This window comes from Pelodiscus sinensis, chromosome 2 (genome assembly GCF_049634645.1).
Source record: "Pelodiscus sinensis isolate JC-2024 chromosome 2, ASM4963464v1, whole genome shotgun sequence".
NCBI classification, from domain to species: domain Eukaryota; kingdom Metazoa; phylum Chordata; order Testudines; family Trionychidae; genus Pelodiscus; species Pelodiscus sinensis.
In genome coordinates, this window is record NC_134712.1 from 111,799,105 (window position 1) to 111,871,193 (window position 72,089).

Sequence of the window (72,089 nt, forward strand, 5' to 3'; positions counted from 1 at the left end):
TCGTCAGAAATTACTGCAAGACTTTTTTTCAATTCGTTTACAGGCATTTCAGACTTTAGAAAACCATTTCATATCATCAACAGATCAAATCTAGGTAGTGGTTTTTATAGTGGGGATGCTTAGGAAGAAACCATGTATTTGGGTTGTTGTTATTATTATTTTAAGCAGGCGGAGTAGCATCATCCGCTCCTTGCCCCAACTCCCTCACACTCTGAGATCTAGCACCTATGAAGCCAGTATTATTAAGACTTTGTCCCAAGACCTCACACTAAATTTAGTTTACTAGTGCGCCTTTGCTAGTAACAAAGACTCCATTGTGTAAGGTACTGGATTTATAATAAGACTCAGTCCCTGAGCAATACAGTTTGCAACCAGTCACAGGCTGTCAGAAAGGAATGTTTTTATCCACAAAGATGGAGAACTTTGGTTCAGAGAAACAAAGTGACTTGACAAAGGACACATAAGAAGTCTGTAGCAGAGCTGAGAACAGCACCCATACCTTAACTACAAGACCAACTTATTTTTGACAAGGTTGTTCTTCCCTCAGTTATTCTGGTGTAAATCCAGTAGGTGAACCCAGCCCAATTGCTTTGGATTTGCTTGGGTGCAACCAAGGAGATAATTTAACCCTCTGCTTTCACTCAGCCCCCCTTTTTTAGACAAATGCTGATTTTTTTTAATGGCATCAGGGCAACAGACCATGAAGACAGTAGCAGGACAGAGAAAAAAAAGAAGTAAGGACCTCTGAATTTGGCCCAGTGTTGTTTGAGTCCAAAAAGACAAAACAACTCAGTACTGGGATGAACTTGGCTTTTTCTTTCCTTTGATCTATTTGAAATGTGTCAATCTTGTGTCATGAGGGTGGAAAATCTTTGAAACAGGATCCAGTGGGCCACATCTGCTCTCAGTCACATCTTTTCAAACACAGAGCAAATCAGGGGAAGTCATTTATATGCTGGATTTATACCAGTTGAAATGAAATTGGAAATTAATTTTCTTTCTTTTGGAAATAGAGCACAGTACTAGTAAGCTATTGTTAAAAATTACTCTAGAGGTAAATAAATATATGCAGGAATATTTTCATTTATTTAAAATACATTATATACTGCAGGTTTTTATACACTATAACCTTATATAACATTTTATAAAATTATCAACAAATTTGAGTAATTTTGTGCCATATTACACATTTGTTTTAAATCCACTTCATTCTTCTGTTCAGAAAAATCAGTTACTACTGAAACAGTTTTTGTCCAAGATTTTCAAAAATGACCAATGGTTTTAGGTGCCTTAAATCTGACGTTCTCAATCTACAACATCTTAAGGGCACCCGATTTTTAGAAAGTGCTAAGAACTCTCTGAAAGTCAGACCCCGATTAAGATTTCTCTGGTTGGGCACCCAAAAATTGAGGCATCCAAAATTATGAAAATCTTGGCCTATTAATGTAATATTAATGATTATACAGATATTTAACCTAGTTTCATAGTATACTTATTACATACTTTGCAAATCGTGAGAAAACATTTTTTCTACCAGTCTAATATTTTCCTATATAGAATTCTAAATTCAAGCAAAATTCCCACAGAATTATATAAGAATTTTTCCAGAACAAGGAACATAAGAACATAAGAATGGGCATACTGGATCAGACCAAAGATCCATCCAGCCCAGTACCCTGTCTGCCGACAGTGGCCAATGCCAGGTGTTCCAGAGGGAGGGTATGTCTACACTACCTCGCTAGTTCGAACTAGCGGGGTAATGTAGGCATACCGCACTTGCAAATGAAGCCCGGGATTTGAATTTCCCGGGCTTCATTTGCATAAGCGGGGAGCCGCCATTTTTAAATCCCCGCTTGTTCGAACCCCGTGTAGCGCGGCTACACGGGGCTCGAACTAGGTAGTTCGGACTAGGTTCCTATTCCGAACTACCGGTACACCTCATGGAACTACCTAGTTCGAGCCCCGTGTAGCCGCGCTACACGGGGTTTGAACAAGCGGGGATTTAAAAATGGCGGCTCCCCGCTTATGCAAATGAAGCCCGGGAAATTCAAATCCCGGGCTTCATTTGCAAGTGCGGTATGCCTACATTACCCCGCTAGTTTGAACTAGCGAGGTAGTGTAGACATACCCGGAGTGAACTGAACAGGTACTGATCAAGCGATCTCTCTCCTGCCATCCATCTCTACCCTCTGACAAACAGAGACTAGGGGCACCATTCCTTACCCATCCTCGCTAATAGCCATTTATGGACTTAACCTCCATGAATTTATCTGTTTCTCTTTTAAACCCTGTTATAGTCCTAGCCTTCACAACCTCCTCAGGCAAGGAGTTCCACAGACTGACAATGCACTGTGTGAAGAAGAACTTCCTTTTATTTGTTTTAAACCTGCTGCCCATTAGTTTCATTTGGTGGCCCCTAGTTCTTATATTATGGGAACAAGTAAATAACTTTTCCTTATTCACTTTCTCCACACCACTCATGATTTTATAGACCTCTATAATATCCCCTCTCCCCCCCCCCCCAGATGAAAAGTCCTAGTCTCTTTAATCTCTCTTCATATGGGACCCATTCCAAACCCCTAATCATTTTAGTTGCCCTTCTCTGAACCTTTTCTAATGCCAGTATATGTTTTTGAGATAAGGAGACCACATCTGTACACAGTATTCAAGATGTGGGCCTACCATGGATTTATATAAGGGGAATAAGATATTCTCTGTCTTATTCTTTATCACTTTTTAAATAATTCCTAACATCCTGTTTGCTTTTTTGACTGCCACTGCACACTGCATGGACACCTTCAGAGAACTATCCATGATGATTCAAAGATCTCTTTCCTGATAAGTTGTAGCTAAGTTAGTTCATATTGTATGTATAGTTGGGATTACTTTTTCCAATGTGCATTACTTTACATTTATCCACATTAAATTTCATTTGCCATTTTGTTACCCAATCACTCAGTTTTGTGAGGTCTTTTTGAAGTTCTTCACAGTCTACTTGGTCTTAACTACCTTGAGCAGTTTAGTATCGTCTGCAAACTTTGCCACCTCACTGTTTACTCCTTTCTCCAGATCATTTATGAATAAGTTGAATAGAAATGATCCTTGGGGAACACCACTAGTTACCCCTTTCCATTCAGAAAATTTACCATTTATTCCTACCATTTGTTCCTGTCTTTTAACCAGTTCTCAGTCCTTGACAGGATCTTTCCTCTTATCTCATGACAACTTAATTTACGTAAGAGCCTTTTGTGAGGGACCTTGTCAAAGACTTTCTGGAAATCTAAGAACACTACTGGATCCCCCTTGTCCACATGTTTGTTGACCCCTTCAAAGAACTCTAAGGGTATATCTACACTACAAAGTTAGTTCGAACTAACTTTCATAGGCGCTACACTAGCGCTCCGTTAGTTCGAATTTAATTTAATTTAATTTAATTCGAACTAACGGAGCGCTTAGTTCGAACTAGGTAATCCTCATTCCACGAGGATTAAGCCTAGTTCGAACTTACTAGTTCGAATTAAGGGCTGTGTAGACCCTTAATTCGAACTAGTGGGAGGCTAGCCCTCCCCAGGTTTCCCTGGTGGCCACTCTGGCCAGCACCAGGGAAACTCGTCTGCCTCCCTCCCGGCCCCGGACCCCTTAAAGGGGCACGGGCTGGCTATGGTGCCCGTGCCAGGTGCAAGCCTGCCAGCACCCAGCCAGCAGACCCTGCACCTGGCACGGATCGAGCCATCCACCCCATGCCCCCCAGCCCTCCCCCTCTTCCCGGGACCAGGCTGGCGGCTCCCGGGAGCTTGCCCGGGACCGCAAGAGGCGGGCACCCACCTGGGCTAGTGCGGACATCGTGGACCTTGTCCACGATCTTTGCACTAGGCACAGAAAAGTGGCCGGCTTGGGCAGGATAGCTGCCAGCCTGGCCACCCAGGAGCAGGTGTGCAAGAGAATCAAGGGGGTCCACTGAGACCCCCGACCCTGAGCCCTGAGCTTACAATGGCCGTCCTGGGTCAGACCAAAGGTCCATCTAGCCCAGTAGCCTGTCTGCCGACAGCGGCCAACCCTAGGGACCCTGGAGGGGATGGACCGAAGACAGTGACCAAGCCATTTGTCTCGTGCCATCCCTCTCCAGCCTTCCACAAACCTTGGGCAGGGACACCACTCCTACCCCCTGGCAGGGTCATATAGCAGCATTAAAATCTTGTGCATATTATATAGTAATCTGTTGCCATATAAATTATTACTATTCAGCAGTAGTATTTTGTATTGATCAATGGAAAACAGATGATGGGCAAAAATAGAGGAAGTTCCTTTAGAATCTTAAATATATTCAGTAATCAAGAATGGGTAGGAAAACAATGAAAAAAGAAATTTATCTGTACACGCTTACCCTACTGGTAAAGGCCCTGATGCAAGAAGACACTTTTAAGAACGTGAGTAACTTTAAGCCAGTAAAGCTGGGGTAGTATTTTGGGGCAGGCTCATGTGCATAATTATGTACATGCTAAAGTGTTTTAGTGGATATGGGCCTATATGAATGTTGCTGAGGTGTGTTGTAGGTGTATGAACAGTGGCAATGAATAGTCATTTGAATGGTTATGAGTATAGTATATTTTTAATCCTCTGTGGTAATGGGAAGATATTTGTGCAAACTCTAAAATCTTGCTGAATGTAAGTTAAAATGTGTGTCATGTTTATGAAGGGATTAAAAAACTAAAATGTTATAAGGGAAAATGAAATACAAAAGATTCAATGAGTCTTAATTCTAACTGTGCTTTTCAGAGGTAAATGAAATATTTATGTTAAATGCAACACTGTGCAAATTTTAAAGGTTGTGGGATGTTTCATTTTCTTAGAAATGTTAAAATTGGCCAATTTCTGAAAAAAGTGCTAACATATGCCCATCCACTTCATTAAAATCTGCCCCATTTTTAAATACAAAATTGTCTGTTTTAAGCACAAGTGGCTCAATACTTTAAAATGTCTTTTCAGTGCAAAAATAACCATTTCTTGGAATTTACATAGATAGTGAATTATGGAAAGCTAAATGGCAGAAAATGACACCAAAATCACAATAAATTCCACAAAATTCTTTCCCTAAATACTGCATTTGCATTACTCTGCACATTTGTGCTATATTTAAGCATAAAAGGAACATACCTCAAGGAGATGGGTCCCTGACTACTTTTTTTCATTTACAGTTCTGAACGTTCACTTTATACTGCTAAAGAAATCTGAGCAGGGCAGTTGTGACTATGAAAACAGTAAAATCTCAGATGAACAAGAGCATTGATAAATATGATATGTGATAACATGGTTTTCCAAGACAAATTCTTTTAAAGCTTAAAAAGCAATCCACACCGTACAAAAAGGTATAGAAGAAGGGGAAAGGAGTCAGGATTATCTCTGCCTGTCTAATGCATGAGGATTTACTCCATTTAGGTACGTCTACACTACACGCTTATTTCAAAATAAGCTATTCCGGAATAGTTATTCCAAAATAGCACGTCTATACTGCAGGGAAGCCTCAAAATGAGTCCGAGGCAGGCTTCCTTAATGTGGACATGATATCTCAATTTAAAGCCCCATGAGGCACTAGAGAGGAATAACTTAGAATGACCCTGGTGAGGGGCTATTTAGAAATAGCAGAAGTGGAGCATCTACACATACAAAATAGGTATTTTGGAATAGGCATTACTCCTTGTAGAATGAGGTTTACAAATTTCAGAATAAGTCATCCATTATTTTGAAATTATTTGAAATAACAGAATGGCTGTGTAGATGCTTGCATTGTTATTTTGAAATAACGCTAGTTATCTCGAAATAACAGTGCAGTGTAGACGCACCCTTTAAGGGCTCCCAGTTCAGGACCATTTTCCTTCCCTTCCCCTCTGAGCCCATCTCATGGCTCTTTTTAAAAGGAACATGGAATCACTGACCCTGTCTGATCCCTTGCAAATCCATGAACTAAGGACAAACAGCTTTGTTGAAAATAAGTTTAACATTTTCCCTGACCTCCCCCCAAGAATGAGACATGGACCAGGTAAAAAAATGATAAGAATATTTCATGTACTTGAAAATTTTCAAATTTTTAAGACTCCCAAAACCATAGTAAAATTTAGTATTGTTTCCAGTTTTTCAGATTTAGATTTAATTAGTTAGTTAGCTACCCTCTCTCTTCCCCCCACATCCCTAGAAAAATTGAGAAAACAGGAAAGCAAAAAGAGGAAAGGAAGAAAGGTAGAGAAAAAGGAGAAATTAACTTAAGTCCCATTATTCATTTAAAAAAGAAAAAAGAAGATTTTGAGGGTAATAAAAATGCCTCTTATGGTGGCATACCAATATGTTAATTTCCTATACTAAAACAACAAGGAAAAGAAAATTAAACACCACAAAAATAAAGAAACAACATTCCCAATACCTTATAGTAGGCTAAGGAAACATTATGCTTTTCTGAGTGATGATAACAAAAAAATCGTATGACTAAATCTCTGTTTCACTTTATTGATAGTTGGGGTTCATTGATTTGTTTGTTTATAAGTATTGGTTTTGTTTTCACTTATCCAGGAACATTTGATTTAACAAGTTTTTGCTCTTAAGAGTATTTGCATAAAGCATATGAGTGAATACTAGCCCAAATAAATATTCATGAAGGCATTCTCTCCAGACATGTATTCATGACATTGTAGAAGAGATCTTTATTATTATTCACACAATAGAGGAGTTGAACAACCACAAATGTTTGCGAATCACTTGCAAAGGAAAAAAGGACTCCTACTGTTTACAGATTTTATGTCACTTAGTCAAGGAATCAAGCAGTTCCCACATGACCTGAAGGAAGGAGATTACATGACAGAGAAACTTCATGCACACCCAGAATCCAGCATAAGGCTGTTTTTTTACCTCTGGATCCCTGGGCTCTAGGTCAGCAGAGGGTGTGAGTGTCTGAGCCAATAGGACCCCACGCCAAGGCTTTGACAGTGTAGTTGTTGTACCTGCAGCTGGCCGCGTGGGAGGTAGGAGATGCAAGTATCCAGGTTGGAGGGGCTGTATCTTTGCTATGGGATAGGAGGAGCTGTGAGTGTCTGGTCCCCCAGCTGGGCTCTGGGAGGAGAGGGCAGAGAAATAGGAATTGGGTTGTCACAGGAGGTTCTTCAACTCTCTAATCTGGGAGAGGGGGAGGATCTTGTCTCTCACTTTTTACAGACATATCAGCTGACATATTTTGATATTTCCAAATTGAAATGTTTCATTTAGATTTGTAGACCTGGCTTGAAACCTTTTGTTTCTAGTCAGTTTAACATTCAACTACATTTCCATATGCATAACCTCATGGAAATTTTAATTCAGGTGTCCTGATGCCCACATTCTCACCTTGGGGGCTAGATTACATGTGCTATGGTGCATTCACAGCCAGGTGGTTCCAGTTATGCACCTGCCACTCAGACAGAGGGAAGACTGTATTGCATCAACAGAAATGTAGAGGAGCCAGACAGATCAGCTCATAGGGAACAAAAAGAGTCAGAACTACAGCTCCCGGAAGGCAATGAACCACAATTGGTGAATATCGTTTAATATTGAATAGATTCAACAGGAATAGTTTCTCATAAGTTGAACAATCCAAAATACTTCAATTTGTGTCATACTGACCTGAAATAAGATATTTGGTTTTGATGTTCCCTATGCAAATTCAAAAAAAACCTGCCAACATAAAAATTTTAGGAAACTTCCTCACCTGCTGTAACTGAAAAATTCAGAAAAGGGGAAAGAGTGAGGGATTAGTATCTAAGGTTCAGAGTCAGGAGAATGAATATCTCTTTGTTGAGTTGCAGATTTTCAGACTTGTGCTCTTCGGAAGAGGAAATTTGGGGAATTAACTACAGAGGGTGGGACTGTAAATGACACATTGGCTGCAATTGAGGTCACCTATTAAGAAAGGAAAAAGAGGACAGGACACAACAGATTCCTGAAGGGTATTAACGAATAGGAGTGATAGGAAGCTAAGTGGTGAGCAAAACCAGAGAACCAGAAGATCATACTGCTATGAAAGCCTAGATGGAAGGGGACATGGAGGAATACAGAGCAATCAGCTCTGTCAAAGTCACCAGCTAGGTAAAGAAGAATAAGCCCCTTTGATTCAATTAGGAGGAGGTAATTAGTGAACTGGAGGGTGTGTTTGGCAGACTAAAGAAACCTGAAGCCATTCAGGGTGAAGGGGAAAGCTGAAACAAAGGAAATCTAGTGAAGCAAATTCAACTAATTGGTTGAGGAGTCAAATGGGAGGAGGAGAACTAGCTGGCAATTTGAGAGGACAAAAGGATAGAGCAGAGGTTTTCAGAATGCAAGTCACAAATGGATGTTTATGACCAAGTGCGAAAGAAAAGGATGCATCTACTGAAAGCAGCAGCACTTCACTAAATTACCACACCAAGGTGTTCTCTAAGCAGCAGTACATGAAAAGCATATCTGCCCTTTTATATAAAGCTGCAATTTCTGGAGTTTATGCGTTACCCCTTTTATAAGGCTGTGCTAAAAGGTACAATCTAGCCCTACATTTAGTCATTTATTCTAGTATAGGACAATAGTCTAGTGCCTCAAGAACTATTTTGAATCATGAAGCCTAGGGAAGAGCCCCCCCACACTGTTTATTAACACAAGTACAGACTTAAATGCACAATACCAGATACAGTACATATGTCTTAAAACAGGTGAAAAGCAACTTCTCTTTTAAGACTCACCCTCACCAAATAGATCGAAAAACTATAATTGGTGTCAGACTCAATGGTTCCAGTTCAAAAATAAGGCTCCATTGTTTGCCTGAAATCCAAGCCTTGCAACCCTTCATTATACAGCAAATCCTTAATCGTTTGGGTCGTTCTTGAATAGAACTACTAGTATGAGCAAGAGTTTCAGTTTCAAGAATGTTCATCTTTGCACAGGTTAGAAATTGATGAGCTCTTCATTACAGGTGGACAGGACTTTTCTGCAAAGACAAAATTTTACCAGGAAAATTTCTATTTTGCCAAAATTTTCTCATTTTCCATCAGGAAAGTAAAATAAAATTATTCCTTTCATGTTGATTTGACCCTAACTTATATATTGTGGGGAGTTGAACTGAATAACAACACTCAGAGGGGTGACTATGTTAGTCTGTAATTTTAAAAACAATGAGTAGTCCTGTGAGACAGAAGGGCACGTCTACATAGCAGGGCTAAAGCCAAAATAAGCTGTGTAACTTGTCAATTACATAGCTTAAGTTGAAATAGCTTATTTCCGCTTTTGACACTACCTACACAGCAGGAAGTCAGGGTATGTCTACACTGCAAAGTTAATAACAGCCGTTATTTCGAATTAACTTTAATAGCATCTATACATGAGCCCTTAATTCGAGTTTGGTAAACCTCATTCTATGAGGAGTAACACCAAATTTGAAATAGCTATTTCAAATTAAGTGTTGTGTAGTCACTTAATTCGAAATAGGGGGCCTCCAGCCCTTCCCAGGGAGCCCTGGTGGCCACTCTGGGCACAACCAGGAAAACTTACTCTCCTCTCCCCCACTGTGGCCATTAAAGGGGTAGACCCTGGCCACAGTTCCTGTGCCAGCTCCAAGCCTGCCAGCCCAGAGCCAGCAGTGGCCACTGAGGCCGCTGATCCAGTGGCCCCAAAACATGAGCCAGGAAGCCACTAGCAGGCTGCCCTCCACAACTCCCCAGGAGCAGTCTGCCAGCTCCCAGGAGCCTGACAGGGGCTGGAGAAGGCAGGCGCCTTCCTGGTTCAGGGTGGAGATCATGGAGCTTGTTCAGGTTTGGTGGGGATGCTCCCAATGTCCATGATCTCCGCACTAGACAAAGGAATACGGTTGTCTATGGCAGGATAGCTGCCAGCCTGGCCACCAAAGGCCACATGCGAACCCAGGAGCAGCTTAACATGAAAGTCAAGTTGGTCCGGTGAGACCCCCCAACCCTGAGCCCTGAGCTTCCCTTTCCCCTTCTTCCCCTTGCTTCCCCCTTCCAGCTCTCTCCTCCCAGGTTTCTCCCTCCCCTCTCCCAGCCTCTCTTCTCCCCTCTCCCACCTCCTTTCCCCAGTCTCACTAGAGTTTCATTCTCCCTCTCCCCTCAGTTTTGTTCAATAAACCAAGTTTCTATTTTTGAACATGCGTGTCTTTTATTGGACATCAGGAAGGGGGGCTAAGGAGGGGTAAGTGGAAGGACATGAGGGAGGAATGGGGAACGAGCCCCCGGTGGGGAGGACCAGGGAGGCTCTGAGGGCTCCTCGGGGTGGATGCTTTCCCTCAGGGCCTCCTGGATCCTGACAGCCCCACGATGGACCACCCGGATGAGAGCCTGCAGCAAGTGCAGCCGGGATGATGGCAACGACCCCACAAGAGGCACCAGCGTGCCCAGGGGCAGCTCTGGCTCTATGTGGCTGAGTGCTGTGGTGTCCCAAGTTTGGGCATGCAGGGCACTCCAAGACAGGACTGCTTTGCTGTCCCTCATCAAGGTAGACAAGCAAGCATTGAACCCTGAGAACTATCTGTCCGGGGTGGGTGTAGGGTCCCTTTAAGCATGGAGCTCAGTTAGCCTCAGGCAGCAGCCCCACACACTAAGTCCTAACCTGATGCCCTGCTGGCACTGGTCCCAGCCAGCCTTAACTTTTGTTCAGAGTCCACTCAGTGTGGGCGTGCTATTTCGAAATAATTTTTGTGTATAGAAGCATTATTTCGAATTAGCTTAATTCGAATTAACTATTTCAAATTAAGTTAATTCGAAATAGCACTGTAGTGTAGACATACCCTCAAAGGAAGAGCGATCTTCCTCCAACTTCCTCTACTCCTCATGAAATGAGGGTTAAAGGAGTCAGAGTAAGAAGTCCTCAAGTTTGCCATTATTTTGACATTATGTCAAAATAACTGCTTGTAGTTTAGACATGGACTGTTATTTGGAAATAACACTGGTGTGTAGACTAGGGATGTGATGGAGTAGTCAAGTATTGACTACCCGATAAGCAAGAGCTTATCAGGTAGCACTACTGACTACCCAATCACTCTCCCCTCCCCTCCGCCCCCCGACTTTTAAAGGGACAGAGAGGAGCCAGCGTGCAAAGACGGTGGCTCATTCTCTGGTCCTCTGCCGACTTTCAGACAACCCTCACGCTGCCACTCTACATTTTTAAGTGGCAGCCACTGGTGCACTTCTCTAATTCAGCACAAGAGCCCGCCTCCTCTTCCTCCCTCCACCCATCCCGCTGCCACTCTGCATTTTTAAAGGGACGTAGCAGGCACTTAAACTGATATGGAAATTTCATCAACTACTCAACTACTAAATTAATCGATACTTAATATCCCTAGTGTAGACGTACCCTTAAAAATATATATTGTTAGTTTCGTTTAGTCTTTAAGATGCCACAGTTAGTCTTTAAGATGCTTGTTGAATTAAAACATTACCTATCAGTTAGTTCAACATTAAACTGTATCTGTTGGTGCTGTGGTGCTTTATGGCAAATGTAATTAAGGTGCTTCATGAGTCCAGTCTCCATTATGGGCTGGGATCCCTAACTAGACTGCATCTCCCATCATGCACTGTGATCTCCATTTTGCCCTAACTGCATGTTTCAGAAGAAGAGTCACAGGACTCGGGGTGCATCATGGGAGTTGACGTTTGTGTGCATCACGTTCCCTATGGTTGGAAAATGTCTCCCAAATTTAGGATTAAAACACATGCAGAAATATTGGGATTTCCCCAGGAAATGAAATTCTCGCTTAATTCAAGTTTTTATCTATTTAAAAAAAACCCCACCAAACCCTAAAATCAGGTCTTGGCAGATGAGTAAATCTTTCAGATCATCTTTTAACTATACTTGTCCTTTTGTAGCACCATATTCTGCTAAGTGAAAATTCCCATTGCCTGGCGTCCATTGATTTCACCAAAACCTGAATAAGACCATCAGAACAGGGACTTACTTTTATGTTCATTACAAGTACACGACACATTTTTGGACATATAACAATGCACACATTGTTAAGATATTTTCTTATAATTAACAAAAGACTCCTTTGATATTCAGCATTATTTGTTATCTCCTAGCACTCTAGAGTATGGTAGGCTCCTCAGAGAATATATAAAAAGATAACAAGGAGTGTTTGAAGGTGAACTACAGGTGCTGGGCTATTGTATATTTTATGAGACCAATTAAACAGAGATGCAGATTTCAGATTGGATATAATTTTACATATAAATTTGATTACAAATATAATGATATGATCATCTTAAGGTATTTTAGTGCCAACCTCATAAAGCAGTGTTTTGCCTTACAATTTAGTTTGTCAGATCATATATAGTTAAACGCAAGTAGCCCTAGAACTGAAGAGGTTCTTAAAGGCTGGAGCCATAACCATGAATTAATGTTTTCAGAACCTGAAAAGGCATTTTTAAAAAAATCAGAAAACATAGTCTTTGAAAGATCCTAAAAATGCAGGTGGATAAGTTTGGAAGAATCAGTATTAGGTCTCATACGCAGTCATTTATGTAAATATAACCCAGAAGGCCTCTAGTTACAGGGATTAGTCTCTAATACTTATAATCAGGAATATAAATAATTACATTTTATCTAGTGTTTTACTCAAGGTATTTAGAGTTATTTTTACAGCAGAGTCCTTTGTTTGCTGACATGTTGAGTAAAAATGTTTGCAACCAGTGAGTTTCATAGATTTCAAAGTTAGAAGGAACCACTGTGATTATCTAGCCTGAATTCCTGAATAACACAGGTCAAACAATATCTAGTAGCACTTTTCTTTATCAGTTTTCCTTTACAGAAGAGACCAGTATCATTCCCCGCTTTTTACAGATGGGGAAACTGAGGCACGGAAAAGCAAAGTGATTTGCTGAAGGTCAGCCAGTGGCAAAGCTAAGCATTGAACGCACATCTCCTGATACCCTGTTTTGTGCACTGTCCACTAGGATATCCTGCCTCCCTGTGATACTATTCCGTAGGGGCAACCTGTACCTAGCTCATCAGGGCCATGCAGGGGAGTGGAAGAGAGTTAGAATTCTCCACTCACCACTGCATGACTGCATAGGACTGGCTACTTGCCCAGCAGGTCTAGGTACTTAGGAGATTGTAGTAGTCCCTCCCAACCTTCCAATGTACAGGCCAATAACTAATATCAATCTCTAATATATTGCTTTTCATCCACAGAGGTCAACGCACTTTACAAAGTTGGGCAGTAGCATCATCCCCATTTTACAGATGGAGAATCATAGAATCATAGAATACTATGACTGGAAGGGATCTCGAGAGGTCATCGAGTCTATTCCCCTGCCCTCGTGGCAGGACCAAATACTGTCTAGACTATCCCTGATAGACATTTATCTAACCTACTCTTAAATATCTCCACAGATGGAGATTCCACAACCTCCCTGGGCAATTTATTCCAGTGTTTGACTGCCCTGACAGGTAGGAACTTTTTCCTAATGTCCAACCTTAACCTCCCTTGCTGCAGTTTAAGCCCATTGCTTCTTGTTCTAATCCCAGAGGCCAAGTTTTCTCCCTCCTCCTTATGACACCCTTTTAGATATCTGAAAACTGCTATCATGTCCCCCCTCAATCTTCTCTTTTCTAAACTAAACAAACCCAATTCCTTCAGCCTTCCCTCATAGGTCATGTTCTCTAGACCTTTAATCATTCTCGTTGCTCTTCTCTGGACCCTCTCCAATTTCTCCACATCTTTCTTGAAATGCTGTGCCCAGAACTGGACACAATACTCCAACTGAGGCCTAACCAGCGCAGAGTAGAGCGGAAGAATGACTTCTCGTGTCTTGCTCACAACACACCTGTTAATGCATCCCAGAATCATGTTTGCTTTCTTTGCAACAGCATCACACTGCTGACTCATATTCAGCTTGTGGTCCACTATGAACCCTAGATCCCTTTCTGCCGTACTCCTTCCCAGACCGTCACTTCCCATTTTGTATGTATGAAACTGATTGTTCCTTCCTAAGTGAAGCACTTAGCATTTGTCTTTATTAAACTTCATCTTATTTACCTCAGACCATTTCTCCAATTTGTCCAGGTCATTTTGAATTATGACCCTATCCTCCAGATTAGTCGCAACCCCTCCCAGCTTGGTATCCTCTGCAATCTTAATAAGCATACTTTCTATACCAATATCTAAATCGTTGATGAACATATTGAACAGAGCTGGTCCCAAAACAGACCCCTGCAAAACCGCACTTCTTATGCCTTTCCAGCAGGATTGTGAACCATTAATAACTACTCTGAGTACAGTTATCCAGCCAGTTATGCACCCACCTTATAGTAGCCCCATCTAAGTTGTATTTACCTAGTTTATTGATAAGAATATCATGTGAGACCGTATCAAACGCCTTACAAAAGTCTAAGTATACCACATCCACCACTTCTCTCTTATCCACTAGACTCGTTATTCTATTAAAGAAAGTTATCAGATTGGTTTGACATGATTTGTTCTTTACAAATCCATGCTTGCTGTTCCCTATCACCATGCCACTTTCCAAGTGTTTACAGATGATTTCCTTAATTACTTGCTCCATTATCTTTCCTGGCACAGAAGTTAAACTAACTGGTCTGTAGTTTCCTAGGTTGTTCTTATTTCCCTTTTTATAGATGGGCACTATATTTGCCCTTTTCCAGTCCTCTGGAATCTCTCCTGCCTCCCATGATTTTCCAAAGATGATATCTAGAGGCTCAGATACCTCCTCTATCAGCTCCTTGAGTATTCTAGGATGCATTTGATCAGGCCCTGGTGACTTGCAGGCATCTAACTTTTCTAGGTGATGTTTAACTTGTTCTTTTTTTAGTTTACCTTCTAAAACTACCCTCTTCCCACTAGCATTCACTGTGTTAGGCATTCCTACAGACTTCTCAGTGAAGACCGAAACAAAGAAGTCATTGAGCATCTCTGCCATTTCCAAGTTTCCTGTTACTGTTTCTCCCTCCTCACTGACCAGTGGGCTTACCCTCTCCTTGGTCTTCCTGTTGCTTCTAATGTATTTATAAAAAGTCTTCTTGTTTCCCTTTATTCCTGTAACTAGTTTGAGCTCATTCTGTGCCTTTGCCTTTCTAATCTTGCCCCGGCATTCCTGTGCTGTTTGCCTGACACATAGGGCAATTAAATGATCTGCCTAAGATCTATTAGTAGGCCAGTGGCTAAAAATAGAACCCACATCTTATGATTCCTTGTCAAGTCATCTATCCAATAGGCCATTTGGCCTCCCAGGAAATATTGCACATTCTTCCAGCTTCACAACACAGCAAAGGAGACATTTCTGATGCTCTGGGTCGTCTGGTACTACCACTTGGGCAGCATGTCCAAACGCTACCCATTGCCATTGATTGCATTATATCTCATGCATATAGGAACTAATACAATTCCCATTGAATTCAGTGGTAACATTTCCACTGATTTTAACAGGAGCAGGCACCGATTTGTTTATTATTGTCCACCAGTGCTGCCCTTCAATTGTACCTGGGAAAAGAGGACATTGCTTCAGAAAATATAAATGTATGAGAAATCCTCTTAGACATCCGCAGCCTTGACAATATTACCTTCTATCACCACACACATCCTTGAAGTAATCTATTTTCTTGACCTTCTAAAGCCTCTCTTCCATCCTTTATCCAGTGCTGTACAGTACACAGGCTTAAACTTTAATGGGCTGCAAGGACTTTTAGTTCCTGCTCTTTTGCTGAATTTCAGCACAAAAATTGCTGGATGTTTTATAGTGTAACACAAAGGTGCTTGGAAAAGAGATTGAGCCTGGAAGATTGGAAAATGTCTACCTATAAGACATATTATACACATACGAGGACCTAATACTACTTAGATAACAGTTAAAACCACAGCCTTCAAATACAAAGCAAGCTATTAAAATATTGCCGGAGGCACCATGGCAAGATTTAGACTAGCTTTTATGCAAGATATGGGAAGGGGAGAGAAGGTTGGGTCACTTGAATGACTTCACTGTATTCCTCTCTCTATTTTTAATTATCACAGATTTAATCAACTTGTCCTGGTTGTATATTTTGCAATAACCTCTTCCCTGCCCTCCTTTTTTGGAGGGGGAGGGTATTTATATAACAGAACCAGTTTAAAAAATATGATCTACATGGAAGACAGAACAGCAACTAAGGTATTGTGATTAATTTGATAGACTTCCAGTAGGAAGTGCTTAGTTTATCGGCACATAGTAAATGAATATTAAAATATGCATACCCCAAGGCTACAAATGAAAGCAGATAACAGCTGTTGGTCTAAAATGTGGTTTCATAATTCAGAGAGATTGAAATAAGCTTGTAATTATGAATTAAAACTAGAACAGTAAAAAAGAAAAAATACAAACATTTTGAGAAGCTGGCTATAGCCCATACTATTTAAAACCAGTTCTCTGTAATTTAAAAAATTGTTCATATGAACTTCTGAATTAGTATTGGTGTGACATCAGCAAAAGCAGGCATTCTTTGGCTCAACTTTTAGAAAAGAAATGAAAGTCATTGTGTGATCAACAGTTCCTTAACATTAAAAAAAACAGCTACAGAGAAGGCTTTAGCTTTGAATGGCCAATAGTTAATTTTAACATTTTTTTTAATTCTAATATTACATAAATGGTAGTGCAGGCAAAAGCTCAGAATCAAATAATTATCTGATTCACCATGTCAAATATAAAATATACCAGACTGTTACACTTTCATTTTGCATGGAAGTAATGCTAGGCAAGAAATTCACCATTAACTTACACAAATAGGACCAGATTTAAATCCTGTGGAAGTTAATGGGTAAAATATCCTTGATGTCAGGGGGGGTTGAAGCAGGCTCATAATGCTGTAGATATATTATGATGCTTGGGAAGATCTGACAGAAACGGCTGCAAATTATGACTTGTTCAACCAGTATGTCAGTTTGCAGGAATACAAGGCATGATGGGGTTTGAGTACCCTGAAAAAGAGGTAAAGGTGACAGGAGAAAACAGCAGATGGTCTCAGACGCTCAGACATAAAGGTGTTTATTAGTCTGTTGGCTGAGAGTGAAGATCTGGCTGATGTCTGGGTATATGCTTTTAAGGAAAAGCAGAAAACTTTTACATTCATAGGTTCTGAAAGAGGATGGTGCATTTTTTTAAATAAAAATAATCTACATGATGTTGGACTCATCTTTAAGGAGTAGAGACATGTATATCTTAAAGGTAAAAGCAACATGTATAACTTTGCCATTAACATATGAAATAATTCTATTACTGTGTCATTGACACAAATACATTATTATGCAATGATCTTGTCACAAATGAAAGTCACAAACTAATGTCTAGTTATCAAGTCTCAGCATTGGATGACTATTGTTTTCAGGCTTTGCTTCAACTACGGTGCAATTTTTCATGTATGTAAGTTTCCTGACAAATAGTGTAGCTTAATCTAAATTCTCAGTGAGAAAAATATCAGTTCAAATGAAGACTTTTGATTTTACAGAAAATACCAAAACAAAAGCTTTAGGGTCAAATTGACATTTTATTTTTGTTTAATTTTAACAAAAAAAAATGATGTTTCGGTTTTTTGCTTTCAAACAAAAAAAGTTGAATGATTAATCTGAAATTACAATTTTAATTTCAGTTAAAAATGTTTAAAAGGTTTTGCTTCTTGATTCAAAACATTCTTGATTCAAAACTTCATTCTACTAAATATTTTGATATGTCACCTTCCATACTGATTAGCAAAGGATGCTGAATGTCCCTTGGCAAAAAAAAAAATCCATTTTCCAAAGAGCACTAATAAATTCCTAGTGGAGTAAAAAAAGAGAGGGAAGTAGCTGCATCAAATAGTGAAAATAAGTAAACTAGTGAAAATACATATTTTCACAGGAAATATAAGGACATATTTTAAAAGATACGTACTGCACTTCAATCTCCTGTGAATTTTTTTTAAACTAGCCAGCCTGTGTTTCCCACATTAAGTTCAAGTTCCTGGACAATTAATTTTTGCTTTCATTTTCTCCCACTCTCCCTCCTGCACATCCCACTCTACCCTAACTTCTCTTCAGTTCCTTCTCCCACTCATCTGTGCTATTTAAAAAAAAATGCTGTACCATTTGCTTGGAAAAACATCTATTCTACCCCAAATATCATCCTCTTTTCATTCTAACTTCTAATAACTTCTAATAAAAACTTCTTTGACAAACCCAATTAAACTCTGGTTCTTTCACTGGTAGTTCACTTCTTTTGTTTTTGTCCATGAGATTATTAATCGGGATAGTCAATTAATTTCTATCTAATGTTTATTAAGAAATTGATTTTTCAACTAAACAAGACATCTGTCTTCCTCAGAAACTTCAAATTTTTCATTGGAAAACCAATAACTGAAATATTTCTGTGGAAAAAATAATTTCTGACCAGCTCCATTTATTGGTATTATTGGGTACATTCACATTGCGGTGCTGTTTTTGAATAATTCTGGGTTATCCCAAAGTAGCTATTACGCATCTTTTCAACAAGCCCGTTATTTCAAAATATAACGGGCTCACTATTCTGATGTCCATTTAGGTTAAGGGATGTTTCAGAATAGCATCTGATGCTGTGTAGAAATTAACTCAAAATAAGATCTGCAATTTGCATAGCTTAAATAGAGTAGCTCAATTCATAAGAACATAAGAACGGCCGTACTGGGTCAGACCAAAGGTCCATCTAGCCCAGTATCCTGTCTGCCGACAGTGGCCAGCACCAGGTGCCTCAGAGAGGGTGGAATGAAGACAATGATCAAGCGATTTGTCTCCTGCCATCCCTCTCCAGCCTCTGACAAACAGAGGCCAGGGACACCAATTCTATCCCCTGGCTAATAGCCTTTTATGGACCTAACCTCCAGGAAATTATCTAGCTTCTCTTTAAACTCTGTTATAGTCCTAGCCTTCACAGCCTCTTCTGGCAAGGAGTTCCACAGGTTGACTCGGGGTAAGGCTGCAGGGTAGCTGTACCCATTGTTTGCATTATAGAAGCACCTCAGAAGGCCTATGAAAATGAGGTCTCCAGGGTATATGGCACACTCCAAACACCTAGCATGATAGAGTTCCTGTCTTGAAGAATTTACAATCTAAACAAGCAAAACAAAAGGCATGAGAAAAGTCGCAGTATTATCCTATCCCCATTTTATGAATGGGGACTGTGAAACAAAGAAACTAAATGGTTTACCCAGGTTAAACCTGTATTAGAGCAGGGTGTATATACATTCCCAGTGCATTTAAATACCAATCCATTGCCCTATCCACACAATCATTCTTCTTCTCTGATAGCTAGATATTCAGATATCTTTGTATTTTGCATATTTAGAAAGAAGAATACTATACATGACCATGAATTTCACACACCAATACCCAATGGCTACGTCTACACTGATGGCTTCTTGCACAAGAACAGCTGTTCTTGCGGCAAAAACTTGCCGGGTGTCTACATTGCACGCATGTTCTTGCGCAAGTAAATTTACAATCTAGCATCAGAAAACAGAGCTTCTTCCGGAAGAGTTATTCCTCTCCCCACAAGGAATAAGCCGTCTTGCGCAAGAGCTCTTGCACAAGAGGGCAGTGTAGACAGGCAACATGAATTTCTTGTGCAAGAAACCCCTATGGCTAAAATGGCCATCAGAGCTTTCCTGCGCAAAAGCACATGCCAGTGTAGTTGCACTCTTGTGGAAGACTTTTTGCACAAGAATTTTTCCACAAAACAGTTCTTGCACAAGAAGCTGACAGTGTAGACGTAGCCAATATGAATAGAAACATTTTAAATAAACCACTGTTATAAGAATTTATTTCATGGAGTGTATTTGACCTGTGTTCCTAAGAAAATAGTTTAAACACACACTCTGAAAAATAAGTTCCTTTCTAAGGTGTAGTAATTAATACTGGAATATACAGACAATGGAAATGTTTATTAGACTAGTTTTCAACAATAACTAGCTTCTTTGAATGACACATTCCTCCAGGAACTCCAGGTTGCCTCCTACAAGTCACTTTTAAAATAACTGCATGTTAAACCATTCCTTTTCCAGTCTGTGCACTACAGATATACAGGTATCCCATTGTATATCCTTTGCTCCAAGTCATATTTCTCTGAATTTATCTAGAATATTTGCATTTATTATGGCTGGTACAGAAATGAGTTTTAAATTAAAATGATTTTCTTGCTTCATTGTATCACCTTTTTGAAATTAATAGCCTTACAAATCTAAGGTTCAGTTTAATTGTAGAAGTTCATTTTCAAAATGCAAGTAATAAAAACCAATGAACTTCCAGGGTAAAATGATGGCCCTTTTTTATATGAATGAGGGTATGTCTACACTGCACACTTATTTTGGAATAAGCTATTCTGGAAGAAGTACTCTGAAATAACTTATTTCAAAATAGCACGTCTACACTGCAGGGAAGCCTCGAAATTAGTCCAAGGTAGGCTTCCCCAATGTGGACACGCTGTCTTGATTTAGAACCACAGGAAGCGCTAGGAAGTCGTTACTTTGAATGGCCCTGGGGAGGAGCTATTTTGAAATAGCAGCAGTGGAACATACACACTACAGCTATTTCAAAATAGCAGTTTCAGAAGAGGCATTATTCCTCATGGAATGAGGTTTACAGATGTCAGAACAAGCCATCCATTATTTCAAATCTATTTCAAAATAATGGAATTTCTGTGTAGATGCTCACACTGTTATTTGGGAATAATGGCCGTTATTCCGAAATAATGCTGCTGTGTAGACGCACCCTGAGAGTTTTGCCATTAACTTCAGCGAGACCCAGGATTTCACACTTAAAGAGCCACAAATATAATCATCCATACCCAAGCTAGTATAATGGCCTATTTTATTTCAACTAAGTTGATTCTTGTTTTGAAGACCTTGGATAACTTTGAAAATACTCTAGGTTCTTCACAAAAATAAATGTTTCAAGTTTCCTCCATAACCAGGTTACCAACTTTTGAGAGACTCACAAATCCAATAGCTAGTGCACTCCTAATGTTAAGAACTGCGGAAAAGATTTTGGAGTATGCATTGCCTGTTTTTTCTTTTAAAAATGTGTACTATGTCATGTACATTTATATTCTGAACGTTACCAGGAAAAAATAAGCACCTGTGTCACAATTTTGTTATCATCACAGGGCTATTCTTTATGCCAGAAGTCAATGCTACAATATCAATTCATTGGGAGAAAGAGCTGATGATTTTGCTTGTCTATATTTACCTGTTTATTATATCAGGTAAGTATAGAATTTGTAGAGGACTCTTACATTCAGCATCTCCTTTACAGAGGAATTCTAGTGAGAACACATGTAATTTTGAACCTTTATCAATTATGACATAGCTACTGTAAATGAATGAATTGTATATGAAGCAGACAATGTGCAGCTAGTTGATTTTTATTGATAAATAAAATCAATTAGCCACTTGTTCTTTTGGACTAGAAGGTTTACTCTATTGGATTGTTCTTTCCAAATGATTCTTTGATTAAGTTTTCTTCAAAAGAAAGAAAATACAATGACAGGAATTAAATTACAGAAATTTAGTAAATCTTCACCAGTATTTTACACAATACCATTCTTTACTTAATCAAGGGCAAGCAACATATTTTATGATTTCCCATTCATTCGACAAAGCTATGGCATTTGTAATTGTGTATATAAAGCCATCAGTCTTCTAGAGCCATCTTTAGCTCAGCAAGCCCCAAAGCATCGTCCATTCTGCTCAGATCTGATCAGCATCTTTATAGTTTATCAGCCTTGGGGTTCAATTTTGTTTTGGATGCTTTTATAAATGAGCACAATCACTGGTGAATCTGTTCTTCCAGATTGCAAAGAGAAAAATCGAGAGAAGAACTTTAGTAGATTACTGTTGTCAATGAGGATAAAGTACAAGCACAAATGCACCTCCAGTAGTCTCAGAGATGATTTTGTTGGGTGTACACATTTTCAGTTTTATTTCAGTAAAATTAGATGATTGTCTTAGTTATTATTGGTTTTGAAGCTATATTCTGTCCCCAGGCAAGGTGCATGATCAATGCACTATCCAGCAAAATCAATTTTTTCTAAAGTACTATTTATTTTAAAAAGGAAAAGAGGAATAATGCATAGCAAATGCAAAAACAATTATGAGTCTTTCTTCTAGTCAGATTTAGGATGTGTTGTATAGTCAAAGCATGAAAGTTAAGAAATAATGTAACTGAATTCACAATCTAGTAGAGAACTGGTTTATATGTATTTAAATTTTAGGTGACCAATGGGAAGCATGAGCTCATTTACTTTATTTTGCTATCAATTTAAGGTCTAAATTTCTAACAGAATTAACGAAAGATGTGCACCTTTAGATATTTCCTCTTATACTACACTGCACTTACGTGGAATCATTTTCACGTGAAACAGACAATGGAAATTATTTATATTAAAAAGTAAGAGAGATGTTTGATTTCTTTTGTATAATCACATGAATTATGTGGTAATTCAAGAGACAATGAAGTTTGCTGAATAGCTGATGAGTAAAAAAGGAACAGGATTTTCCAAATAGTCATTCAAGACAGTTGTAGTTCCATGATATATGGGGCCAATTTCATTATCAGAAGCTGTTGGGGCCCAAAAGGCACCTTTTTGTTATTGTACCACACGGGAAGAACAATGGCAATCAAATATCAGTGATCAGAGTAAGAATATTTGTCACGTTGACTATTAATTAACATCCCAGACTTCCAGTCAATCAAAAAGTTAGCAGTCAATCTGTAGTACGTGAAGTATGCCAGCAAACATGGCTGATCAGAAAGTATTGTCTCCTTAATATTCAGCAGCACTACCACAGAGTGAAGATGAAGGGAAAAATCTAGAAATCTGTGAAGTAGTAACAATGAAAGGAGATCTGTGGAATGAAAAATGTTGTTTTTTCTTAACAGCCCTTTATTGGTACTCTAAGTTTTCCTCATTCCGCAGAAATAAAGCAACTAGCAAATGCAAAAACAATTATAAGTTTAGTAGAGGGGGAAGTAGTGACACATACAGTTTTAGAAAACTGGCACATGGTTGCTTAATTTTGTAATGTATCAGAGGGGTAGCCGTGTTAGTCTGAATTTGCAAAAGCGGCAAGGAGTCCTGTGGCACCTTATAGACTAACCAAAGTGTTGGAGCATAAGCTTTCGTGGGCAAAGACCCACTTCGTCAGATGCATCTGACGAAGTGGATCTTTGCCCACGAAAGCTTATGCTCCAACACTTCGGTTAGTCTATAAGGTGCCACAGAACTCCTCGCCGCTAATTTTGTAATGTAGACTGGTAGATAGAGGAAAGAGATCAACTATGTTTGAGTGATAGTGGATAGGGGCACTTTCCCACATTTACAGTTTTTATTATTTAAAACAGCAACTGTGCAACTTGTTTCTGATTAAGATTCTTTCCTCTCAGCAATTGAATAGAAAAATATTTTAACTAGAATTAATCAATAATACATAACAGCACACACTTTACTAAATCTTGCTGTCCACATCTCTTAACTGTTTGCTGGAGGGAAGAGAAGGGTGCCTGATCGTGTTCACTATCATGAGAAATTCTTCAGTTTGACATCCAGCACTAACTATATGCATTTGTTCAGCCAATAGTGCTCAGAGCAGAGGCCCATTGCCAATTCCTTGTTTTCACCTTGCCAAATGGCAGGTAGCATGTTGTAAGTATTCTCTCCTGTAGATTGTGGTGTTGAAAGGGGTCGTTTTAAATTGTTCAACACCTAATAATTTTTTCTTAATAATGTCTAAAAATATTTTGTTTAAAGAAATAAGAAATGTTAGGCCAACTAGATTTCTGGATTTTTTCCTCTTATTGCCAATGCAGGGATGTGACTGCCACTATTTTAGTCACAGGTGGTTTTCTTACTTACAGATGATTGAACTGGCCAAAAAACTAACATTTTCTGGGTTTATCAAACATACAAAACTTTTTGAAAATCTCTAGGCAGCTGCTTGTTGACCTATTGCATGACAGCTTTTTTCATTTAAAAAAAAAATCAAGGTTTGTTACAAATTGGAAGGTCAATCCCAATTAACACAGGATTAAAAAACTAACGAAATAATCACAACCAAAAGAAATCTAGAAGGGATACAAACCCTCATGTTTTGGAGAATAAACCAATTTGTACTTGAGAGGGGTTATGAAGAAACTTCCCAGTTGGCCAATTCTTTCATAACTGTCTACTTGAGTTTTCTTGCACTTTCCTCTGAATCAGAGATGGGCCGCTGGTCTGCAGCAATTTGACAATTCCTGTGTTGCTATTTATATACATCACCATTTTTAAGTTCACCTAAGATCCTGTTTTATAAAGGAGCTTCTGTGACAGATCAGATTCACGAATCCTCAAAGAGTGGAAAAACACAAGCTGCCAGGAAGGGTCCCAATCTGCATTCTGCTTACTACTTTATGTAAATGAAAAGAATCAATAGTTCACAATCTGCTGCAGATAATATCTTCTTGACCTGACAGTTTTAGGTCAATGACAGAGAAATCAGATTATAAAATAAGATAAGGTGAATTAATTTTTTTAAATATTTCTGCAAAGTCAATATCAGAAAACAGAGGCTATAGACAGGAAATCATCTTCCATTATAACATCCAGTATAGAGTCCTCAGGAATCTCTTAAACATAGATCTGTGAAAAACCCAATGATTTCACTTGAGGTTTTCGTGCAAATATTTTATTTAATTTAAATCCCATGCATTTTCCTCTCAATCAAGCTTGAGATTTGTGTTCAAATAAATTCAAAATCTCAAACAAGATTCAGTCAAAACTGCCACAATTTTGATGAATTTTCATTACACTAATGAAAAATGGCTAATTTCATGTGATTGTATGCAAAATCTTAAACTAGCCCATGATTTAGCCCAGGATTTCAGTGAGGCAGTTGGTCCAACCCCCATTAAAATCAGTGACTTTAATGGAGATGGAACAGACCCAAAGAGCAGCCATGCTTTACTAGCTGGGTCTTAATGTTAGACAGTTTCCAGACCACAAATTCAGTGTTGCCAGCATTGTGGTATTATCATTAAGTTTCATAATATTTGATATTTGTTAAAATTACAAGAAGTACAATGAAGAGACTGCATAACAAATGGAATTTATATTTTAAAAAATAAGTAAACTTCTAGTCCAGGTGGTGGCAGAGAAAAACATTAGAAACATGAAGCAAGTGCACTCTAAAACCTCTGAAACCAGAAGGCATATCAAAAAAACAAAATGGGAGGGGAAGGAGGAGGTTGTTAAAGAAAAAGCAATTTCATGATTTTTAAACTAATCTCATGTGTTACAGGCTTGACCTAATACTGTTGTGATGCTTGAAGTTGGCAGCAATGAAGGTTACTTAAGACAGATAAAACAGTTTAAGCATCGCCACACATATGTAGCCTAATTTTCAACAGTGGTACCAGATTTGGGATGCCTTTGCATTTGGGTAGTCACCCTGAGACATCTTGAGGCTGACTATGCATCCAAATAAGTGTCCACTATTTTAAAAGTGTTTTTTCTTTTCTCTCTCTCACTCACTCACACACACACACACGGAAAATGCCTGGTAGAGTAAGCACCCTTTCTCTAATTACGCTACATTGACGACATCTTCATCATATGGACCCAGGGCCGGAAAAGCTCTTTATAGGCCTTAGACACTCTCATAATTGTAGGCCCTTAAATTAGTCTATATAAGAAATATAGGAGGGAGAAATGCCCTATCACTTATATACCTAATATCACTCACTTCAATTTTGGCTCTGGAAAGTGGCACACCATGTAAGAAATTCATGGAACTTCATTCTAATATAAACAGCCATTTTGCTGTATACTGCATTTGTACTTAGGATTCACCTGATAGTTAATCAGAAGATAAGGAGAAAAGTAAGGTGATGTGGCTGCCGCTACGGCTGTAAAATCCAAAGAGCTGATAACTTGGCAACATTGTATCTCAAGATTGTTCAACATCATTTATGAAACAACAGTCCATTGGCTGATGCTGGCCATACATTTCTGCCAGAAACAGTGTTTAATAGTAGCCTGTGGTTTCTGAAACACAACTGTGAAATGCAAACACTGTAGTAATAAGCAATGTTCTCTCTAACATTTTCTATCCTTGCGTGGGTGGAATTTTCTTATGAGCACCACCAGCACAAATAAAAAACTTAGATATAAACATATATATTAACAGTTCTTAGATATGGAAGATAAAAATTGTAAAACTAGAGATAATTAACAAGGAGCAATGCTTATGATGTTTATTTAATATAAAATAAAAAGAAAATTAACACCACCTGGGACTATATGTATTTTATCATCATTTCTAACAATTCAAGCTAGTAAACACACCAAAATGTGTATTATCCGTACATATCTAAGCTTTAAGATGATAAAGCAAGCTCTCCTTGCAAATACAATATTTACTAATAATGGAAAGGAGAGAAAAAGGCATGCACATAGGCTTATACAGTTTTTCTGAGATGTCAACTCATAATTTGATTAATAGTGCACAGTTAAAATAAATAAAGTAACACAGAAAGCAAATAAAGCAACAAACGAGAAAATAGGAAGGGAAGTTAAACATCAGGTAGTTACTGATGGGTATGTTTAGGATCACTATGCAAGTGAAACAGAGACCTGTAAACACAGATAATAGTTGTCCTTGTTTGAAACTTTCACATTGTGTGTGTCACCAACTCAAAGAGTAGAAGCTTCAGAGCAGCACTGTAACTCATGGCTTCAGTTTGTAGACAGATCTATTTTGTACAGAGCTTGCAAATATAGTTTTCATCCTACAACACACCTAGCTTTATATCTACTATGGCCATTGACTCAAAAGAGCCAGAGCTATAAGGATCTGGCCTTAATGCCCCTTCCCAAACAAATTCTAAAATTTAATGGAAATCACTTTTCTGGGATCCAACTCTAATTAAAAGGCCAAAACAAATAAATAGGTTCCATAGCAAAGTTCTTCCAGTTTTAACAACTTACCTGTGCTGTCTACACTGGCCCTTTTCTGGAATAGTTTTTCCGGAAAAGGACTTTTGCCCGAACGGGAGCAGCATAGTTTTTCCGGAAAAGCACTGAGAATTTTACAGTAGATCGTCATTGCTTTTCTGGAAAAGCAAGCGGCTACTGTAGACAGCTTTCAAGTTATTCCGGAAAAGCAGCTGCTTTTCCGGAATAAGTGGCCCAGTGTAGACAAAGCCCTCATGTATTAATTAGTAACACAGGATATTTTAAAAAAAATAAAGATCAGAGTCTTCAGATATCTACAACACTCCAAAAATCTATTAAAAGAATCCTTTTCTTTCTGTACCTTCAGCCATTTACACCTATGTAAACTTTCTTTGAAATGTAATCATGCAAATGTCATGAGATAGGCCTATCCACATAATGCTTATCTACAAAAGCAACTTAACTGCTTTACATTAGAAAAAACATCAATACAAGAGAAGTCAGATCCTGCATTAAGATCAGCTAATGTAGAATCTCTCCACCCTCTTTATTTGTCTGCTCTGGATCTGTCTCCCTCCAAACAAACTAATTTTTAGCTTAGGCTAATATCTCCAGGCATATTGCCTCCTGTTAACAAACTCAACATGGCCAAAAGCAAGCTTTTTATCTTTCTTACCTGATACTAGATGAAAAATATTCTGACCTAGAACTGCTGAGAAGTCGCTGTTTTGTGTTTGCTCTACAAGTCTAACAGTGGATGCCACATTATTCTTTTCCCTCCATCATATTTTCCTGGCATATTTAAGATCTTGTAATTATGTCACCAATCAGTTTGTAATTAATACCAACTCCTCCTCATTCCAGCCTCAACAAGGGAAAGGGGAGATATATTTGACTACGCTTCCTCTGATGCATTGAGAAAATGAAGTTTCCACAGCAGCATCTCCATATGGGCTATGTCTACACTCGTGGCTTCTTGTGAGAGTAATATGCAAATGAAGCTAAGTGTGGAATATCGCCAAGCCTCATTTGCATATCTAATGAGCCACCATGTTTTTCAGAAGAGGCTCTTGCGCAAGGTAGGAATAAGAGATCCTCCGGAAAAGGGCTTTATTTCGGAGGATCGCGCCAATCTAGACGCTTTTTTCCGGCTTTTCCCCAAGCCGGAAAAAAAGCGGCGGACATGTTTATTTAAATCCGCGGGGGATATTTAAATCCCCCGCGGATTTCCCTATTCTGACTTACCTGCTTTGCATCACTTTTCCGGAATTTGGGGCCAGTGTAGACGTAGCCTGACTGAATTGGTGGAATGAACAGTGGTCCTATATTTGATAACTTCCTTCTTTTCTTATATATACCCCTGCCTCTGTAAATTCATCTGATGAAGTGAGTTTTACCCACAAAAGCTTATGCCCTGACAAATCTGTTAGTCTGTAAGGGTACGTCTACACAGCAACATTATTTCAAAATAATTAGCATTATTTTGAAATAACTTAGTCCACATCTACACAGCTGGCAGTTATTTCAAAATAATGTCAAAATACTGGAGGACTTCATACTCCAATTCCTGTAACCCTCATTGTACGAAGAGTAAGGGAAGTCAGAGGAAGAGTGATATTCCAAAAGAAGAATAAGCTATTTTGAAATAAGCTACACAATTGAGGTAGCTCAATTTGTGTAGCTTATTTCGAGTTAAGCCCTGCTGCATAGATGCACCCTAAGGTGCCACAGGACTCCTTGGTTTCTTTTTGTTTATTTTTGCAGATATAGACGAACACAGCTACCCCTCTGAGACTTGATCCTAAATTGAGTTAGCGCAACCACTAGACAAAACCACTCAGGAAAGGTGCTTTATAAATACAAAATAATATATTTATTATTACTGTCTAAATAGCATATTTTTAAGTTCACAAATTGCACTGTAATTTGGCTTAGATCCAAAAAAACTTCAGCCTTGATAACTCATAGTAATAGAAAAGGGATACTGGCTAGTTAAGCTACCAAAAATGTAGGTTTTCAAAGAACATTTAATTGGGTGAGGAGGGAGAAGGCAATAAACTACCTTGTTTATAATGATGATCTGCTCAAATCAAAATCCAAACATATAAAAAGAAAACCCACTTGCATGCCTAAGAGCTATCTACACAGATTTGTACCACCTTGATACCTGATCTACCCACAGTGAGTATATCAATATGACTATGCCTGTAAGGGATATATACATCCATATACTTCCACAGCTACAATGCCTAATGTAGATGCAATTATACCACTATAAAGGAGCTGTGGCAGGGTCAGTCCAGTGGGTTACTGAAAAGGGGGGAAAAGGCAGCTTGAAAAGTGTGAAAGACCTGTAAATAGAAGCAGAGGGTTGCAGGACAATTAGATGCAGCTGCAAGGGAGCTGGGTCAGGCAGATTGGGGCCAGATGATTCCCCTGCTGGCAGGTTGGAGGCCTTTATAAAGCCTCAGCAGTTAGAAGCTGGGGAGGAGAGTGAGATGATGGGAGGAGAGGCAGTGAGTGAAAGGTTAGAGAGTGATTCATACTAGCATTAGAACAGAAACAGCTGTGGGAAGGCTGGGCTCCCTACCATAGAGACCAGCTGCAAATCCCAACCCCTAGGGTTGGGAGTGAGAGGGTAGCTCCAGTGGTGACTGTGATAAGAGAGACCCTTACCACACTGCCATATACTGGTATATCTTAATCCACTTCCCCTATGAGAATAAGCTATACTCATCTATAGAGCCCTGTGCAGATACAAAATTGGTATCTGCATCTGCAAAAATGACCTACAGCAGTGGTCACCAACTGGTTGAGCGTGATCAGCTGGTTGATTGCAGCTCCCCTTGGGGTTGCTCATCATGACCAGCTGGCCAGGCGACAGCCCCTCTTTGATCCCGGCCAGCTGGCTGCAGCTTTCACACCAGGTGGCTGCCCCTGTTTGCTCCAGCCCAGCTGGCCATGGTGTTCAGCTCACCAAGACTGTGCTGTGCTGTCCTGTCCTGTCGTCCTTCCCAGCTGGATCAAAGAGGGGCAGCCACCTGGACGTGTGGCTGCTGGGTGGGCAGCTGCCCTTCTTTGATCCAGTTCAGCTAGACTGGGGTGCAGTGTCAACCCCTCTTTGTTAACTTGCCATCTGGGAGGGGGGAAGAGTGTCCCCACTCTTGCCTCCTGCTCCGGGAAGGGGCTGGGTGGCTGGCACACGTGGTGCACTGGAGAGAGGGCTACGCCGTGTTGTTCCCTGTGGGCTGTGTGCGTGGGCAGTAAGCCACCTTCCCCAGCACCCTGCTGCATCTGTCCCAGCTGAAGCCAGCCCTGGGTGACCCCAGACTCTACCTGCCCCTGCCACTGCCCCTGCCACTGCCCCAGCCCTGTAGCTGCTGCCTGCAGGCAAAGGGCTAGGCTGACTCTGCCCCCTCCCCCTTCTCACCTCACTGCTGCTCCCGGGAGGCTGTGAGTCCCAGTGCTGCATCCCTGCCAGTGAGTGTGCTGGGGACCCAGAGATGTGTGGGCAGGAGGGAGGTGAAGGAGGAAGTGGTGGCAGGATGGGAGGTGGCAGGGGTTGCACTGAGGGGCCTGGGGCGATTTAGGGGATCAGGCTGCAGGGGCAGGATGGGACGGGGCAAACGTTTCACTGAGGAACACAGGGCGATGCAGGGGATCAGACGGGGGGAATCATGGGGTTGAGGGGAGCAGAGAGAAGATTTGAGGGGGGATACTGTTTTACTTTGCAGAAGCTGCACTTTCCTTTACTCCCCATTTCTTTGCCTTCTTCCCCAACTAGCTGTTTGGCTGCATTCTCGTCCTCTCACCTTTTCTGCATTACTGCCCCAACTCCCTCCCACCCCCAAACTCCCTCTCGTACCCCCATCCCAAACTCTGTCCTGCCACCCACCTCCTACATCCCTATCCCTCTCGCTGACAGCCATGTCCCACACATTAAGCCCCTCATTTTTGTTCCCACCCCGGAGCCTAAGGGGATCCACAAAATCCACTAACTCTGGAACCCCAGAAAAGTAAATCTGGCCCATGGGAAGCCCTGACCCTCAGTCCCCTTCCTCTCATCCTGTGGGGGCTGGAGTGCCAGAAGAGTGAGGTGTTTCATTTGGGGGCCACATCATTGAGGTTAGGGGGTTTGAAGAAGAGTTATTTTGCTTCTCACCAGTGTGGTCCCCAACTGATTTTTCTGTGGGTCAGTGGCCCCTGACCCAAAAACGGTTCCCCACACCTGCCATAAATAAAGAAAACATTGAAACCTTTTGTGTGGGACATAATGTTTTACTTTATTTAACATGATTTTGATCAACTAACATGAGAAAATTAAACAGACTAAGCATTTTAACTATTTAAATTAAACTATTCTCCCCAGCTGCCGCACTAGTAAAATGGCTTGAGTGTAATTATGTACTTAACAGTGAGTTTCCATTAGCAATGGGTAGTCCACAGAAAAGTTTGGAGAAGGTGGAGCCTCAAGAAAGGAGTGAGGTCTCAGGGAAGGAATGGGGTAGATCCTGGCTTGCCCTGACATTTAAAAAATGATCTTGGGTGTAAAAAGGTTGGAGACCACTGACCTACAGATATAAAGATATTTGCCGGGTTCTGATACAAAATTTGTATCTGCATCCGTATCTGCAAAAATGAGCCATATCCATGGACGTGGATACCTGCAGATATAAAACAGATATCCTAGGATTTGCAGTGCTCTACTAATAGAAGCACGTTTATATAATATATCTACATAAACACTCAGCTATATACTAAATGGGTGTAGTTCAAGTGGTACAACCTGTGTGTATAGACAAGCTGAAAGTGATACAAGCACCTAGAGTGATTGCAGTTATGCCAGTACATGGGACCTGGATACCTCTATCCATAATAGATAAATTGTTACCAAAAAATGTGTGTAGGTGACTTGTTTTTAATTTACTAGCTAGATAAAGAATAACTAGGCTAGAGCAAGAAGATAAATTACAAGAGGATAGAATAGATAATCACCAAAGTAAAGTAAAACTTGTTTCTAGGAGGTGTTGATCTCTTTCCAACTTCCCGTCCCTCACTCTGACCCTGGACAAGAGGCTCAGGAGGGAATGTAAGGTTCTCCAGTGCAAAGTTATGTTGAAACAAACAAACAAAAAAAGTGGAGCTGAAATTGTACAATTTAATTACTGTACAGTATTATGTTGAAGAAAAGCTTCAAAGAAATACTGAAACATTTTGGCAGACTGTCAAAAACTGTCTAACGTTTATAAGAGCCAGCTGAGTCTTCTGAAATACTTCGTTCTTCCCCACCCAACACTCTTTAAAGGATTTTTTACCCCTCCGAGTCCTGCAAGCTGATAGCATCATTGTCATATTTCCCTCTTTTTCAAACACAAAGGAAACATCCAGAAGTAGTGATGCCCTACATCCTGATTTAGGAGGAGCCAAGAAATGAAACTTCTGCAGAGGGTTCCGTTTCAATTGGATACGGTCACGCTATCCAAGTGGGAAGAAATCTGCTACAGATTACCCATTTTCTTCCTGCATTAATAGTCAGCCAAATTAATTACATTTTGCAATCATTCCCACTATTGTTTTTTTCTCTTGTTTGGAGACTTGTTTCAAAGAATGATGCCCAGACAGCAGCATGTAGTCAATTATAATGAGGTGCAGGGGAGCAAAGGAACACATTCCCTCTACCTCCATGTCACTGGGAGGTCTTTTCTGCTCATGCCACTGCATGTACCACACAAGGAGTTCAGAGAATGAGTTAGGTCATTTAGTTTTGGATGAGGGACTATTTCAAAATGAAGAAGAGAAGAGGAGTGGTGGCATAGGGATTCCCTGTTTCTAGGTACACACTTAATCATTTGTGACAGAGGCATCTAATCCTAGGCTCACAAAGCTATTTCTGAATAACGGTTTATTTTTTGGAATTTGCTACTTGCAAGAGGTAGCAGGAATTTTTGACAAGTACACCTAGTGGAGATTGTACCCGAAACCTCCACAAAAATAAAATAAAATAAAAATTGCTCATATCCAACCCCAGCCAATGAGCCAGAAATATGTTTTAGTTCACACTTTGATGGGTAGTATTTCTAGCAATCAGCTGTCTGTTCCTGAATCCTTCCTTTATTACTTCTCCTTGAAATTGTCCCAATCCTGTCACGATAGAAGCTGATATTAAAAGAAAGCTGGGAGCTCTGAGTCAGGCAATCAACTTCCAATAGTGAGATGGAGTTCATATACTATAGAATAGGCACAGCATAAAAAACCGACAGAGAAACACACAATTGTACAGGCTGTTATAATTGGAGTTACCGAACTAGCATTTAGTTACTCAACATTTAGGCTATATTTACATGACAACTCTACTTGAGTCAAAGGACCCATTACAACACTACTGTCCCCTGACTGGGTTACAACAAAGTTAGATGAGTCCTAATTGGATTAAAGCCTTACAAATGACATTATGTGGACTGATTACAGGTTCCATGCAGAGCCCCATTTACAGGGAGACTCTGTGAAGACGGGATAGTCTAGTCATATACCATCATTGTTGCAATGACAACATTGGTCTTTCTAGGGTTTAAGTCCCAATACATTGAAAGATTCCATTAATACTGCAGCTTTAACTGAGCTCTAACTAGATTGGGGACAGTGATCTTGTAAACAGGCTCTGTGATTTGTTTATAGATATAATGCAGACAAGGGACTTATATAATACATAGGAGGATTTTATAGAAGAGCGTGTACTGGCAGTACATCTTACTCTCCAGTCTACCAAGAGATAGTTTTAGACATACACCATAGAACATTCACTGCAGGTTATATTTTGCTTTACATTGCTCCTTTAAGACCATGGAACATTGTCAGTTCATAAAGAATGATTAAAGCACCAATTATTTTGACTAAACATGTCTTTGAAACCCTCAGGCTATCATGGACATTAAGCCATCAGTTCATTATTTAGTTATGAGGATGGAAAAGTGTCAGAGGCTTAAAGGTTTAACTTGCTTGCAAACATTTGAAATTTCAGACAGTTACAATTTTATTTATTAGATCATGTAACTTACCTTTTGCACAAACATTGTCTGCCATGCATCCGGTAGCTCTTCCCATGTTGAAAAAAAAATCTCATCGCATTTTAAACTTAAACAATAGGAAACTAAGAAGGGAAGAAAAGGCCCCTTCGACAATTTCTGGGAAACAAAAATCATCTAGGCTCAGGTGAAATGAATGGTACTGTGGGATTTGAAAGCTCTGCAGAAGTGTAGGCTAAAAAAAAATCACTTCATCTTGGATGCTTAGAGAGGTGGTTTGGGAAAGAAACTCTACTTTTTCAATGCCTTAGTGATAGATGACGCTGCCACTAATGGCTAAAAAACCTTATTAGGGAGTGCTGTGAAACTCAAATATATAAGTTCCTTATGTGGAAAGATTTTAGCATTCACATTACAGTGAAAGAAAGGACATGTCCATCTTTGTCTCCTGGAAGTGGATTGATTCTGGCAATCTATTCAGGTATACACAAATATCATTGTTCATCAGGACTGTGGCAGAGACAAGTAAATGGTATAGTAGTCATTCTTAAAGCACCAGCAAAACTTTCTGATGATTTGATACAAAACTTTACATTTACTCTCAGGCTTTTAAAACAAGATAGTGCCACTAATATAGGGCTCAGTCCTGGGACAGGTGCTGAGCACTTTAATCCAGTCCAGTAAAACCCATACACTTGTGCTTAATTTTAAGCATAGAAATAGTCCACTGTCTTCAGGCTGGCTACACACCTGCTGAAATCTAAGCACAGGCTGGTATGTTTTGCTGGCTAGGATACAGCGCCCAGCACTTAACAAGATTAACCTTTTTAATTCTGGGTACTTGTAAAGGACTGCTCTTAGCTCAGTTTGAAAGACTCAGAGGTGGCTCTGTTGGATAATACAAAATCTTGATGGGATGGCTGCCATATGTGAAGCACTGTCCAGGAATGAGAAAAAGACTGAGCCCAGGATTGGGGCCAGAAAGACCTGAGGAAAAAAAGCTTTCTAAAGAGGTCAGGGCTTAGTGTATGAACAGCAGAGTTCTCCTGCTTAGAGGGAACAGATAGCCAGGGCCTGAAAGTCTGAATAGAAATAGGCTGAAAGCCCTGAAACAAAAAGTGAACTAGAAGACTCCAGCAAGACAAGGACTTGATCCAAGATAGGCCAAAAGAAATGTGTGTTTGAAGGGACCTTAACAAATTGGATCCCAAGGAGAATGCTATGGTAAATCCTCCTGACTATGAGTGGATTACAGGGAGAGCCAGGAAGGACAGTGAGGCAGGACAACTGCAGTGCTGCATAAGGTGGCATGTTCTAGGACTATGCCCTGCCACGGGCAGTAATGACTAAAGAGATGAGGAGCTAATCTGAGAAACTCTGGCATTCTAGAACCTCTCCTCTTAGTGTATGTCACAGAGAAAAGAGCTGAACATTTTAGCATAAAGGCACATCCAGAGTTATCTCAATACCTGGCCAAGACAGGAGATTGTAGCGTTGCAGTGGGTTCTCATATCCAGGGGCTGCTCTCATCACTTTGGTTAATCCAACCAAAATATCTGATAAAATCCAAAAAATGTTGTTAGGGTGTTTACAGCATCTTGCGAGTCTTATTAATAGACAATGGAAGAGTCATGCAATCCCAGAATGCACACAGGCTATGTGAATCCACAGTCACTTTAATAGCATTAGAGCTTCCAGTGGCATCTATCATTTACTTTTTTCATTATTTTGTTCAATGTATGTGTCGGAAGTATTTCGATGGCACCCACTGCCATAGCTTCTAGTTCATAATTAACATATACTACTACTATCTCAGAGATGGAGATTATTTTAGTTTGAGCAACCTTCTCCAGACCACTGCCATGAGGTGGAGAAATGCTAGTGGTGCACCTTCCCCTGCCAGTGAGGACAGAGTGTCTTTATTAGGCGGGAAGATATGCTCTAAAATGCCTTTTGCTGCTCTTCTAAATAGAAGCAGTGTATACCCCAGCATTAGCAGGTATTACTGACAGCAGCACAAGCACCAGACACCTTGAAGAATAGGACATGCCCCTGAACATCAGGCCATTTCCAATATGGGGAAATGTGACATGGCAATGTACATTAGCTACCCCGATTCCCTGGCTGTCTCCAAGCACTATGGAGAGATCAATTCTGCTGTTTGCATGCGGTAGAATAGATTCCTTTCCATCATGGCCAAATCCACATCGCAGGGCTGCATTTTACCCTTAGGTGGGCTGAGTACAAGGTGATGGTTTTGAGATGTGGAAAGATCAGCTACCAGAGAATTAGCTGAAACCAACCCCCTCCCTCCCAAACCCTAAAAACCTCCAACACTCTGTATTCTTCAATCGGAAACTCAGGGGTAAACGAGCCATGTGTTATCACTGAAGCCCCAAGGAAATATAGTCATCAATTTTAATGGTAAGTTTAAAAAAATAGTTTTCAGTGAAATTAGATACTGTTTGCATCCGAGGAAATCAAAGACAAGGAAAGACCCATTTTTTAATGCCATCTCCAAAGCAGCAAAAAAAAAAATGCTGTAAGCAATTTCTTGTTAAAAATTTAAGTCCTGGAAAAACAAAAGCTTTAAAAATGCAAAATGTTACTAATGTCAGATAACCAATTTAAAGATATTTAACAGATTCTCACTTTCTTTTCCTAATCCAGAAATAGGAGACTGCATATCACAGAAGATTAGAAAGATATAAAAGATTCACAGTTATGAAAAGAGAGAGAGAAAGAAAGAAATTCTGCATGGGTATACGATGTAACTGTTCTTTTATACAGATTGTAAAATTCTCTTGCAATGACTAATTGAAAGATATTTTATAATATATGGACATATTTATAGCAATTTGTGGAGGCTTATTTCTACCACAAATATAAGTCTATAGATGAAATCCTAGACCCCATTAAATCAATGGTAACATTTCCATTGACTTCAATGGAGCCAGGTTATACACTGAATGGTTCTGATTTTCAGAGGTGCTTAAAAAGGTAACTTTGGCCATGTATATAACACATGTCTATGTGTTGAACAGATGTTCTTTCATGCTAACAGAAATTAGCTTCTATGTTCTACAATGCATCTCCTCTAAAGTCTGCTCTTCACTTTTCACATTACAGCAGCTGCAATAGTGAGACTTTTGCCCACTCCCCTGGATCCTCCAATTATTCAGCTAGCATAGATCCAAAGGTGAAAAAAAGTGATCAAGATGACATCTTAAATGAGCGTATGCAACATGTCTGCATGAACAGTGCACAATTAAATGCATGGAGGAGAACAATGCTGCAGGAGATGCAAACAGAGCATGAGGAGAGGAGAGCATGCAGGGAATGCAAAGCCCCAAAGACCCAAGAGGAGATCATGAGGCTTGTGGGGTAGCAAACAGAGCTGCTGCTGTGCCTGGTAGAGGCACAAAAGAAGCAGAGACCCCTCAACACCATTCTAAACCATTTGCCCTCCACACCAAGTTCCATAGTCTCCCCTCCTGGGTGCCCTAGAATGCAGGGTGGAATAGGGAGTAGTCCAGGTTCCAGGGATGTTTCCCACAACAAATATTCTCCCACCTGTGAATGTTAGACAGGGGGATAGTAAAACGCTGCTTACCCTTGCTCCTCCCACTTCTCCCCCTCCCACCCCAAAGCTCCTGCCCTATGTCTGCTTCCTTATGTTCCCTAAATAAAAATGCATGATTTCTCAACAACAGTATCTTGATTGCTTGATTGCTTTCACAGATATTATGGAGCACATAGCAGACTGTCACAACAATGGGAATATTGCTTTTGCTGTGGTCTAACCTACTCAATAAACTGCAAAACCTTCCCTTTAAATATCCAAAAGCACATTCTACCACCATTCTGCATTTGCTCAGCCTGTAATTGAACTGTTCCTTACCGGTGTTCAGGCTGTCTGTGTAGAGCTTCATGAGCAATGGGAGCAAGGAATAGGCAGGGTCTCCAAGGATCATATTGGCATGTCAATGCCTCTGATGGTAATTTTCTGCTCTGAAAAGAAATGTCCATCTTGCAGCTTTCTGAAGTGACCAGAGTTCCTAAAAATGTGCATGTTAGGCACCTTTCCCAACCATCCCATGATGTTGGTGAAAAGGCCCTTGTGAACCACCAACATCTGCAATACCATTAAGAAAACCCTTTGTGGTTTATGTACTTTTTGTCAAAGTGGTGAGGTGCCCAGAGAGATATGTGTTCTACCTATTGCCCCACCACAGTTAGGGAACCCCATAGCAGCAAAACCTTCCACTATGTCCTGCACATTTGCAGAGTCGTAATCCTTTGTAGCAGAAGGGTATTGATTGCCTTGCCTATTTGGATCACAACAGCTCCGCACTGTACATTTACACACTCTGAATTGATTCCCAACTGATTTGTAACTATCTGGCATTGCAAGCCTCCATAGGGCTATTGCCACTCACTTCTCAACCATCAGAGCAGGTCTCATTTTGGTATTGCTGCTCTTTAGAGTGGCAATTCACTACATTCCATGAAAGTGGCCTTATGCACGCTCAAGTTTTGCAGCTGCTGTTCATCGTCCCATAGCTGCATAACTATGCTGTCCCACCAGTTTGTGCTTGTCTCATGGGATCAGAACTGGCGTTCCACTCTGTCACCAGGGCTGACTGCTGCCAGCAGCTGCCAGTTGCTCCACTCAAGTGTTCCATACATGTGTGTGTTTGTGGCCTCTTCACTTTCTTCCTCACTCTGGCTAGGCTCTGGACTTACCGTAGCATAAAGTGTGAGGTGTTTGCAAAGCTTACCACCCCACTTTGCAGCTGAACCAGATCTATGCTTACCCTGATATGGCATCTGCATGGATGACCAGGGAAAAAAAGGCACAAAAAGATTGTTTGCCATTGCTTTCAAGAGCAGGGGGGAGGGAGGGGAGGGAGAGGAGAGGAGATAAGTGCACTATGAAAGGCTGACGATATGTACCCAGAACCACCCACTGCACTGTTTTAGTCCCATCAGACACTGGGAGCCAAACCCAGAATGCAAAGGGGTAGTAGGAACTATGGGATAGCTACCCACAATGGGAGCCACCCTATTCGCAACTCATTACATTGAATTGTTATGCACAGTAGGGACATGCACTTTGACTTTATAAAATTGGGTGCTAAAAAATTGACCTTAAATTCAATCAACTATAGTGTAGACAGGGCTTCAGTCAATGGGTATGTCTACACTAGCCTCCTAGTTTGATATTTAAATATCCCGGGCTTTATTTGCATGTTCCCGTCCTGGTCACCTCATTCCAGGAGGAGTAATAGTTAATTCGAAGTAAGGACTTAGTTCGAATTGCCGTTTCACTGCCGCGTGTAGCCGCGGGCAGTTACTTTGGGCTAGTGGAATTTCAAAATGGCGACCGGATGGGAACATGCAAATAAAGCCCTGGATATTTAAATCCCAGGCTTTATTTGCAACTTCAAATGCCTACATTAGACTCCCTAGTTCAAACTAGCGGGCTAGTGTAGATATACCCAATGAGAGGTAACAGGCTCAAGTATTTTTTCTGTGTGATAAGATATTTGATATTTTTTATATTGTGTTGAGCACAATGGGTCTGTGGTCTATGTTTGGGATCACTAGGTATTATCACAATCATGGGTGGTGGGTGAACGTAGGGCTGGGGGAGGCAAGCCCTCTGCCTGCCTCTTCTCCCCAAAGCCTTGCCTCCCCCCACACCACAAAGGCATGCCTTCATCCCTCCATGTGAGCCTCTTCATCCTGGAACACCACAGGGAAGGCGGTCAGTGCATGGCTCCAGGCTCCCCAGCCCCAGAGCACAGGCAGGTGACACTACCCCATCATCTGCAACCTCAAAGTAGCTGAACCCCAAGGGCACACGCCACCCCAAAAACAAGTACTGCTTCAGCACAGCTCCCACCAGGAGCCAGGCTGAACCATAGGTTTTCTGGGGACAGAGTATGGGCAGGGCCATGGCTATCAGTATGGGAAGTCATTGTCTTCCCTTGAGTCTTATACCCGCTACCCATGACCACAATACAAATAAATAATAAGAAGAATATGTATGAAAAAACCTCATACATTGCTCAAGGATCACTGCAGGGTTGTTTAGACATAAAATGTGACCAATGGCCTATTATTTCAGGGGACAAACTTCACCCTTCAATAGCATAGTTAGGGAGTGTGATGGACCTTCCTCCTACCCCAGGCTTTATGAAATGGACTTATGAACATGAATATATGTAACTTAAAGGTGCTTTAAGCAAATTATTTCATGTAACCTATCAATCTTCATATCATGAGCCACTGGTTCTGTTTATCTTACTTTGATGTATGTATCATTTTTGTATGTAAAATTAGACATAGGGAGTAGGGAATACTTTGTGAGTTTTAAATGTGTGAATGAGAGGAATCCAGGAATCCAGGAATCCAATCCCTCAATGTCTTGATGAGCAACTCTTAAACTATCTCTTTTGTCCTTAAGTCTGAGCAGTGGTTGGTGGGGAGTGACTCTCCATACAATAAGGGAATTGTTTAAAAAGTATAGAAAAGGAGGAGTCTAGGTCTTTTGGCTGGGCTGCACCTGAAGGAAGGAGCCAAAGATCCAGGGTAGGGAGAGAGCCCTGGTTTGGAAGGGCAGCTGGAAAAGAGATTTTAGGTGAGTTTGAAAAGTTTGTACTGAGGTTTCAGTGTAGCATTAGCCAAGTGTTTTTGTTTCTTTTCATTTGTAAACTACTTTGCTCTGTCTGTTCTCACTTATTACCACTTAAATCCTACTGCTTGTACTTAATAAAATCACTTTTATTTTCTATCAAACCCAGTGTAAATAATTGTTACCTGGAGGGGCAGCCAGTGTGCACATTCCCCCTTTCACTGCTACAAGGTGCTTACCTAAATAATTCCTTTGGGGCTTGATCCAATTTGAGGAGTGGTATCCAAGGAAGCGGGGCCCAAAACTGCACGCACCTATTCCTAAAGAGGTTCAGTGGCTGCATTGCTTGTCATGGGGGTAGGGATCTCAGCTTGGGGCCTTAGTTGGAGGAGACTAGGGAGCTGGCCCAGCACGACCATGAGGAGCCCCAGAGAGCAGGAAAGCGAATGACAGTGGCCTTGTAAGCACTCCAGAAGGCACCCCCAAGGGGTCTTCTGTGACTGCACCCCAGCACAGGGTGAACATTTTGTAAGGAGGTTCTTGATGAGATTTCCTTCACTTTAGCAGAGATCAGGTCTTGAATAAAAATTACAGGATCAGGCCCAATAATAAAAATAAAGTACATGCTTGCATAGCTTTTTAACTCACAGATCTCAAAGAACTTTACAAAGGCAGGACTTCTTTTTAAGACCACATTCCAGATGAAAGCATTAGAAACAGGGCATTCATTGAAGGCTGATTCTAAGACAGAAGGCAAGATCATCCCTCAGGCTCCAGCCCTGATAGGTAAATGGGATGAAACAGCATAAAAGGGCCTAAACTCCCCACATGGAGCCAGGGAAGGATTCCTCCAGCACAAGCCTACAGAAGATAGCTGTATAGCAGCCTCCTGAGGATCTCCTTGCAATCCCTGGCTCACAGGGAATATCAACAGCATGAGTGGGAGCAGGGTCCGTATCACACAGAACCACAGAGTTTCCAGGAAGTAATGTGGCCAATATGGCCATCCAAAGAGGCTGCACCAATTTAAACAGGCCTTCAGAGCTGTCTAAATATTGTAGAAGCCTGGGTCAGGCAAGGATCAGAAGGGTGCAAAGATAGCTTAAAGCCACATCAGTGCTTTTCCTCCATCCCATAAACCACAAGTTGTGTACTATACCACTCAGAATCTCACTCATAGTACCGAGCAATGTTTGCTTCATTATCTACTTTGAATGAGAACCAATCCTTAGCCCCTCAGCACATTGCTAATTAATTCCTTTCCCATGAGAAGAAAATTAGTCCTTTCTTTATTTTTAACAGGTTTCATGAGATGTTAGGGTCTTTCTAGCTGCAAAGTAATTATAGAGTGACTGCTCACCTAAATGTTTTCTTTTCATTTGCATAGTACATTTTTAGTATGTGCTACATCTTTGTCTTTCTTCAAGTATTTCTGTAATTAAGGGCAATATTGGAAAAAAAAAGCTCCAGATTGGAAAATATATATATATGCAGTTGCACAAACAAAATGGATAATTATTTGTGCAATCTCACACAAATACCTTTTCCTTAAATTATAGTTAGGCATAAAAAAGTGCTAATCTTAAGAATGTACTGTATGTCCAAATAACACAGCAAAACTAGTCTTGGAGTATAGTTATTTGTTTAAACATACTTTTTAATATAGTTAGGAATGACATTTTATGCTCTACGTTTAATCAATGAAATAATACTTTTTAAAAATAACTGGGAATATATTGAAGGTGAACAATATTATGTCTGTGAATGTTTAGAAATACTTTCAAAAGTATGACTGAAAATATACACAAGTCTCTCTGTATTCCCTCAAAAACCAAATAGTAAGACTCAGAATTTTTATATAAGGTAACCAGCCCATGGGAGAACTTCAAGAGTTATTGTAGCTTCCAGTTACCTATTGTATACAGGCATCCTCCTGCATTCCCCATACCCATAACATGATGTATAACACTCTCATTTCCACAACCAGCCAATGCTGAAGGCTGGTACAGAGTAAGGGTGATTTCATGGCCCCAATTTCTCCTGCCACAAGTAAGGTGGTTAGTGATGGAATGATATATTAACTTGCAGTGACTTATTCATCCACGATAAATCTCTAATGTATAGAGTTGCAAACAAGGCACCCCCACCTTGGTAAACAAGGGAAACAACGCTGGAATTCAAGCAATGTGGAAGTTTGTGTGTGTATTCATAGCTGTATATGTTTTGTTTAATAAATACATTCTATGTGAGATGGATTATGATATCATATACCATGACAATTAGTGTCTCAGGGAAATAGCAGGGACTGCAATTATGCTTCATCTTTTCATGGGAAAAGGCACCCCCCACCTTTTTCATCCTCAAAACCTGCCCCTAAATAGCTATTTAAAAATCCAAAAATATGAGCACTATCATTCATACATGCATATATACAAGGAATTACTCAGATTCTGTCTCTCCCAATTAATATTTCCCTGTCTAACTTGAAGTCATTCATTCATATCACCTGGCTTCCAGACTATGTCTGACTGTTCATCTCGCCAGCTGGTTTGCTTGTGAAGTTTCTCTTATTTATTTGTAAGGACTCGGTACTAATGGGCAATGTTTTCTTTCCAGCACTTTTCTGTTTCTGTTTTGTTGGTGGTCTTTTATCTAAGCTCATTCAAAGGATAACACTGCATGCCAGGTACAGAATGCCCATAAGCAATGTTAGATCACCCACAACTGCAAATGGTTTACAATGATCCTTTTTGGCCCAGCTTAAATAGGAGAGTTGCAGATATGACCAATGATTCTGTTTTGGATTTTAGTGTTTGGATTACTCATGTTTCTATAACAATGCATAAAAGTCAGACCATTACTGATACTGCTGAATTATATTTATAAACTAGAAGATTTACCCGGTGTTGCTTGGGTCCTTACCTCAAATAAGTTTTGTCTTTCTTCATTTAAATCATTGTTCTGTGATGAGACTGGGGATGAGGAGTTAACTACACAGGCTGCCCCATGGACAGAGAACAACACCAACCCTCTCACACTGCAGCAAGTTGGGGTCATGTGAAAAGCATCTGTCCATGCTCACTACAGCTGCAGCAAACACAACTGGGGGAGAGGTGCATGCAGGAAAACACACACACACACACACACACACACACACACACCCTGGTCCCCACTCAGGCCCCTTACTGGTCCAATGGGGTTATAGCTGTCCCATCCCCTACTCTGGCCCTTTGCTGACCCCCTTTGGTCATTCTATAGTATAACTGTCCCTCCTACCAAACCCCTCCCTTTCCATTTTATGAGAAACTATCAAATTCCAGGCACATCCCATTGTCCCGCAACAACCAACATCTTACTTCGCTAGAAGTTATGACAAAAAGAAGCTGCATACCAAATCTGGTGATCCTAGTTCTTACCATTTAGGAGGAGTTCTTGAACAAAGGGACTCCCAGATGGATGGACACACAGACACTCCTTTCTAAAATATATAGTAAGATTAACCATGGGAAGTGCACCTTCACTGAGGTGTAATTTCTGCATAAGCCTGAATTTTGATGTCTGTTAGAAAGCTATTCTTGCCATGCATTTTCTTGGTAAGATTTCCTTGAAATATATGCCATGTTTTTATGGGAACTACCAATTATGCAACTGGGACAAAACTAAACCACCTCGGATTTATTTTAGCTAAATGGGGTGCTCTGATGGGATACATCCAAGAAAGCCCAGGGCAGAATGTTGTGATGAAAATCACTAAGTGAGTGTGTTAAGTTCTATTTCTTATCAGGGTAGAGGGAGAGGCAGGGTAAAAGGCACAAAACTAGAGGTGAGGGAAAGATTCAACTTTGGGATGATGTTATTAAACCATAGCAAGCCACTTATGATCATTAAAATACCCCATGGAATATTGTCTAAGCCAAGGATGGGCAATAATTTTTTAAGAGGGGCCACTTTGCAAATTTCAGAAGTGGTTGCAGGCCACCCTGGAAGACAGAAGGGTGGGATTTCAGGCAGAAGGGCAGGACCTCGGGCAGAAGGGGGAGGCCAGAAGACTTTGAGTGCTCCCCCATCCACAAACCCTGGTTGGCAAGAGATGGGGAACCACATGAAGTCTTTGCCCACTGCCCTGCTATGAATATCTGGAACCGAGAGGGAACTGCCAGCTTTTTTCAACAGCTGGCAGTTCCCTCTAGGTACCGAGCACCCCAGGCAGTGTGAGGAGACTTCCTGTGCTCCCTCCATCCCCAGGTCAATCAGGGGGTGCACTCCCCCCCAAGAAAGAATGAGAAAAGAGAATAAAGAGAAAGCCCAGCAGTATCAGGAGGGGGGTTGATGGAAGGCTTTCCCCTTAGCTCAAGAGGTGCCTCACCCGCCCCTCCCCTTCCCATGCTCTGCTGTGCCTCCCAGCTGCTGGGACGGGCCTAGGGGCAGGTGAGTGGACATACTTTCTGGCTCCCCCGCCCTGCCCTGGGCTATGGTTACCTCTGGTGTTGTGCATCCCTGGTGGGGGGAAGTAAACTTTGTGCACTCCCCCATTCCCAGGTCCTGATTGGCCTGGGGGCAGGAGAGCTGCAGGGCAGCCGCAGGCTGGATCAACCCGCTTGATGGGCCAGATCTGGCCAACAGAGGCCCCTTTGCCCACTCCTGTTCTAAGCCATTAACCTCAGGATCCTGACCGAATTTCATCCCAAGCATTTGCTGTCAAATTTGGTGGGAGATTATCGCACTTTGCATGGGTTAATATAACTAACAAAGGAGCCAGAAAAATCAGGCCCAATGGACTTTAGTAAAGTTACATCCATGCAACTGAAGTATAATTTGGCCAAATATCTTGAATGTTTATCAGTCCAAATGTTTACAGAAGAATTCTCTTATAATAGGGACTTTGGTTAGAATTCCTGTTCACTTAGGACACTTTAGAAGTCAGCTGGTATAACTGAATCCTAACACACACTAGAATCCAATGAACTTTGAAAAATAGATACACACACAACATTTATCACACAATATGAAAAGAACATTTTCATGGATAGTTTCCACCTATGTTTGAGGTTTATCATTATTTAATTTTCTGAGAGGATAACATTGCAAAAATCATTGTTAGAAAAACAAGCTCATTGTTCAGTCTAAATGTAGTGCTTACCTATGGCCAACTCTTATTCCAGGTAAAGTAGCAAATCAAGACAGGTCTAATGCTCTACCAGTCTAATATCAATGCTTAACATACTTACGTCTTCTAAAAACCATAAAAGGTTTGCTAACACTATTTACCCAAATAAAAATAAACATAGACCCTTTGTTTTCCTTAAATTGTAATCTGTGCTAAGTAATGATCAAATGCTCTGCTGCCATAATTCCATTAAGTTCAATGAAGTCACACCAGCAAAGCATTCAGCTATAAGCATTTATTTATTTATTATTTATTCATAAGGTATGAATAGACATTGGCTGGCTAGCACACTATCTTCCACATCCTAATGACTTAACCAACTAAACAATGGGTTCTTAGAGAAGGCGTAAATTGTACTTATCCATGTCTTGTAACTTGAACACTCTAATTCACGGGTTTTTTCCCCTTCCTTTCCCGCACGCCCCTTCCCTTATTTATTCTTGGATCTGGACTTTTAATGTTCCATTCATCTGAAGAAGTGGTATGTACCCATAAAATCTCATGATACCATGTACATGTTTTGTTAGTCTTTAAGGTACTGCTATACTACTCATTGTTTTTTAAGTTTTTCCCATTACAAACTAACTCGGCTACCTCTCTGAAGTCATAAGCAGTTAATGAGCCTGTTACTTGAATGATTATGAGTCAGATCCTTAGCTGGTGTAAATCAGTATAACTTCATTACCTTCAAAGAAGCTATGTCAATTCACAACAGTGGAGGATCTGGCATTAAAAGTAATGTAATTTTGTCATTACATGAATTGTGTAGCTCATATGTCTGACTTGTCAAATCCAGTTCCAGAGATCCTTTCTTACATCTTCGCCTAAACCTTTTTCCTGGACAAAGTTCAAAATGCTATTGCTCTTATTTCGCTGTCTCAAGTTAACACAATGGCATATTTGTGTTATGGAAATATTAATGGAATGTTAACGGAAAAGTTTTCCGTTGAAAGCATTTTTGCAACAGAGCGTCTAGATTGGCACGGACGCTTTTCTGCAAAAGCACTTTTTGCGGAAAAGCGTACATGCCAATCTAGACGCGCTTTTCCGCAAAAAAGCCCCAATCGCCATTTTTGCAATCAGGGCTTTTTTGCGGAAAACAAATCTGAGCTGTCTACACTGGCCCTTTTGCGCAAAAGTTTTGTGCAAAAGGACTTTTGCCCGAATGGGAGCAGCATAGTATTTCCGCAAAAACACTGACAATCTTACATGAGATCGTCAGTGCTTTTGCGGAAATTCAAGCGGCCAGTGTAGATAGCTGGCAAGTTTTTCCGGAAAAACAGCTGATTTTCCGGAAAACCTGGCCAGTCTAGACACAGCCATAGTGTTGCAACAGCTGAGAGACAAACAGAACGTGTAGATGGTATTATGAGCTTTCATGGGCACAACCCATTTCTTCAGATGAATGGAGTTTAAGGGGTCCAGTTTTCAAATAAATAGCACAGAGAGGAGATGGGGGGAGGAAGAGGAGGAAAAGAAGAAAAAAAGGAGAAAGAAATTGTCAAATTGTTTCTTCTTTTTCCTCCTCTCCCCCCCCTCCCTTTCTGTGCTACTTATTTGAAAACTGGACCCCTTAAACTCCATTCATCTGAAGAAGTGGGTTGTGCCCTGATACCTGATACCATCTACATGTTTTGTTAGTCTTGAAGGAGCTGCAAGATTATTTGTTGTTTTTCACAGGAGTGTAGTGAGGCAACACTGATTGCTTATAAAGTGTATTTTGATTCCTTGATGGAAGGTACTGTAAAAGTGCAAGTTATCACTATATAGCCATTCTAGACTGTACATCTTGAGATTCAAACCTGATCCATGTAGCCTTTTCTGTTACATAAAGAGAGTTTGTAAGTAACTTAAAACAGTTTTTACTCTGAGCAATAAGACTGTCTGGACTATTAATGCAAAGCCTAACTCAGGTAAAAAATTTAAACTGTGGCATTTGTAATCTAATAAATGTCCCTCAAAATGTCTTTCATATTTTTCCCAACTCAGCAGTACTGGTTGAAAAACAAAGCTATAGATCATCAGCTGGTGTAAATCAGTGGGGTAATTCCATCCTTTGTGTAAGGGGCCACAATTCTATGGATTTTAGGAGTAACCTTGAGGTTTAAAGTGGGACATAAATAATGCATAGGAGTTTTTGTGCAGAACACTGCTCAGAAATGAATTTCACCTATAGTGCAATTTCAAAGTGAAGGAGTCCAGCTGGAAGGGATATGGAGAAGAATGTATAGAAATTAAAACTTTTTGATCCAAACCATTTAAGTGGATTTTAGGAATGTCTTTATAACTAAGAGGAAACACGCAATCTCTATATAACAGGATATAATAGAATTAGAGCATGGACAGTTTACAGTTCTAAGAACAATGTATTTGATCAGCCAATCGAGAATATCCTAGGTAAGCAGTTTAATAACTCCAGAATAGTTGTCTGTTGATAAGATTTGAGATAAGAACAGTCATAGTATTTTTAGTTAATTGAAGATTTTCTAAAAGATATGAAGTAGTATGAAAACAGTACATTTATGCAATAGGAAGAGTAATATGGCTTTAAGATACTCAAGGGCATGTTTTACTGGTTCATTAAATCTTGCCTCAGGTGTGTTCAACCACTCGAGGCAAGTATTAATGGACCAATAAAAAAAGCCCTAGGGTGTCTTAATGCTATAATACTGTGGCTCTCTATATTTAAATTAATTTTTAAAATACCTTTTTAAATAATTTCCCCTGATATTTACTATATCCTTCCACTATTTAAAAGTTTGTAGTAGAAAGAGAAGAGATAGCTGGGAGGGGAAAGGGCAGCAAAGCCTTTTGTTTTGTTTTGTTTTTTGTCTGATCACTATTTTCTAAATAAAATAAAATATTTTTATTTCTACCTCTTTTATTTCAAATGGACCACTCATTTTTCATACCTTCTTTCTCTTGAATTATTCTCCCTCATTTTCCATACAATAAAAGCCCTATAAAGAACTGCTGCACAGAGATGGTTGGAAATAGACAAAATATGTTTTCATTGGAATTTTCCAATTCAGTGAAATCAAGCTGTTTTGTAGAAAAAGTTTGATTTTTGCAAACTACTGAGGGACCCCAGAACAGGTTATCATGAGAAATCTTCCAGCTTGCCCACCCAGCTCCTCAGAAGCTCACTGAGACAGGAGTCCCAGAAGGGATTTTAACTTAGGATAAACTTTACCTCTATGTGAAGCCAATCATCATCATAATTGTGAACTAAGTAATGCCCTCATTTACTACAACCCTGTTGATTGCCCTGTGCCTAATGTGTTCATTTACACCAGTGGATAATGAGGACATAGTGGTTGTAAAATGTTCCCAAATGAACATGACAGCATTTTATATCCATTGTAAACTGGTGTAAATAACTATAAAAGATCAAAAACATTGGTGATGCAGGTCCAGTGATTTCAACAGGACTGCTTGGCAGTTAAAGGCACAAATTGTTGCCCATTGCAGTCAAGAAGAATTTTGCTATTGGCTTAGAGCTACTCTGTGATACTCTTACATTGCGTACCTTGCTAGTAGTCCTATTGAAATCTGTGGGATGGCATGTAAAATAAGGTATTACTCAATGTGAGGATGGGCATCAGAATTTGTGTCTTAAATCAGAGTTAGATTAGTCTTTAAATTAGTGCAGTACTTGGATCGTTATCTTTATTTTTTTGTATGAAAAGAAAATGCTTCTGCTGGTTTTATGATGAATGCATTGGGCAAGAGAAGAGCTTATGATCTAAAACCTCCTTTAATGGATCATTCTAGTGAGAACAGACTCAGTGAATATTTTAATGACATATTGCACACATAAATAGTGTTTTAACATTACACAGAATTACAAACTACAGATCCCAAAATGTTCCAGGACACTTTTATTTCAAACAATGAATAATGCTGCGACTGTGCAGTAGGTATACTGTTTCTATTAAAGACAGAGGGGAAAGTCCTCCTTAATTAGCATTATCCAGGAAAACAAAATATGCCAAATTTGCTTGGAATGAATGCAAATCAATGCTGTGTAACAATTCTAGTAATGAAAAATAACAAGATTGGATGAGTGTGCAAGTTGATTCTCCACAGACACCTGAAATGTATCTGTTTTTACTTCTATAATAATCTACAAATGTGATTGTGTGTGTGAGAGAGAGAGAGAGAGAGAGAGAAATCTGGAGTGTGTGTTTCTTCAGTTCTTTTAAGGATACCAGTATATTGCAATTTTTTTCATTGACTTATTCTTCGAAAAAATCTCACCAAGAGCTGTATTTCTAGTGCAACCACTTGAATTCATATTAGATTTATCTCACCCTATAAAAGCACAATTCATTAAATAGACTGATAAAACTGGTCTGTTTAAACTAAGGCAATTTTATCACAGTCATTTCAATTATTTAAAACTGCTTTCTTAAATCAGTAGTCACAGCTTTCTTTTGACAAGTATTCCTTCAAATAAATGAGTTGTAATTTAAAGAATGAGAGAATCATGATCCATAACAATATATACAATTAGTTTATAAGAACAGGAAGATATATTTTGAAAATATAATTGCTTACTAACTTTGAAAAGTTATATACAACTAAACCGACAGTGAGCTCTTTAAGACTAAAAAAGGCACACACATTTGGTAGTACATTTGTCATCCAATGCAATTCTAACTTAAGTAGTGATTCCCAACTCAAAACTCTGGTTTTTGTGAAAAAGTTCATGCATCTTTCACTGAACCTAGGTCTTTGTCTAAATCAGTCTGTCTAGTTATTGGTTTGGCATGAAAAATCAGGTGAAATTGTTATATTGACATTGTTAGAGAAAAAGCAGGCAACCCAGGAGCGGATGGGGTTAACGGAACTACTTTATTGCCTACGCACGTTTACCTCAGGCATTAACACAATTAGAAATGATTGTTAAACAATGGGCCTGCTTTAATACTGCATTACTCCAGTGTCATAATGGCGCAAATCTACTGAAATCAATGGAACTATACAGGTGTGAACCTGATGGTACACAGTGATGAATCAGGTCCATTGTATTGACTTTGACAGATTTAGACATAGTTTTTCAATTTTATTTTGATTCTAGGTAGCATTTCCTCCTATTGGATTTTGAAAACAGCTTGAAGAAACACAACACTTGTAATCTACAAAAGCTCCTCTTCAATAAATGGCAGCAAGAGTGAAAACAATCTACACTAATTAGGGGGCAAACACTTAAATCCATTTTAATTTTGTCATTTCTCAAGCAAATCTCTATATTGATTTCAATGGCATCATTATGCAAATCCTCAAATCAAAATCACACGCACTGTTGGAAGATGCTATGCTGATTGCAGAATTTTCAAAGTAAGATAAATACTCAGAAATTAAAACTATGTATAACGTATTTATTCTTCCTCCTATCAGACACAGAAGTATCCTAATACACAGTCATTATCCAAGCATTCAGGGTAAGTCACTTTTCCAGGGTTTGAATTGGCAGGTCTAGTTAAGACAGCTAATTTGAACTGAGAGGGGCATCCCGGTCGATGATGGCAGTCCTGCTTTCATGAGGAGTAAGGGAAGTCGAAGGGTGAGTGTTCTCCCTTCAACTTCTGCAGTGTGGACAGCACCAAAAGTTGAGTTAAGGTACTTTGACTTCAGTTACGCAATTAATGTAGCTGAAGTTGCGTATCTTAATTCGACCTTATCCTGTTGTGTAGACATACCTTCAATATGCTATATCCATTCACGCTTTAAGTATGAAAGTCATCCTCCTTAATTAGGCTTTATGGGAGATTCTATGTAGAAAAAGGCCTTTACTCCCACCCCATCTCACAGGCAGGCTATTGGTCTGCAGTAGAGATATGTGAATCACAGATTTTTCAATTCACTGGTAATTCCAAAAATTCAAAAAAAATTTAGGTCAAACAAAATGTCTTATCTGAGTCAAAATGAAATATTTCATTTTTATCTGAAGCGTTTCATGTTTGAATTTTAATATTAAAAATTATATGGAAAGTCATTCAAACAAAAACCCAGAAATATTTCAAAATTGTTTAAATAAAGAGCTTCACTTTAAAAAAAAAGAGTTTACAATAGGTTTTTTTTTACCAAAATAATTCTACAAAATCAGCATGAATTCATTAAATGCTTCGGTTTCATTCAATTTGATTTTTTTTAACTGAAAAACTGTGGACATTAAAAATTTCATCCAACTCTTGGTCTTTAACATTGCCCGTTTTGTGACTGCTTTTAAGTTTTCCTGCTTTGTTTTTTCTCATCATTGGAAGTAATTCCTGTACTTAGAAAATGTTGTTGGTTGCAGTCTGAATCATGCAAAGTGCACCCTGTCACTAAGTTAAGGCAGACCATATACATGCCTTCAATAATTAATTTCTCCATGTTCTTCCACATCTGAATAGCTCTCCCTTTTCATGTCTTTTTCTTGTCCTCTACAAAGCCTGATCCTGAATTCCCTTGACTTCAGAGTTGAGATCATTCAGACTTTAGGAAATACCCAACATGTGGGATTGATCAAACCCTTTGTTTTGAAACTGATTGGTGCACAGTATGTCCATTATTAATACAAGAACAGAAGCCTGAACTAAAAGGTGAAATGTCCATTGATATCATTGGTAGCAGAATCAAGCTCTATTATTTAATATTTTTGTAGTTTATTGTAAAATCATTGCACTATACAAGAGAATAACTGTAAATGGTTGTGTTCGTCCCTTATACAATCATATGGAGTATGTTGTTGCTATGCAAAGAGTTCCATCAAAGTTTATGGAACTATACATGTAGTAAGATACTGGTCGATATGACTAATGGATGTGGCCCTCAGTGATTATTAAATAAGCAGCAGCATCAGACTTCAAACTAGGATGTTACTGTAAGTGACTTTGAACAAACAGAAAACTTACACATTTTCAATGAACGTGTTTAAAATTGTTTAGAATTTTCACTCTGATCTCAGCTCTTCAGCATAATCTCCAGTTTCCTGTCAACCCAAAGTTTGTGACATAGAAAAGAACTGTATAAATAGAGTGGACAGAGAAAGAAAGAATATTTATACACTTTTGTTTACACATACCACTTCTATGCCATCAATTGCTGAGCTATAACTTTTGAAAAATAAAAGGATTTATGTAATGGTAACATGGGCCACTGGTGTGGTATAAATATACATACATTGCTAAATATATGGTATACACACAAAAAATATATACATACCACTAAGTCTTAGTTATACAAGAGCTAGAGGAAAGACAATGCCTTCTGGGTTAACTGGGAAAATGTAATGTTTACAATGAAACATTTTTTTAAATCCAAGCAATAAAATGTAAATTTTAAAAAGAGAAAAGAGGACAGTGGCAATTCCATCAAAGGGAGAATGGACCCAAACAAATTAATGTTAAATACTCAGACATCAAAAAAAAGCACACAATTGTTTCAGTAACAAAAAAAACCCCATACCATTTTCAATACTCATCAGTAGCCAAAAAAACAACGACACAAAACCACCATTAGTGTTTATTGATGATAAGTAGATATGTTTATGTGAGTATTCCAAAGCCAGCCCTGCAATGGTAATGTTTATTATTACTCTTCGTAGCTGTAGGCTGCTAAAAGCTCACTATATCTATCCCTTTCTCATCCTTTGAAAAGATTAATCTTTAGACAATGATCTCCTGATACCATTAATCTTGGTCTTAAACTTCTTTGTTGTTCTTTGCCCAGTAATCAAGAGAGTGTCAGAAATTATGCCTCACTTCAGAAAAGGGCAGTGCACGTTGTGTAATCTTTCACACCGGTGTAAGGTAGGCAGATAATGAGAATGGCAGGACCTGATTCTGCACTCCATAGTACACATTTTACACTAGTGTAACTATATTGATTTCAACAGAGATACACTGATGTCAAACCAGTGCAACACAATACAGAATCAAGACTGTTGGGCTTAATAGCCATTTTGCCCTCGGGTGTATGATTACACAGAATACAGGACAATGGCAAACTTGGCTCTGGAATGGCAGTGTCAATCAATTATACTTTTAGAAGAAGTGGGAACATTTCTTGGAGGAGAGGTGGTGGTTTCCCCACGAAGAACCTTCAAATGTTCACCAGTCCACATGTTTCCAAGGCCCCTCAATAAGTTTCATGAACTCCATGAAATCTCTGACACTTCTACCATTTCCATTTTCTTCCTTCTTTAAAAAAATAATACTCTGTTAGAATGGATTATAAAAATATTTCCTTCCAGAGAAAATTCTGATTTTTCATCCAAAATTCAAATACTGAAAAATTTTCACCAAAAACCCAAGTATTTCAGTGTTTAGGAATTCATTTTTTCAACAGCAAAAGCAAGATCTTCCCCTTTTGGCAAAGGCATATTACAAAAAAATAGTTTACTTGAAAAAACTCAACTTTCCATCAAAAACTGTTTTAATGGAAAAAATTCAACAAGTCCTAATCTCAATTGTTTGTCTATTTGGGGGGTACTGTGGGCAATTGGACGCCACGGGCGAATGAACAATTCACACAACACTAAAAATTGCTTTGGAGAAGTGCTGACGGAAGTCGATTCTCTGGTTTAATAGTTTCACTAAGGTCCTAAGACAAAGCCCACTAAAAACAAGGTGATTCTTTCCACTGACTTTTAGTAAGCTTTGTAACAGGTCTTAAAGAGATCTGCTGGAATGGTGTAGCCAGACAGACCTCCCCCCCCCCCCCCCACATCCATCTTATTTGCCTCTCTGAGGTTCCTGAAGCATACAGGACAGAGAAGGAGCAAAAAAATCAGCATAGTCTATGCTGGCTCATCTGATCCTGAGAAGCTGAAAACATAGATATGAGGAGAGAGAGTGATTAAGGCAATAAGCTGACCTTGAGGCTGCGAGAACTGCCTTGGCTGGCACCCATGTTGATATGATCACACACAGTCCCTGGGAGAGGAATCTCCCACTAAGAAAAGAATCTCCAGTACTTCCAATTTAGTTATCTCTCTTACAAGTGTAAATTAAGTTCACAACTCCCTTGTAAGAACTGGTCTCACAAAAGACAGACCAGCACCATTTGGCATCACAGATAAGAAAGAGAAATACGTGACCCCATGGGTATAAAGATGGGTCCAGCAGCACACTCACTTTGAGTGTCAATCTACCCTCTACCTGCTGGTAGGGTTAGGTATTTGACCTCCTGAGATGCCATGGGGACGCCCACCTCATATTTTCATCTTTCCTAGGAATTGAGAGACCAGCCCTGGCCTGACACGCTGGAGTCGAGAGGCACAGAAGGGGGTAAAAATTGTACCTGGATGTGGTCCTCTGTCTTAAGTGTACACATAGACTTAGAGCTCTTTAAAGATTAAGCTGTTACTTGGTACTATTATTTCTATTTTTCTATCTTTATCTTCTTTGTAACCATTTTAAAGATCTATATTTGCTAGCAGTTAAGAAAGACAGCAATAGCCATTGTAACCATATGATTTATAAGCTTCTTTAATAAACCTGATAGAAATGTAGCCGTGTTAGTCTGGGGTAGCTGAAGCAAAATGCAGGACAATGTAGCACTTTAAAGACTAACGAGATGGTTTATTAGATAATGAGCTTTTGTGGGCCAGACCCACTTCCTCAAATCAAAAAAATCACAATGTTCCTCAGATCTGAGGAAGTGGGTCTGGCCCACGAAAGCTCATCATCTAATAAACCATCTTGTTAGTCTTTAAAGTGCAACATTGTCCTGCATTTTGCTTTAATAAACCTGTAACTGTTTAAGTTTTAACCTGACTCCTTCAGTTGCTGTAACAGAACCAAGCACAATTTAAAAGAACTTCAGCCTGTCATAAGGGACAGGTATAGGAACACACACACCCTGCCCTGACCGTCGGCTGACAAATGGAATCATATTTCTCAGACTCAGTCCTTGCTCCTGCTCCTATTTGCCCAGCACAGAACCTGTCGGGATCATGTCTTTAATTTAAAAACAAAACAAAGCACACACGCACGCGCGCGCGCACACACACACACACACACACACACACACACACACAAAACCCACCACCTTTCTCCAAGTTTGTCAAGTACCTTTTCCAAAAATCACAAACCAACCCAGTAAAATGTTCACCAAGCAGTTCATTTCATATTCACAGTCAAGGGGTATGACAACTTTTGGTCTTCCTCTCTCCCACTCTTTCACAATGTTGAGGTGGGATTCTTTCACAGTAATTTATCTTTCCAAATCACTTGCTACATAATAAATATACTGTCCTCAAGTTAGCATTTTGTCTTGTACTAGTTAATGCATTAGCAACTGATGGTTCTCCAGGAAGATAATTTTCATCATTGACACCAAACTGAAATTTGAAACTAGAATCCTCCTTTCATTATTTTTCACTCAATTAAACAGGCTGTGTGTATATTTCTGTGGTAAAACAACTGCAGAAATTGGAAGGGGTATTTCTCTATACTGAGAAACGAATGACCAGAAAAGATGGGCTTGAAAAAAGATTAATTGTGGACTTGAGGTTTGATGTGACAGAAATACAATAGGAATAATTAGGGCCAGATTATTGATTATTCTGCTGATAGACACTGGCAGTCTTTGGAAGCAGAACAGAGCTGCATCACCCTAGGGAGCTCCTGAAGTTTTGTGATTTCAAATGGCATAATCCCTCCAAAAGCTCCCAGGCAGAGTTGGTCAAAATATTTTAATGAAATAGGTTTGGGTCAAAAATGGAATGCAGTCAAAATCAAAATGTTTCACGTGAACGTATCAATTATGCTGACATTTTTTAACACATCTATATCAAAACATTTAATTTCAACAATGTCAAAATGTTTCATTTTGACTTTATCCTGTCAATTCATGCTGACTTTAATATTGTATTATAACATCAATGTAATATGTATTAGATGTACAGGCAGTCCCTGAGTTATGCGGATCCGACTTATGTCGGATCCGCAGTTACGAACAGGGCTTTTCTCACCGACGACGCCTGGGGTAGAGCAGCTGGGGCGCTGCCGGGTTGGACCCACAGCGCCGCTCCTTGGCGCTACTGGACCAACCCGGCAGCACCCCAGCTGCTCTGCCCAGAAGTCCCCAAGTCAGCCTGCTGAAACTGACCAGCGGCTGACTCCAGGAAGCCCGAGGCAGAGTTGCTCTGCCCCAGGCTTCCTGGAATCAGCCGCTGATCAGTTTCAGCAGCGGCTGACTTGGGGACACCTGGGGTAGAGCAGCTGGGGTGCTGCCGGGTTGGTCCCCGCAGCGCTGAGGTGTGGCGCTGTGGGGACCTACCGGGCAGCGCCCCAGCTGCTCTGTCCCAGGCGTCCCCAAGTCAGCCTGCTGAAACTGATCAGCGGCTGATTCCAGGAAGCCCAGGGCAGAGCAACTCTGCCTCGGGCTTCCTGTAGTCAGCCGCTGGTCAGTTTCAGCAGAGGCTGAATCTGGACGCCAATTCCGACTTACATACACATTCAACTTAAGAAGAAACCTACAGTCCCTATCTTGTACGTAACCCAGGGACTGCCTGTAATATTATCTACAGAAAATCTATTATATGCCATAATTCAATGTAATACAAATGTCTACACAAATGAATTAAAACAAAACATTCTGACAGTATAAAATGAAATATTTCTAAGGTCCCAAATCAAGGTTTTTTTAGTATTTCAGTTTTTCATTCTAATTTGGAACAAAATGTTGTGTTTTTTTTTTTTTTTTTGAATAGTTGAATTCCTGTTGCAGGGGAAATTCCAGTTTCCTAACCACACCTAATCCCAGGAATGCAGGGAAAGAATTCTTGTGGCTGTGCTACTCCTCAGAAGAGGGCACTATGCTCAACATTGTGTGTCAAGCCAACATTACTGCCCAGTGTGTCTAGACTACAGGGTTGTTGCTTTTTTTTCAAAAAAAAGTTGCCTTTTTTAAAAAAACTTCCCCTGCATCTAGACTGCTGCTGTGTTCTTTCAAAAGTAAATCAAAAGAACGTGGAAGTTTTTGCAACCATAGAAAACCTCGTTTTACGAGGAATAACACCTTTTTTCAAAAGTGCTCTTTCTAAAAAAGGTGCTATGTAATGCAAAATGTGCTTTTTCAAAAGAAAGCATCCAGACTGCCTAGGTGCTCTCTTTTGAAAAAGCAGCTTGCTTTTTTGAAAGTACTGGCTGTAGTCTAGATGCTCTTTTTTGAAAGAGGCTTTTTTGAAATTATCTTTCAAAAAAGCCTCTTTCGAAAGAGGCTTGCAGTCTAGATGTAGCCTATATGTAAAAGCAGAAGGGAAGGTGTCTGGCTCCACTTCCTCTCCAGTAGCTACCTTCCTGCTTGAAAGCGAGTAGCTCCCCAAAAGAAACCAAGAGGGAGTAGTTCCTGCGCTCAGGGGGCTGCAACAACTACAATTTTACCTGCCTATGCATAGGACAAGACTCCTTATCCCCTTTCCCTTGGTAATGTTTAAAGGAGCAGGCACAAGCCAAACCTTATTTTTCAGGGGGAAAATCCCACAGTATTTATGCAATCCTAGCTGGATTTATGCAATTTCCTTCTGAAGTCAATGGGCCAGAGCCTGCTCTCAGTTAATTGGAGAAAATTTATTGAGTATTTTGAGATTGCCTAGTCTTACAAAGAGCAGAATTTGGACCAAAGTAAAGGTTTTAGAATTTGACCCAAACTTTACATTTTACACATAACATAGTGCAAGCATTAATTAAGAGGAGGTAAGTATTCTGCCACATGCTCAGTCACATCTGGTCTAATTAAGGTTACAGAACTGTTTCTCATGCTTATTGCTTTCTAAAGCATCTGTCTTTTGGATAAAATTTTCCATGCTTGGTCTTTGCCTGGCGTTGGAATATTTAAGAGATTTGACAAAAATCCTTCAGCCATTTTTGATTTATGGGAAAGAAAGAAAACCATTATTCTATCTTTGTAAGGGAAAGGAAAAACAACCTACTTTCCTGCTACTCCAAAAAGGATTGAAGCATGAACCTTTACAAGTGTGATGCTATGGCAAGGAATTTACAAGTACATAGGCCGTTTTCACATGGATGATATCAGTGTGCAAGCAATTCAAAGTTTTCCGAGGATCTTCTCTATTATATGCATAAGTAAAAGTGCAAAATATGCATGATCAAAAGATTGCTCAGACAAGTTTTGAACACAGGAAGAGGATGATACTGTACCTGAGCCTCTTCCCATTGAAGTCCAATACAAAACTCCCATGGATTTCAATGGGAGATTGATGAGACCCATTATGTTTAGTGAAGAAAAAGAAGATAGCTCCAATGTCACAACATAGGCCAGTTTTTGGTAGATCTGGATTCCATTCTTGGCTTTGCAATAGACCTCTTCCATGATATGAGGGAAAGTCACTTATGGCCTCATCCTTTCCCATATACAGGTGTACTATGGGGAAGGAGGACATAAGGAGACTTCTCTCTTTTCCTTTTAAGGGCCAGTCAGAACAGAATTCCCCTAGATCTAAACAGAGTAAGGACTGCTCCATCCCTGCTCCCATGCAGATGCAAGACTCCCCAATACAGAAAAGGGGTTTATCTTCCAGCCTTGTATGCAGGAAGTTGAAAGCTTTACCTCACAAAGGAATGGAGCAATAGGTACTTTAGTAGAGGATGTGCCAGAATGGCTCCACTGAACCTCTACTATCTGTATTCCTTAGTTCCCCCATCTATAAAGTAGTGATAATATTACTGCTCTGCCTCACAGACATGTTACCTAGATAGCTCAAATAATGTGCTGATGTGAGCCAATGAAAAGCCCACCAAGAGATAAATAAAGGCAACATTTTGCTACTTTGACCGAAGTAAAATTATATGAAAACTATAATGGTTTGGTTGGTTTGTATTTTCCAGAATTGTTTTTCTTATGTAGCTACTTTTTATGTGATGAGATGTACATAACATATCCGGGTTTTTTTTTTGCATTTCCAGACATTTTGAGATTTGAACAGCACAATATTTATTAATGTTGCATTAGCAATTTTTGTACTTACAATACATATAGTCCATGGTACAAGAAAATCATCTTTGCAAAGGGTGCACATGATGTTCTTGAAGAAAAAGACTCCTGATCCTCCAAAAACAAACATCTGTGCCTAAATTGACATACTATTTATGTGCATAAAGTTAAGCATACACATTACATGATTGTGGCCTTGGAGAATTCAAATGAAAGATGAAAATAAACAAAAAGCCAAAGTTAAAAAAATAAGGATCAAAGAAAAGAGAAAGGGATGGTAACAATGTGATAGGTGATTAACCAGGTCAGTGTGGGACAAAGGGTATAATTGTTCTTTGTAATGTTCTAGACACCAAACTAAAATAGGGCGAGACAAGGACCCTATCGCAAGTTTTGTTTTTATTTTACTCCCTCTTAAAATACTTCTAAAATATGCATGTAATGACTTTGAAAAGAAGTAATTGTGATATTAAATTTTATTAAAGCTTCCTGGGTGCTGATTTGTGTATGGGCTCCTGCTCCAAGTTCCCACGAAGCCATAAAACGTTTAAAATACTGTCTGTGCAAATGCAAAATTTATGAATTCACACATCTCTGGTTGATTTATGTGAAATAATAATGCACTATTTAATGCTTAAACATGGCTAGGAGCAATGCTAGGCTATCAAGATGTACAATGGAATAATAGATTTATAAGACAGATAACCTTCCTGCCTAGAGAAGCTTGTTTAAAGGTGTTGTACAGATATATTAAACTATATGCAATTTTATACCAACTTAATGCTGTAGGCCTGTACTGCATGCAATAAAAGATTACTGCCACTGTATTTGCAATAATAAAATGATCTGGCAATTCAACATAAGGTATCTGAGGAGCAAAAACAAATCCAAAGTTCTTTATGATTTCAAACTTCTTATTCCTGCCTTTTGATTTAATTTGAAAGCCTGTTACCCATATGATCCTTGCATTTCAAAACTTGCTCTATTTACCTCTTACTGGGTTTGATAAATTGTTTTTGATTTGTTCTTTTAGGACCATATTCTATCGCCTTTTTTTAAACTGAATACTAAATTATTCTATCCGCATTCCTGTTGAAATAAAATACAGGACTATGTAGCACTTTAAAGACTAACAAGATGGTTTATTAGATGATGAGCTTTCGTGGGCCAGACCCACTTCCTCAGATCAAATAGTGGAAGAAAATAGTCACAACCATATATACCAAAGGATACAATTAAAAAAAAATGAACACATGTGACAATTTTCTTCCACTATTTGATCTGAGGAAGTGGGTCTAGCCCACGAAAGCTCATCATCTAATAAACCATCTTGTTAGTCTTTAAAGTGCTACATAGTCCTGTATTTTATTTCAGCTACCCTAGACTAACACGGCTACATTTCTATCACTGTTGAAATAAATGAGATTGAGGAGGGATGCATCAGGTGGTGTAAATTGTGACGGTGCTGCTAGATTTGGTGGAGCCATAACAATCTGCCCCAACTGAGGATTGCCCCAAGACACATACAGACAGCAGAATCTGGGCCTTAGTTAAAGCAGTGGGATGCAATATTGCATGGGGACCCATAGTAATGATTCAGTGTGAGCCAGATTGCTTGAAAAAAAAAAAAAAAAGGTGAAAAACAAAGTCACTTAACACTGGAAACACTGGACTATTGGGCTGTGTCTAGGCTACATGCCTCTGTCGTCAGAGGCATGTAGATTAGACACATAGGCAAAGTCAAATGAAGCCGCGATTTAAATGATCGCGGCTTTATTTAAATTTACATGGCTGCCGCACTGAGTCGACAAACAGCTGATCAGCTGTTTGTCCACTCAGCGCGCTAGTCTGGACGCTCCCCTGCCGACATCAAAGCCCTTTGTCGGCAGCCCCGTTATTCCTCGTGGGATGAGGTTTACCGGGGCTGCCAACAAAGGGCTTTAAATCGCGGCTTCATTTGACTTTGCCAAAACAACAAATCTACATGGCTCCGTCGACGGAGCCATGTAGTTTAGACGTACCCTTGGAAGTGCTGCTTCAGTGACAGACATTCTATATGGGCCCATTTCCTTAATAGGTACCTTAGGAGCTAGCTCAGAGTATCTAGTTAAATGAAGGAAAAGTATGATCTCTGGTTTTGGCAGAGAAAGAAGCCTTCAGTTCTTCCCAGGAACTGCCAGCAGTAAGATATTTTTTACTATAGATGAAGGGCCTCATTCTCATTTACATTAAAGCCCCTTCTAGGCTACTCTGGCAGTGCAACTAGGTTTGAGAATCAGGAGCACAGTGCCTAGGGCCCACGATACTTTTAGGGGCCCACGAAAATGTTTTAATTTTTTTCTCACATCAGAAAAAAAATGAAACTTTTAGGGCCCACGAAAATCTATTAAATTTTGCCTAAAACAGAAAAAAAAAAATCAAACGTTGAAGTATTTAAAGTTATATCAAAAATCATTTTTAATATTTTTTTTATGGAGGAAGGGGCCCATGAATGTCATATTGCTGCCCTGGCTGCAGAGTATAGCTACATATTCTCCACATGCTGCTACCTGTGGTGTGCAGCGTGACCTAGTCTTAGTGAGAAATAAAAGAGTGCCCATGTGAGGAGCTGGTGTGGAACAACTATTATAGAATCTCAACTAATCCTAAGAACTGAAGGGACTGATTGTCTGTATAGGAAGATCTTAAATTCCCAGTGGTACCTCTATGGAGTTAAACAGTTTTATCTTAATCCACATTTATAGTGTCAAAGGAAGCTATGTGAATAAAAATTAGGCTATGCTATATTTACCTAAATTAATACATATCAGTTTTAATTTATATGCCTTTCACTTTTTTCACAATTTGCTACAGACTCTCTTCCTCACTGAGAACTAGACACTTGTACAATTTGAAGTCTAAGGCCAAATTCTGATCTTAGTTACTCAAGTGTAAACCCAGAAATCAAGTTACTTAATGTATGTCAATGTCAGAATCAGCCATTTTTAATTAAGACCCCAAAAGTCTTTTTATTCCCACTTATATAACTCAAAAACAGCTGAACTTTCCAAGAAAATGCTCCATTAAGCTATGACTAAGCATGTAAAGTTTCAGAGTCCCAAGGGGAATTTTCTGCAAAGTTACAAGCATTTGAACATTTCCACTACAATTAACCATGTCCCCTGAGAAATGTCTATTTCAGACAATTAAATTTTCAACTGCCGCTTTATGGTCAGTACAACATTTTCAAGTAGTTATAACTTTGTTAAATGCACACCATGTTCTAGTTTCAAATGTAGCAAGGTGGATGTTCCTTTCCAAGGTGGATATCCTGGCCATTTTTTTGCATGTTATATCAAAAGAGAGTACTTAATATTTGTGTACATGAGTGATTTGAATTAGACTACTAAACCCATGTTAATGGCCTGTGGATGTGAGTGATTTTATTGTGAGAGAATCTTCTGAGCACCTGCAGCTGCCACTGACTTCAAAGTGTTTTGTGGATGATTGTTCAGTGTATCTGAAAATTGGGCCACTTTTCTTGAAAAACTTTTTAACATTTTGGCCATGGTAAATGAAAGCAGAGTTGTAACTACAATATGTCCAGTGGATAGGTATTCACATGGAAAGGGCAAACTTTTAGTTTTTCTATATGGAAGCAATGGGAGGATTTCACTAGCTGAGCTCCGACTCCGTGAGATTTTGAATCAGGCCCAATCCTATAAAGCAGGTCAGTTGAGTAGGGCACTGCATGGTTGGTCACCTGTTACCGTCTCATCACAGGTAGTTTAAAATTTAGCTGAGGTGAACAAGTAAGCAGAAGCCTGAAAACAAAATGAAAAACAAAAGCAATCTTGACATAATACACTAAAGCATTCCAGAGTCATCAGCAATGTAAGGTCATGCTGGCCTGAGGGTAAGATGAATGAGTGCTCCAGCTACCCATCTCAGTCCCAGAATGGCAGCCTGACAAGTGGATAATCTCAGGCAAACAATGAAGCTCTGCAAGAAAAGATCAGTTCAAAGCCAACTTTTACAGAAAGTTACACCTTGGTATTTAGATACAAACATTACTTGCACCATGATTTGAAGCTTTGTGGGAGGGAGGGGGGGACATTACAGCCACATATTTCACTTCCCCTGTTCCAGAACTGCTTTCTTTAGAATCTTGGTGAATGTAAGAAAATTGTGCAAGGTGACTTAAGAGTGGAAGGGATGCAATGCGTCTGCCAAGCCACACTGTCCCAAACATGGGAAAAAATTAAGTAAGAGCAGGAAACTCAAGGAGTCTTCCCCCTTCCCACCTGCTTCCACCGAAGGAATTCATGAGGTTCTCAGGAGAGCTGTAGAGACCAGAAAAATCTATATGGATGCTTTCTGCCTCCTAATCCTAATCACAACTACTATGTAACATCTGCAGCAAGGAGATAGAGACTGTGCAAAAGCCCACACACTACATCAAAGAATTTGAAATGGCATTGTTTATATTAACATTCCTCATGGAGTTTAGATAGGTGATAGCACCTTTCTTCATTCCAATTAATGTAGCCATATCTGCACAGCACCTATAAGGGTATTTCTGTGGAGAGGGAGGATAATTTATTATTTGTTTATGGAAAGTCTTATCAAACAGCAAGATCCTTGCACTAAAGAGCTTGTAATTAGTGAGCATACGCCAACCCTATCCTTTCTATTCCCTGGATCTGATACACAGCAACCCTGCGGAATACATGATGGAGTGGTATAGCATAAAAACTGCATTAGCATGAATTTGAGTTCTCTGATTGCTTCTGAGCACATATATGTACAACTTCATACCTTTCTAGTGCAAGTGATGTAATTCTGAGAGTGCACAAGAAATGCAGGAGTAAACCTACAATATACAAATAAATCAATTTAGCAGGCCAGCATTTGGCTATGTCAGACTTAAAAAAAATAAATAAAAAAAAAAAAGCAAGGCAGTGAATGCAGTTCAAGACAAAGCTAACAGTTTTTTACATGGTATTAAAGAACCCGGCAATAAACACCAATATTAGTGATCCTAAAAAAGGGTTGGTGAGGCAAATTCCGGAGGTGGTTGTTCACTTTTAGGCAATTAGGGGTTTGCAGTGCAGGAAGAAATAAAGAAAGCAAAAAGTTGTGAAAGGTACAAGTCACAGAAGGTGCTGATGCAGTGAGATGGTTCCCTCTTCTGGCCAAAGATGGAGGAGTCTGAGTTGTGACTTTATTGTGGAATCAAAATGATATAATCGAAAGAGAGAAAAAAAAGGATTTACTTTTAAGTGTTGTCACCTATGCATTTTTCAAAACAGAACTAAAATACTGATTAAGGAAATGGAAAATAACATATTTTGGAAATGGTTTAGGCATAAAGGCGATGGCCTAATGAATTGCAGTTTTCAGCAAAGTGTAAAAGAGAGGCAATGTATTTAGTCTCTGTGCCCTGGTCTACAGTAGGGAGTTATTTTGAAATAACAAGCAGCGCATCCACACTGCTAAACCCATTATTTTTAAATAATTGGCTGGTTATTTCAAAATAATAACTTCTGCTTTCCGTGAGAAATAACACTAATTTCAAAATAGTTATTTTGAAATAGCAGTAGTGTGGACACTCCGGTGCCGCTATTTTGAAATAACTATACCCCAAAGTAATTCCAACTAATTACTCCCCCAGGGTATGTCTACACAGCAAAGTTATTTCAAAATAACAGCCGTTATTTCTAAATAACTTTACCAGCGTCTACACAGCCAAACCGCTATTTCAAAATTAAATCAAAATAGTGGAGGGCTTATTTTGAAATTGGTAAACCTCATTCCACGAGGAATAGCGCCAATTTCTAAATTGCTATTTCAAAATAAGCACTGTGTAGACTCTTATTGCGAAATAGGGGGCCTCCAGCCCTTCCCAGGGTGCCCTGCTGGCCACTCTGGGCACAACCAAGAAAACTCCTCTCCCTCTCCCCCTCCCCGGAGCCCTTAAAGTGGTAGACTCTGGCCATAGTGCCTGTGGCAGCTCCAAGTCTGCCAGCCCAGAGACAGCAGTAGCTGCATCTGACCCAGTGGTCCCAGCATGAGCCAGGCAGCCAGTGCCAGCCAGCCCTCCACTGCTCCCCAGGATCAGTCTGCCAGATCCCAGCAACCTGCCAGGGGCTGGAAAAGGTGGGCGCCTGCCTGGTCCAGTGCAGCAATCTGGGTCCTTATTCAAGTTTGGGGGGATGCCTCCAACGTCCATGATCTCTGCATTAAAGGGAGGAATGCCACCATCTACAGGATGGCTGCCAGCCTGGCCACCAAAAGCCACATCCAAACACAGGAGCAGGTTGAAAATAAAGGAGCTGCGGTAGGCGTATGCCAGGGCCACAGGGGGCAGCTCCAGACCCAGACTCCTGCCCCTATTTTGATGCCATGGACTGCTTCCTGGGGAGCAAGACAGTCCATGCCCCGCATGTGGTCATTGACCCTGGGGCAGAGCTTGCTGCCTCCTGCTGCTCCAGCCCCTGCTGCCTCCCCAGCTACTGCTCCTCCTCCCACTCCTTCTCCCCCTCCTGCTTCTTCCTCCCCACCCTCCCCACACCCTCAGGGACACCAAGGCCCCTGCACCCACGGTGCTGGGAGACAGCTGGGCTGGCAAGACCCCCAACCCTGAGCCCTCAGCTTCTCCTCCCCCTTCCTCCCCTTGCTTCCCCCTGCCTGCTCCCTCCTCCTAGGTTTCCCCTCCTCTCTCCCACTCTCCCTCCTCTCCTCTCCCATCTTCTTTCCCCAGGCCCCACCCCAGTTGTGTTCAATAAAGAGGCTTTGTTGTAATAAACACGTGTCTTTTACTGTACAGCAGGAAGGGGGGTTAGGGAGGGGTAAGTGGAAGGACATGAGGAAGGAATGAGGCACAAGCCCCCAATGGGGCACACCAGGGGGACTGTTGCTGCCTGCAGAACTTGCTGCCAGGCTCACAGCTACACATCCAGGAGAAGCACCAGAGTGCCATGGGGCAGCTCTGGCTCCATGCTGCAGAGTGTTGTGGTGTCTGAGTGAGGGCAATCAGAGCACACAGAGAAAAAAATGCTTTGCTGGCCTTCAGTGAGCTAGGCAAGCAAGCAGGGAAACCTTAGAACTGGCTGTCCGGGGAGGGGTCCCTTTAAGCACAGGTCTCAGATAGCCTCAGGCAGCAACCACACAAGGTAACTCCTGACTTGATGCCCTGCCAGAACTGGTTCCGGCCGGCCTTAAATGGAATTCAGCATCCTATCAGTGTGGACGCACTATTTCGAAATAGCAAAATGCTATTTCAAAATGCATTTTGTGTCTAGTCGCGTTATTTCGAAATAAGCTATTTCAAAATAACTATTATGAAATAAGATATTTCAAAATAATGCTGTAGTGTAGACATATCCCAATGCTTCTTGGGACTCTAAGTTGAGGTAGTGCACCCACATTAATGAGTCTGCCTCTGACTAATTTTGAGGCTTCCCCATAGTGTGGGTACACTATTTCATAATTATTATTTCGGGAGTTGTTATTTCAAAATAAGTTATTTCGAAATAATTTCCTAGTGTAGATATGCCCAGAATGTTTCATACTTAGTGCACCCTGTTATTGATATGCAAACATTATCAATTTCAAAGACTATGTATTGGAATATCTATTTAAATCTGCTAACAGTACCGGAGTCCATTCAGTAGTATATATTATCTTTTTACCATGAGGCAAATAAAATTAATTTAACAATACATTTGTACTGAGAAGTCAGGAAATGCCAGTTAAATAGAAAGGTTGATTTCCATGGGCAACTAGCCAAAAATTTTAATGAATTATATATAATTGTGAAGCTTAATACATAATTATCTGGTTTTACATGGTCAGAAGCTAATTTGAACATCATCCAAGGAAATAAAATAAAGACGGTTGAATCTAGGGAGGATTAAGAGCTACAGATAACTATCATTTACTCTGGAATACTGATAAGGAGAAGCCACAAGAAATCAAACAGTAGTTTAGAAGTTTATATGAAAAAGATTCAGAATACTATTAGGATACCAGTCAACATTTCTATAACCTGTTGAGAAAGGATGGGCATAATAGAGTGGGCAATGCAGAAGCAATAGTTAGAAAACTACAAGTAAAATATATCCCAGATAATTCTAATAAAGGGGAAAGGGAAGGGTGTACTTTCACAGGGTCTCTTGTTTACTAGGATACTGCAGCCATGATAAACACAGAGAAATTCAGGGTTGGTCACAGCACTCCAGACTAGCTGGGCAAATATATTCAAAATTAATGACGGATAGGCATCAAAAAAGTGTCAGAGATTCATTTTAATTCAGAGAAGCATAGAAAATCTGGCCCAAAGGTCCCGTGTGAACCCTTTAATAGGCTCTAGGCACCCAAAAGTCTCCATCTCTCCCTGAGGCATCATTCCTTGTTAACCCCTTGAGAATCTTTCTGTAACCCTCTTTCCTACAGCTCCCAATTATCTGAATCAGGTTCCTGACAGAAGCCACCAAAATGTATCCCATTACCAACAACACTCCCACTTCCTATGTCTATGATTTCCCCATTTTCTAACCCATCTTCTGATAAATTTCTGGCCCTCTGAAGTCCCCATAAAATACATACAATTCCTTGCAATCTACCCTCATGCTACAAGCATTGGAGGTACTAAAAACCCGATGATGACAATAGGGAAATTATGCTGTGGGAGAATACCCAAGTAAAGTAATTATTTGGTTAATGATGGCAAGCTGGGGGAGTAAATGATGAAGCATTTAATCCTACTACTCTTCTGCATTCTAATTGTAATCTAGTTATTGGATTTCTGTATAATACCAATCATTATAGAATCCAAGTACCTTGAAAGAGGCAAGCAATTTGGAATTAATTTAGTACACCTCCTCTCCCTTTGGCTTGCCTCATTGCATTTGTGGGACATTATTATTAAGGAACTTTGTCTGTTGCCTCTGGGCCAAATTCTGGTTTTCTTGCTCAGTCAAAACACTTATAAGTCATGAATTAATACCTCCCCCTATAACTCCTTGCTCTGCACTTTGCCCTGTGCACATAATGCTACCATTGAAGGGATTGCATCATACTCTCCCTTGTTCAGCTAGCCAGTTTTGCTAACTGGCAAGTAAGTATCAACCTCTCCTTGCCATCTCTAGAGTGCAGAGGATCCTCCAGGAAGCATAGCTAGTGAGAACTTTTAGGGACTTCAGACTTGAGATATTTTTGAGTGTTATGGTCTTATGAGTAACACAGGGCAAAGAACTGGAAGAACTGATACTTATGGCACATGAACTTTCTAGTAAATAACCTCTCTACATGTCAGATTGTTGCTACCTGTATAATGTGGATCTGACTATTCAACTGGGAAGAGAACAGACATTCTGTTTCATGAAGCATTCTGAGAACAAAACATGAACATTTGGAAATTCTGTGCAAAAGAACATTTTTAAAATTGTTTCATCAAATGAAATGGTTAAATTTTGACTTTATTTTTAATAAAAATAGCCCGTAACTGCCCTCAAACCAGAACTTCAAACTATAGTGTAACCCTAATTTCAATTTTAATTTAATCTTTTATCAATGGGACATATCATACTTACAAATTCCTAACTGACAAGAGGCTATATCATCCCATCAGTATTTACTCAGAACTAAGGAGTTCAATGGGTGTTTTGAATAAAAATCCATGCTACTATTTGGCTTAAGGATGTAATTTTCATATCTCAATTTCTCATACTTGAGTGAGAACACTTTTTTAATGATCTCTTTAGTGAAATTCTGACCTCGTTGAAAACAATGAGATTTTTGCCATCAACTTCAGTGGGACCAGGATTTTGCCCTCTGATTGTTGTGGTACCCAGCAGGCCAAATTTCAGGAGAGAGTATAAACGGAGTATAAATTGGTGCATTTTACACTTTCTTCTGGCTACTAACTTAGGGTATGTCTACACTACCCCCCTAGTTCGAACTAGGGGGGTAATGTATGCATACCGAACTTGCTAATGAAGCCTGGGATTTGAATTTCCCAGGCTTCATTAGCATAAAGCCGGCGCCGCCATTTTTAAAAGCCGGCTAGTGCGAACCCCGTGCCACGCGGCTACACGCGGCACGGACTAGATAGTTCGGATTAGGCTTCCTAATCCGAACTATCTGTACACCTCGTTCCACGGATTAGAAGCCTAATCCAAACTATCTAGTCCGTGTCGCGTGTAGCCGCGCGGCACAGGGTTCGCACTAGCCGGCTTTTAAAAATGGCGGCGCCGGCTTTATGCTAATGAAGCCTGGGAAATTCAAATCCCGGGCTTCATTAGCAAGTTTGGTATGCATACATTACCCCCCTAGTTCGAACTAGGGGGGTAGTGTAGACATACCCTTAAATACTTGTTAGATTTTATTAATTTACTTGGACTCATGTGTACCTAGCATATAAACTATACTCTCCACTTTATCTATCCCATAAGAATTTTATTTTTTGAGCCTAATTGAGTGAAAAGAAGCCTATGTTATGAGCAACACTGACAGCATCAATACAAGAAAAGCAACTAGTAGGATTAGGACTATCCTGCCAGCCTTCAATAGAGTCAGAGGAATCTGACCCTTAGTGATGTATCTTAAGACAGAAAACAATTTTGGATGAGCAATCATACAAACGAATTGCTCGCACAAATGTCCACAAAAACAATTAATAAAAAGGGATGCAAACTCAGTGGAAGTGAAATTCTATTTAGAAATTACTTAAAGGTTCATAAATAATTTCTCGCCATTTGCCTAATTCTAAATCTACGCAAGTGATTAGTGGTAAAATGAAAGCAGACAGCAAGTGGCAAACCTACACTGGACGTTCTGTTTTTTGGTTCAGTTACAGCTATGACATATGCACCATTACTTGGAAGCAAGGTGTAAAGTTGAACATACAAAAGTGGTACCTGTTGTTCCCTCAGATACGATATTCAACAATGACTGAGAGGCAGAATTTCTCAAATGGCTCCTCAGCCATTGAGAAGGTCTGCATTATCAAGGGATGATAAGAACTTTTCTTTTGCATGTTTGAGTTTCTTCATGCTGATAGGTACCTCTTGACATTTTGGCACATTGTTGTGAAAAGCATGGATTCAATTTCCCAGGATTTTGCATAAAACATACGGGAGCCAGACTGTACCTGTCACAAGCTGCCAATCATAATATATGGCTTGTAAGGAAACAACCTCTGGAGAATATCCAAATGATATTAATATAGTATGGCTACAGAGAGTCCAAACTTACTCTGGCATAAAAAGGCACAGCTCCCACTGACCTCAGAAAGAGATACACTTGCTTATGTCAAGACCGTATTTGGCCCCAAATGACCATCTATCTCCTTACATACATCACATCTGATGTAGCTGTTGCCCATAGGTTAATCCAACTTACATGTGTAATATTTTTTTTAGCCTAACATAGCCTTCATTTCAGTCAGGGTTAAGATGGTATGATTTTGAATGCAATGAAGCAAAATGACTTTTTTTTGTCTAAAAAAGAACTTCCCCCTGCATAGATACTGTGGACTGAAGACAAAAAAAAAACTTAATTACTGTCTATTAAGGGCATGCATGCATCCACAGAAGGGCTATTTCTATACTTTAAAAGGACAAAATATTGCTAATGGAGAACTAATAGGAAGATTTTGCCCTAAAAGAAATCCACATAGATCAGAACTACAGGGGTATGTGAATAAAAATTCCTGTGCAGGATATGGTTTGGGGGACACAAATCAAGAAATTGCCCAGTGATTGCCCAGATATTTGAGGAATTACAATCAGTGACTGATATTTTAATTTAGGTTATGGACATCAAGGAACACAATGACTTTGACAATTTTGCAGAACTTAGAGAAACATACTCTGTAATGAATTTATTAAATTAAAAAAAATGGTCTCACAAAAGCTAATTATAGTGGTTAATTTGAGAAAAGATGGTTTGCTGGTCTGTAAAAATAAATACAATAGTTGAAAAGCCTCATACATAACATAAAACAGATCTACAAAGATTTAATTTGGCAAAATTAATTCCAAATCTATCTATGGTCATGGGAAGGCAAAAATAAACAGGCAATTGAGCTGTTTTACAATATGAGGGCCTGGTTCATTACGGAGTTACTATAGCTTTGGGCTAGTGTAACTCTGTATATTACTGGAGATCTTCGAAAGGGACTAGATGTAAAAATGCATATGTTGAATGCTGAGGACTGGGGAAACTGGGATCCTAGTGAAATTCCTGAAAGACAGAAGATCAGAGTAGACACTGTAAAATTTCTATGTCATTTCATCAAACTTTTTTGCTGTTTGATTCTTTTTATTTTATTTTATTTTAATTTTAAT